This window comes from Azolla caroliniana, unplaced genomic scaffold (genome assembly GCF_043228905.1).
Source record: "Azolla caroliniana isolate FFs.n. ecotype wild unplaced genomic scaffold, voAzoCaro1.0.p SCAF_20, whole genome shotgun sequence".
NCBI lineage: Eukaryota > Viridiplantae > Streptophyta > Polypodiopsida > Salviniales > Salviniaceae > Azolla > Azolla caroliniana.
In genome coordinates, this window is record NW_028230455.1 from 2029697 (window position 1) to 2101785 (window position 72089).

General features: G+C 43.2%; 1 protein-coding gene and 2 long non-coding RNA genes across 3 annotated transcripts; 2 read left to right on the plus strand and 1 right to left on the minus strand.

Moving 5' to 3' along the window:
- Window positions 1-42868: 42868 nt before the first annotated feature.
- Window positions 42869-46301, minus strand: LOC147850775 (putative HVA22-like protein g). The gene is made up of 5 exons (XM_087335433.1): window positions 46240-46301; window positions 44376-44474; window positions 43983-44039; window positions 43844-43907; window positions 42869-43468 (listed from the first exon to the last, which is right to left on the minus strand). The coding sequence occupies exons 1-5, from the start codon at window positions 46263-46265 to the stop codon at window positions 43226-43228; spliced, it is 489 nt and encodes a 162-aa protein (XP_087191559.1). The 5' UTR covers window positions 46266-46301; the 3' UTR covers window positions 42869-43225.
- A 2589-nt stretch (window positions 46302-48890) lies between these two features.
- LOC147850776 (uncharacterized) lies at window positions 48891-52623 on the plus strand. The gene is made up of 2 exons (XR_015531581.1): window positions 48891-49144; window positions 50258-52623. It is a non-coding gene; the product is annotated as an uncharacterized LOC147850776 (long non-coding RNA).
- Window positions 52624-61363: 8740 nt separating this feature from the next.
- LOC147850777 (uncharacterized) lies at window positions 61364-65140 on the plus strand. The gene is made up of 2 exons (XR_015531580.1): window positions 61364-61661; window positions 62775-65140. It is a non-coding gene; the product is annotated as an uncharacterized LOC147850777 (long non-coding RNA).
- Window positions 65141-72089: the final 6949 nt, after the last annotated feature.

Genomic DNA, 72089 nt, shown 5'->3' on the forward strand with positions numbered 1-72089 from the left:
CGTCATCTTCGTTACAGGAGCGAAGGTCTCGTCGTAGTCGATTCCGTGGGTCTGCGCATATCCCTTCGCCACTAACCAGGCCTTGTACCGGTTAACTGTACCGTCAGCATTGTACTTTACCTTGTACACCCACTTGCATCCGATCGGTTTACAGTGACGGGGAGGGTCAACCAGGTCCCAAGTTCTGTTGGCATCCAGTGCCCGCATTTCTTCTTCCATAGCGGCACGCCAATTTGCGTCCTTTGCCGTTTCTGCGTAGCTCACCGGCTCACGCACTTCCGCGACCTTGGTCATGTACGCATAATGATGTGCCATGTGCTCATTATACCCGTACCATTTAACAGGATCCTTCTGGCGGGTGGACCGGCATAACTCACCGTTACCTGGTATGAGACCCTTCTTGGCCGGTTCGGTCTTCGTTCCCGAAGATCTGCCTATGTCCTTGTCGAAGTCAAATACGCACCGATCTGACTCATCATTGCCGGTCTCGAATTCCGGCATCTTCTACTTCCCTTTCTCTTTGTGTGTGAACCGTCTCCTCGGTTCCTTGCGCGGGGAGAGCACGACAGAGTCTCTACTGCTCGCCGTCTCATCATCTGACTGGTTGGACTAATCCAGTCTCTCATTCGGTCCGCTTAACCGAAACGATTCCGGACTCTCATCTTGAGTCCCGGCTTCATCTTTCTCTGCCTGGGCCAGTTCAAGCTCACTAGCCCCATCCTCCGACATCAGGTCGGGATCGAAAGTCGGAGTCGGTAAGGAATACCACGATGTTGATTCATCAAACTTGACATCTCGGCTGACTCGGACCTGCTTCGTCCGGGGGTTATAACACTTATACCCCTTTTGCTCTTGAGCATAGTCGACTAGGATGCATTTTTCTGATTTTGCATCCAACTTTCTCCGCTTCTCATCCGGCACATGTACATAGGCTATGATGCCAAATATCCGGAGGTGTCTCAAATTCGGCTTGCGCCCGAAATATAGCTCGTGAGCTAACACCTTGTCCCCAATCCGGTTCTAGATGTAAACGGCCGTATGGACCGCCTCCGCCCAGTAGAACTTGGGCATGCTCTTTTCCTCCAGCATTGCCCTAATTGCGTCAATCAGCGACCGATTCTTCCTTTCGGCCACACCGTTCTGTTGCGGTGTGTATCTACAGCTGAATTCTCGCCGAATTCCTTTTTGTTGCAGATAGTTGTTGAATTGGCTGGAAAAGTACTCTTTTCCGCCATCCGACCGTAGGCATTTGATCTTCCTCTCCGATTCCCGTTCCACCATCTTCTGGAGGCTCTGAAAACACTCAAAGACTTCGCTCTTCCGCTCAATGAGGTAGATCCACGTATGCCGTGTGTAGTCGTCGATGAAGGAGACAAAATATCGACTCCCGCCAATGCTAACATTTTGTGCCGGTCCCCACACATCCGAATGGATAAGATCAAGCTTGTTACGGCTTCGATTTCTTTCGGTGGGGAATGGAAGCCGATGTTGCTTCCCGAGTTGGCAGGTTTCACAAATCTGGTCTCTCCGGCCGCTAAACTTCGGCAAACCAAAAACGACTTCTTTCGTTTGTAGGTCTTGAAGCCTCCGGTAGTTGACGTGGCCGATCCACTTGTGCCATAGGTTGATATCCGACTCGACCTTCTGCCCTTTGGCGAACAGTGCGGTGCCGACGTCATTGGTGTTGAGGATAAACATCCTCCCATCTTTGCGTCCTTGCGCAATAACTTCGCCCTCATCCTCAATGAAGCACCCGAGGTGCGTAAACCGCACCTGCATCCCCTGGTCGACGATTTGTCCGACCGACACCAGGTTCTTCGTGATCGTCGGAACATGTAATACATTCATCAGCTTCCCCCTCTGTCCAACGTGGCTCAAAGGGACTTCTCTGACGTGCACGATCGGGTGGGGAGTGTCGTCTCCGGTTTCGACAACTCCCGGTTGATCCGGCTTCTCCAAAAAGGAGAACCACTCCCTGTGGCTCGTCATGTGGTTCGATGCACCGGAGTCAACGTACCACACTTCCTCCAATTTGGAAGTGGTCTTCTTCATTGAGTTTGCCTTGTGCTTCATCACCAAGGCTGGCCCCTTACCGTTCTTGGATCCTCCCGATCCGTTTGCGTAGTGCGAGTTCTGTCGGCCTTCCTTACCGGTCTTGCCGGATCCAAATTTGTCTGAATTGGCACGCTTTCTCCAACACTCGCTTTCCCTGTGGCCCTTCTTGCCACAGTAGCAGCATTCTGTAGCAGGTTTGTCTTGCCGGTCTCCGGCACCACTTTGACTCCCCCTACTTGTGGAAGTCCCGGAACTGTTGTCGGCACGCTCACTGTGCCTTCGTTCCTGCTCTTGCAGGCCGCCTCCATTGCGTGCCGACCTGCCTCGTCCACCACGCCCGCAGGACCGATCCGCTCCCGTGTACAGCATCCAGCTGTCTGGGGATGCACTTGTTACGGGCATGACCATATAATATCCCGTGGTGAGAATTGTCGTAGTATTCTATACACGTGGATAAGTGTGAGGGTTAAACAAAGAGTCTAAAGAAGGGGAGGATTACTTTTAATCCTCGGGATTGAGACAACCCATGAGGCCAAGTGTGAACATGGCTGGGGGCCTTGAGAATTACTATAAATAAGAGGCCTAGCTACCCTCATTTGGGGCATGCATTGACTACGTCGAGACTCTGTCCGTGAGTGGAACGACTCTTGTAGCAAGCGCGCTATCGTCCAGGTACGACTCGACGCCAAGGCGGTGGTATGGGACGCCGATCGAGGCTCGAGTCCGTCTCGATCCCTTCGCTCGGGGGTGGTCGGGTGGATCGGCACCCTTCTTTCTCTCTTTTCTCTCTATTCTTTCTAGATCTATCATTGATATATCCTTATTTTATGCTTACTTTAGTACCTAATCTCTAATATTTGGTATCAGAGCCTATGTACTAACGTTTCTTTTGGTTTTCTTTTTGTCTTCGCGTGGGATGGCGATTGATCGTTGTGCGGTCGCCTTCATGCAGACAAGGATTAGCGAAAGAACTTCGGTAAATTTTCCTTAATTTTTTATCTAATTTTTCTTCTCCCTTCTATACATGTGTATACTTAATATGTAGTTTTTTTTTCATATATTCAATGATGTTGACGTGGTATTTAATTGGTTATCTTAAACGTTTACATATGTCCACGAGGTCAATACCTCGTTTGACATATAAATCATATGTGATGAGTGTCGTATGCGTACGAGGTTACTACCTCAATTGCGTATTACGTTCACGAACATATGTTACGTTCGCGTACGAGGTCAATACCTCGCTTCGTTCGAAATGATATGCGTTGGATTTACTATGCGTAAGAGGTCAATACCTCAATTGCGAATTACGCTTAACCTTATTTTCGGATGTTTCGTGTGCGTAGAGGTATATGCCTCGATTACGTATCCCGAATACATCATTGTTGGCTATATAAAAAAAACGATTCATTTAGTATACGCATATGTGGTCACTTATATACGTCTCTGATCGTATATATGTGATATATTGACATATGTGTATATTTTAGATTACGTGATTCATATCAAATGTTTTCCTAATTGGGGAGAGGATTTTGGTGGCCGTCCTCACATTTTTGTGAGAATGGCGTTGTCACCATCCCTTTTATCAACAATTTTTATTGTTGAAATTCCCGTTGGTCACTTTGATCTTTCGTTACGTAACGAACCTCGTATAGCCAAAATGATGTTGAATACGTCGGGCTTGATCCACATCAAGTAGGGTCGCTCTAATGACACACGTATCCAACATCTCCCCTCGTTACATGGATACGATGCCACCATGAGCTCGTTCTTACGAGCGCCATTCGTAATGACGTGACCATGTGATGGGCCACATGAGCCTACGAAGACACAAGGGCTCATTCGGCTTGACCATTAGGTTACACTTTGGCATATGCCATTGTACTTACGAGGCTTGAGGGTAGGTAGCGTACAACCATAGTGGGTAATAAATGAGGGAGAAATAAGGCCACTTGACCTATATGTTTCTTTTAAAAAAAACATATAGGGGCAAATGCCTCGCATATCTCGAATCCGCCTCAAACATTAAACATTCAAGACGCGCAATCTACTTGGTTGGCTCAAGTGTTTAATGTATTTGTCCTCGAGGTCTCGAGTTCAAATATGACCAACACCATACAACATCGTTGATACATATGACTATAATACATGTTTAGACTTTAGGTCTAAGTGCACTTCGGGGTCCTCGTAATAGGACTTAAAGAGCCGAAACCACATATGTGGGCACAGAAACATAGTTATTGTTAACATTTTTTTCGTGTATAAACTATTCATGACGCGAACATACATGGTTGAGCCTCGGGGAGCCGCCATGAAAAAAATCGATATAGAGATCAGGGAAAGGCATTCATTTGTCACCCCCATGGTTTTTAAAACACCTCTGTGTTACCATAGTAACCTGATCTTGAACCTCATCTCATACGTCTAGAGGGGTATTGACGTGAGATCATGATATCGATTAATGTTTGCCCATGATATGTTTACACCACGACAAGATGTTATGACTATTTGTCTGACCTTATTTTATTTCTTTGCCAGAAATAATCATTCAATGGCTCAGAATAACGACCCGATGCCCTCCGCTCAAGCGGAAAGACCTCAAGGAAATCCTCCTGGGACAATGTCCATTGAGGCGTATATTTTACAAGTACAACATTTCCTTCGTTCAACCGCGCAACAGTTGACCGAATTTCGGCAATCTCAAAGTGCTCTCGAGGCACGAGTCATTAGTCTCCAAAATGAGATTAATAGACCTGATGAGCGTCAGGGTGAACCATCATTTGTCGTAAAGCCATTTACGGGAGATAAAAAGGAAAGAACCGAAGAAGCAATCTGCACGTGGCTGGGCCGATGGGAGTCTCATTTTGAGCTCTATCCCACGCCAGATAGTACGAAGATTGCATATGTCGGCCGAGAACTAGGGGGTAAGGCCGCCGCTTGGTGGCGTGGGCTCCGAACTTTGGGGAGATTGCCCGAGACCTGGACAGACTTTGTCACAGTTTTCAAGGGTCAATTTCTACAACCTCCCTCTCGAACCGAGGCAGCACAAGCTTTAATGAACCTCTCTAGCAGGAAGTTTTCCTCGCTAGAAGATTATGTCCACCATGCTAGAACCCAAATCCAAAAATCGGGTCTAGAAGGGGACAATTGGTTAATAGCTTGTTTTGTCAATGGCATCCCCAATTCGGACTATCACTGGATAGTGCACGATAAGGATCCAAAATCCTTCGAAGAGGCCGTTGAGATAGTTCTTCGCTATCAACGCACTTCGAAGAAGGACCATAACAAACCCAACGAAGCGCCCGGGACTAAGCAGTCGCAATTCGTTGGGAAACGCAAGACACCCAACGAATTCATGGATCGCGATTATAAGCGACAACATCCTTTTTGCGTATTCTGCAAAAAGAAGGGTCATACAAAAGAGCAATGTCGTAAGCTCTAACGGAAAGAGCACGACGCCAAACCTAAAGCTACAGATCATAAAGGTCAGATTCCTAATGTCCTTCAGGTCTATACACATCATTTGAGTAATTGTCAATGTTCTTTCCCTCATTATGTATTGGGTCCCAATGATTTACTACGTGCAAACGGGTATATCAATGGATCTCCCGTACAATTTTTATTTGATTCGGGAAGCTCACACAATTTTGTGAATGATCGTTTGGTACAGATATGGGGAATCCAACCCACCGTAAGTGATCACACCTACACGGTGCACTTGGCTGATGGAAGAGTACAACACATCAACGGGGCGATTCATTCTTTAGGAATTTCTATTGATACCTATATAGAGGAAGTAGACTTCCATGTAATGAATCTTAGTACCACCGATGTAATACTGGGTTATCCCTGGTTTTATAATAAAAGCTCTTCTTTATTTATTGATTGGGTTCGCCATTCCATTTCTTTTGTACTCAACGATTGTACGCATTTTATTCAATGTGTAACAAAACAATCCCTCTCGATTGTTTCCTCGTGTCCATCAATATCCGAGTTGTCTTGTTCTACGTTATTTTATTGTGTACTTGATCCGGACATTCACGTTTACAATATCGATAATGTCTCGGGTCAATTAACATATTTTGAACAAAAACAACTTGATGAAATCGTAAACGATTTTCGTGATGTTTTTCCGAGTGAACTACCCGATGGTTTACCTCCTAAACGTAATATAGACCATCGTATAGATATTGTACCTGGCATTGCACCCATTAGTATACCTCCGTATCGCCTAAGTCGATCTGAAGAGGATGAGGTAGCTAAGCAACTTAAGGACTATTTACGAATGGGTTATATACGTTATAGTAAATCTCCATGGGGTGCACCAGTTCTCTTGGTTAAAAAGAAAGAGGGCACATGGCGTATGTGTATTAATTACCGACGCTTGAATAAAGTGACGATCAAGAATTCGTACCCATTGCCCCGGGCTGACGATCTAATTGACCGTCTCCAGGGAGCTCGGTATTTTACGAAACTTGATCTCCGTACTGGCTACCATCAAATACGAATAAGTGAGGACGATGTTCCTAAAACAGCATTTCGTACGCGCTACGGCCATTATGAGTTTTTGGTTATGCCTTTTGGTTTGACCAATGCTCCGGCTACATTTCAACAAGAAATGAATGACATTTTTCGAGAACAACTTGGAAAATTTGTCGTTATCTTCTTAGATGATATTTTAGTTTATAGCCGTACATTACAAGAACATGCTAGACATGTCCGCTTTGTTTTACAAATATTGCGTGACAAACAATTTTACGCGAAGATCTCAAAATGTGAGTTCTTCAAGAAATCAATTACTTATCTTGGACATCTCATAACCGAACGAGGAGTTGAAATTGATCCTTCTCGCATCGAGAAAATCAAGCTTTGGCCCACTCTTCGGAATATTCGAGAAGTTCGATCATTCCTTGGTTTTGTCGGATTTTTGCGAAAATCTCTTCGTAATTACTCACAATTGACGACGCCGTTTACTGATCTTCTAAAAGGTCAAACGCGTAAGTCTACAAAACCTATTGTGTGGAATGCTACACTAGACCTCGCCTTTAAGGAACTCAAGGACTTGGTATGCAAGGCTCCTTCACTTCTTTTACCCGATCCTTCAAAACCTTTTGAGGTTGAAACCGACGCAAGCGATTATGCTATAGGTGCTGTCTTGTATCAAGATGGTAAACCAATAGCATTCGAGAGTAAGAAACTTGATTCTGCCCAATGTCGGTATACCGTTCAAGAAAAGGAATTATTTGCGGTTATACATGCGCTCAAAACATGGCGCCATTATCTTTATGGAAATCGCTTTGTGGTAACTACGGACCACGAGTCCTTGAAATATTTTTGTGACCAACAAGACCTGAAAGGTCGTAAGGCACGATGGGCTGATCTCATCCAGGACTTTGATTTTTCCATACGATATCGTAAAGGTTCCATGAATACTGTCGCTGATGCACTAAGTCGCATCCGTGAAGTTAACATGCTTAGCTTCACTGAAATAACATCAGATCTTTATGATCACCTTCGAGGAAAGTATCCTGATGACAATTATTTTGCAAAATACTGGGCAAGAGTCGAGTCTGGAACAGACACCACCACACCCTCGAAGGAATACTTCCACATTGCTAACGGTCTGCTCTACCGTAATGGGAAGGTTTGTGTTCCAGATTTACCTGAGGTCAAAAAGAGAATTCTTTTTGAATGCCATGATGCACCCTCAGCAGGGCACCCTGGAATACATCGTACACTCGTTCTCATCTCCACTCAATTTTATTGGCCTAAGATGCGTCCTGACATACATAGCTATGTGACTAAATGTCACCAATGTCAGGTTAACAAAGCCGAGCGACTTAAAGCCGCAGGACTTTTACATCCCTTGGACATTCCCAATAATAAGTGGGAAAGTATATCCATGGATTTTATTGTTAGCCTTCCTCGCACCCAAAAAGGTCATGATGCCATATGGGTTGTGGTTGACAGACTAACTAAAATGGCCAGATTTATTGCTACTAAAACCACGGTAACAGCTCCTGAATTGACTTACCAATTCGTTGATGAGTTATTTCGTTTTTACGGGTTACCGATGGATATCGTGAGTGACCGAGATCCGAAGTTTACTAGTGACTTCTGGACGCAAGTCTTTAAGAAGTTAGAAACTACGTTGAGCATGAGCTCCACGGATCATCCTCAATCCGATGGACAGACAGAACGAGTAAATCAAATTATTGAGGACATGCTTCGAGCATACGTTGGTGCAAAACCAACAAAATGGGAACGTTACCTCCCAATTTTGGAGTTTGCTTATAACAGCTCCAAGCATACGTCGACGGGATATAGTCCTTTTATGTTGATGTATGGATTTCAGCCACGAGCCCCGATTGATGTTAATATACATCATGATGAGTTGCGAAGTACGCAAAACTTTCTTCGGGATATGCAAGATATGTTGCATATTGCACGGGATAATATAAAAACAGCTCAAGATAGAGCGCGTTTTTATGCCGATCATCACAGGCAACCTCGTGTATTCAGCCCTGGACAGAAGGTATTTTTACGTGTACCTCACAATTCTACGACATTGTCTACGGGTAAGTGCGCTAAGTTAGCCCCACGGTTTTGTGGACCTTTTACAGTCCTCAAACGCATTGGATCATCAGCCTATCGTCTCGCTCTTCCCGATGGTGTTGGAATCCATCCAGTCTTTCATGTAAGTCGTCTAAAAGAACTTCTAGGTTCTGGCGACAATACAGTTACAACTGAAACTCTGGTTACTTCTGAAGATTTATCTTCTAAACCACATGTACCAGAAAGAATTCTCGATGTTAAAACAAAAAAATTACGTGCTAAGGAAATCCGAGAATTTAAAATAAAATGGATGGATAAATCAATCAAAGATGCCACATGGGAACGCGAAACGACTCTAAGAACTAACTTCCCTAACTTTCCATTGCAAGAGTGCAATGTTTTAAAGAGGGGGAGTATGTTACGGGCATGACCATATAATATCCCGTGGTGAGAATTGTCGTAGTATTCTATACACGTGGATAAGTGTGAGGGTTAAACAAAGAGTCTAAAGAAGGGGAGGATTACTTTTAATCCTCGGGATTGAGACAACCCATGAGGCCAAGTGTGAACATGGCTGGGGGCCTTGAGAATTACTATAAATAAGAGGCCTAGCTACCCTCATTTGGGGCATGCATTGACTACGTCGAGACTCTGTCCGTGAGTGGAACGACTCTTGTAGCAAGCGCGCTATCGTCCAAGTACGACTCGACGCCAAGGCGGTGGTATGGGACGCCGATCGAGGCTCGAGTCCGTCTCGATCCCTTCGCTCGGGGGTGGTCGGGTGGATCGGCACCCTTCTTTCTCTCTTTTCTCTCTATTCTTTCTAGATCTATCATTGATATATCCTTATTTTATGCTTACTTTAGTACCTAATCTCTAATAGCACTGGTAGATGCACCGGCGTGGTTCTCCTCTACAAGGAGCATCGACTGTAAGTCGAAAAATGAGGGCGTATTCTCCCTTGTACAAACCGCAGTCTGGAAAGCTCCGAACTTCGACGCCAGACCTCCAAGACAAACCTGCACCATCTCGTCTTCCTCTACGGTGACGTTAATAGAGGCAAGCGAGTCACAGATCCCTTTGATCCGGTCTGTGTAATCTGCCACCGACATGTTCTTCTGTCGAACATTGCTCAACTCCTATCTGAGTTGCAGCTTCCGGGTAGTGGTGCTTGCGGCGAAGACCTTTTTCAAGTTTCCCCAAGCATCCTTCGGTGTCTTGGCGTCACGGATATGGCTGAGCAGCTGGTCATCGACACTGGACGTGAAGCAGTACATCACCCTGCTTGCCGCTTGTTCCCACACTGGGAAGTCCTTGTGTGTCGTCTCCAGTGCTGAGTCGTTCACTCTGTCGACATAGCTCCAGTAGCCATGCCCAAGCAGGTACTGGTGCATCTTGTATGACCAAGAAGCGTAGTTGGTTTTGTCGAGCTTCTCCACCGGGAGCGACGTAGCCATACCTCTGTCCATTTCTCCTTTTGTGTCTGTTTTCCGATCTGTTAGGGTTTCCTTCACAAGCGTAGATGTCTGCAGTAGAGGTTCTCAACCCACGCACTCTGATACCATGTGAAAGATTGCTTGCGGAAGCGTTAGAAAGAACAATACAGAGAGAGAGAGAGAGAGAGAGAGAGTACGCGGGAGAGACAGAGAGTGAGAGAGCAAAACACACTATTTTTTCAAAATTATATGAATACTCTGTGCTCCTCTTATTTTTACAACGCGCTCATCAACGCTATTTATACAAGTCCACACGGGACTGTTAGAAGTACGGTGTACTTCAATGCTCACACGAGCATCTGACACTAACTACGAGACTATAACTGCCTAGTAGTCTAACCTATACTAGGCTTCCAGTTACGGATTGGATCCGGCATACCGGTTCCTCTTGCTTACCAGTCCTTACTGCTTCTTCAGCTGATCCGGCTACGGTTGGGCTTGCCGCTCAACAGTCTGGAGACTGAAGGAGGCGCTCGCCGCGGCACCGGCTCTCCGGAAAGCGGTTTATGACAAGGAAGTCTCGATTTATGTGACCGTGGACACGAGTCCGACTGGGATTGGATGGGTGATCAACGTAGAGGATGACGATGGTGCGAGGTTCCCCATCTGTTTCGGCGCGAAAGTCCTCAGTGAGCGACAACGAGGGTACGCCCAGGTTAAACACGAACTCTGGGGTATCGTTTCAGCAATCAAGGCCGATAAAGACTACCTAATCATGACCGAGGTGATAATCAAGACGGACTGCCTGCCGATTCTCGGCATGGTTTCCGGATGTGCGACACCGAACCTGGCAATGCTCAGGTGGATAGCGTACATCAAGTCCTTGAATCCGGAATTACGACACATTTTTGGAAAAGATAATGCCATGGCCGATATGCTTTCAAGGGCGCGGTTCAGCGACGAGGACGACATGGTTTCAGATAACGAGGAAGTCGGCGTGAACTTCTTCAAGGCGGCTTACATAACAACAAGAAAGGGGAGCACTCCGGCGCTTAACGGATTCGACAAGAGCAAGTACGACAGGGAGTGGCTCCAGATCGGCGGGTTCCTAAAGACAATCACACCGGACGCAGCGTGGAAGAAGGAAGAGACCAACCGGATTCGGAAGAAAGCGTACTGATTCTTCCTACGAGACGGGAGCATATGGAAATGCCAACAGTTCTTCTGGAAGTGCCCCGGCTTGCCGCAATAGAAGCAAGTGGGCCTCCCCCTTGACTTTGACCGTGTCCCCGACTTTTCCCGGTTCTGGGGACTCCGATTCCTTTGTCTTTTGCATTCTGATTCAGTAAGGAGGGCTTTGGCGTCGGAGATCACCTCCTTGTCTTTCTGACGCGCCTCCTCATCTATCAAGCTCAACTTGACTCTTGCTAGGGATAGTTGTTTTCCTTCCGTCCCGGCGTTGCCCAATGTGACAACTAACGTCTCCCAGCTATCCGGGAGGGAACCAAGCAGGAGTAGAGCAAGTACCTCATCGGCGAGAGGTACTTCCAACGACGTTGCTTGGTGTATCAGCCCCTGGAAGGCATTCATGTGCTCCACCGTACTGGAGCCGTCTTGGTACCAGAGCCTCACTAGCTTCCGAAATACCGAAACCGTATTAACGGCATTCTTGTTCTGGAACATGATGTCGATCTTCTCCCAGAGTTCATGAGCCTTGCTCTCTTCATTGGAGTTGTTGTACAGGCTCATGTTGATGAAGCACCAGATGTATACCCTCGTCTTCATGTGCATCACCTCCCACACTGTGGCGTCAATCTTATCCGGTCTCCTGTCCCCGAACTGAACCGGCAACGAAAGATCTTCAACCACCAGCATGTCCCTCATCTTCGACTTCCACACTGAGTAGTTGGAGCCGGTGAGCTTGAACATGCCGCCGTAAGATTCTTCCATTTTGTGTGTTGTTCACTTTGATACCAGATTGAAGAGAAATGCACGGAATATCGCTCGGCCACAACCTAGTAATAAATCACTTCTATAAGAATCAAACACAGAAATGGGAAGTGGAGAGTACACAAGAAAATGACACAGGATGTTTACGTGGACAACCCTAATAGGGAAAACCCACGGGAGCCCACAGACTCCGAACTATCACTATGAAGAGAAGGGGTACAATCAAAGACTCTGAGGCAACGACCTCGAGCTCTATTTCTTCGCACAGTGGCGGTTACAACAAAGTATCGCTTTGTATCTCTCTCTCACACACACTCTCTCTCTATACAACAGTTACAGCAATATGACAACAACACAATCACACACTAAAGTGATTGCCCTAAGTCATATTTATAGTTATATGAACTTAGGGATATTTACAAATATAGCCTCAATGGGCTTATTCAAGACATATTTACAATTCTATCTTCTCTTCTGGTTCTCACCGAGTCCACCGATCCGGTTTCCGGATCTCTTCCGGTTCTCACCGGGTCTCCTCCGGTTTCCGGATCTCTTCCTCTTCTCACCGGGTCCTCTTTATTCATCACCGGATCCCATCCGGAGAGACGGATTTCCCAACAATCCCCTATGCCTCATCAGTCGGAAGCCTAATGTTTGCGATGGTATGTACCATGCCGGACATCGGATACACAATCGGATTCATCAACCGATACATGAGCAATCCGGGAAGAGAGCATTGGGCTACAATAAAGTGGATTCTCCGGTACCTGAGGGGCACCTCGAGCGTGTGTCTCCAATTCGGCTCAAGTAACCCCATATTAGAAGGTTTTATTGACTCAAACATGTTGCATGATGTGGATACCAGCAGGTCCACATCTGGGCATGTAATGACATATGCAAGGGGAGCCGTCTCGTGGCAATCAAGGTTGCAGAAGGTTGTGGCACTATCGACCACATAAGCGGAGTACATGATTGTTGTAGAAGCCGACAAGGAGATAATTTGGATGAAGGACTTCATCGGTGAGTTGGGGATTCGGCAAGAGAAATTCTGACTCTACTGCGACAACCAAAGTGTCATTCACCTCGCAAAGAATGCCGCCTACCACTTCAGGACTAAGCATATCCAGAGGAGATACCATTAGTTTAGAGAGAGGGTAAAAGAAAAGGATTTTGCTCTGGTGAATATCCACATGGAGGCAAATGGATTGGAGATGCTGAGTAAGGTGCTATCAAGAGAGAAGTTGAACACGTGCCGCCTGTATGGGGTGCTTCGGACATGCTAACGAAGGTGCTATTGGGAGAGAAGTCGAACGCGTGTTGGCAAAGGGTCAGACTGACAAAGCACCCCATACCGGAGTGAATGGGGAGTTTCTTAGGAAATAGGTCTCTCCGAATCGGATGAGCACGACCCGGATTGGAGTTCGAAGCCTAAGAACCGGACCGGATGGGTCCAAAAGAGATAGAGACGGGGCACAAAGCCAAACCAACTTAAAGGCATTCGGTCGAATCCGAAGAGGTATCCGGAAGTAAACTTATTTGTAAATATGTTTTGGTGTGCCTAAGATAGGCCATATTTGTAAATAGCCCATAGTATGTATTAGTATATGTTGAGCGAGCAAGCTCAACCGGATCCGGATTAGCTGGATAAGCCTGAGCCAGATCTGTATCCGGAACTAGGAGCTGGATCAAAGAGATGGATCGGGGAGCCGGATTCAAATGTAAACCAGAAGGCTAGTAGTAGCCTATACTCCTAGACTACTAGGTAGTCAGAGTCCTCGTAGTTAGTGTCTGCCGCTCGTATGAGCATTGAAGTACATAATACTTCTGTCAATCCTTTTGAGGACTTGTATAAATAGTGTTGTTTAGCACGTTAGTTACAGAGTATTATTTTTTAATTGAGTTTATGCTCTCTCTCTCTCTCTCTCTCTCTCTCTTTGTCCTGTGTATGCTAAGTACTCTCTAACTTCCCTTGAACCTGTTTTTTATTCTCTGTCTCTACCCGGCTAAATTGGTTTGTCAAAGCTTCCACATGCTAACTTTTACATGGTATCAAAGCGCGAGGGTTGAGAACCTCTACAACTGACAGACGCTTCCGAAGATAAACCCTAACACTCGGTGAAGAACAGAAGAGAACCAAAGATGGACAAAGGTATGGCAAGTTCACTTCCCACAAAAAAGCTCGACCGGAGCAACTATGCATCCTGGTCATATAAGATGCACCAGTACCTGTTGGGGCATGGATATTGGAGGTAGCACCGAAACCGGCACACAAAGACTTCCCGGCATGGGGGCAAGGAGCGAGCCGAGTATTGTACAACCTCGCATCCTGTGTGCATGATCAGATGCTTGGCTACATCAAGGATGTGAAAACGCCGAAGGAGGCCAGGGAAAATCTACGAAAGATTTTCGCCACAAGTACCACAACCCATAAGTTGCAGCTCCAGCAAGAGCTAAACAACATCCAGCGGAGAGATATGTCAGTTACGGACTACACCACCAAGATTAAGGAGATTTGCGATGCACTCGGATCCATCAACGTAACGGTGGAAGAAGACGAGATTGTCCAGATCTGGCATGGTGGTCTATCACAACGGTACGGGCCAATCCGGACGGCAATTTGCACCCGGGAGAAGCCACCATCCTTCTTCGACTTACAATCAATGTTGATGGTCGACGAAAACCATGCGAGTGGGTCGAGGACCACTCAATCGAACAACCGGATGTTGTACACGGAGGCGGATCGGCCCCGTGGGCGTGGAGGATGAGGTGGGTCAGCACGCATTGCAGGCGGCCGGCAAGAGCAGAACCGAAGACATTGAGACTATGCCGACAACAATTCCGGACCCTCCACAAGCAAGGGGAGTCAAGCCTGTGTTGGAAACCGGCAAGGAAAGGCCGACACGGAATGTTGGTAATGTGGCAAGAAAGGCCACAGAGAAAGCGAGTGCTAGAAGAAGCGTGCCGATTCGTATAAATCCGGATCCGGCAAGACCGGATAGGGAAACCGGCAAAACTCGCACGACGCAGAAGGATCGCAAGTATCTAGAACCGGGAAGACCAGAAAGAGGCCAGCCTTTGTGATGAAGCACAAGGCCAAATCAATGAAGAAGGCCAATTCTAAACCGGAGGAAGTGTGGTACGTTGATTCCGGAGCATCTAACCATATGACGAGCCATGAAGAGTGGTTCTCGTTTTTAGAGAAACTGGAACAACCGAGGATTGTCGAAACTGGAGATGACACCCCTCACCCAATTGTGCAAGTCGGAGAAGTCCCTTTAAGCCATGTCAGACAAAAGGGAAAGCTTATGAACTTATTACACGTTCCGACTATCACAAAGAACCTCATATCGATCGAACAAATAGTCGACCAAGGAATGCAGGTGCGGTTTACACACCTTGGGTGCTTCATCGAGGAAGAAGGCCGGATAATTGCGCAAGGGCGTAGAGAAGGGAGGATGTTCATCCTCAACACTAATGACGTCGGCACCGCCATGTTTGCCAAAGGACAGAAGATTGAATCAGACATCGATCTCTAGCATAAGCGGATCGGCCACGTCAACTACCGGAGGCTTCAAGATCTGCAATCGAAACAGGATGTGTTCGGATTGCTGAAGTTTAGTGGCCAGAAGGCCCAAATATGTGAAGCCTGCCAACTCGGGAAGCAACATCGGCTTCCATTCCCCACCGAACGAAACGGAAGTCGTAACAAGCTCGACCTAATCCATTCGGATGTATGGGGACTGGCACAAAACGTTCGTCTTGATGGGAGTCGGTATTTCATCTCCTTCATCGGCGACTATACCCAGCACACGTGGATCTACCTCATCGAGAAGAAACGCGAAGTCTTCGACTATTTCCGGAACCTTCAAAGCTTAGTCGAAAGGGAAATGGAGAGGCAAATCAAGTGTCTACAGTCGGATGGTGGAAAAGAATACTTTTCTGGCCAATTGAACAGTTATCTGCGGCAAAACAGAATTTAGAGAGAATTCAGCTATCGATACACACCGGAAGAAAATGGTGTGGCCAAGAGAAAAAATCTGTCGATTGTCAACGCGGCAAGGGCATTGCTAGAGGAGAAGAGCATGCCCAAATTCTACTGGGCTGAGGCAGTCCGGACGGTCGTCTACATCCAAAATCAGATCGGTGACAAGGTGTCAGCACACGAGCTGTATTTCGGACGGAAGCCAAATTTGAGGCACCTTCGGATCTTCGGTAGCATAACATATGTGCAAGTACCGGATGAGAACTGGAGGAAGCTGGATCTGAAGTCGGAGAAGTGCATCCTAGTCGGTTACTCGCATGAGTAGAAGAGGTATAAGTGTTATAACCCCCGGACTAAACAGGTCCAAGTAAGCCGAGATGTTGAGTTTGATGAATCGGCATCATAGTACTCTCTACTGACTCCAACTTCCAACTCTGACCCGATTCCTGAAGATGAGGCTAGTGAGCCCGAAGAGGTCCAGGTAGAAGATGAAGACTTCAGTACTCTAGATGAGAGTCCGATCTCATTCCGGCTAAGTGGGCCGAATGAGCGGTTGAGTCGGGATGACCAATCGGATGAAGAACCAACGAGTAGTGAAGACTCTACCGTGCTCTCCCCGCGCAAGGAACCGAGGAGACGGTTCACGCGCAAAGAGAAGGTGAACAAGAAGATGCCGGAATACGATACCGGTAATGAAGGGTCAGATCGGAGCGAATCTGAGCCCGGAAAGGGAGAAGGCAGATCTTCAAAAATGAAGCCCGAACCGGCCAAGAAGGGCCTCAAACCAGGTAATGACAAGTTACGCCGGTCAACCCGCCAGAAGAACCATGTCAAGAGGTACGAATATAATGAGTACATGGCGCATCACTATGCATACATGACTAAGGTGGCGGAAGTGCGTGACCCGGAGAGCTACGCAGAAGCACCAAAAGACGCAAATTGGTGTGCTTCTATGGAGGAAGAAATGTGGGCACTTGATGCCAACGACACATGGGACCTAGTTGACCCTCCCTGACAGTGTAAACCGATCGGATGTAAGTGGCTATATAAGGTGAAGTACAATGTCGACGGTTCGGTCAACCGGTACAAAGCCCAGTTATTGGCGAAGGGATAGGCATAGACGCACGGAATCGACTATGATGGGACCTTCACTCCCGTAGCGAAGATGATGATGGTTCGTGTGGTCTTGGCTGTTGTTGCGGCAAGGGGGTGGCATCTTCACCAAATGGACATGAAGAATGCGTTTCTTCAAGGTGACCTTAAAGAACGTGTCTATATGATCCAACCCCCCGGTTTCCAATCGGAGATGAACAAGTCAGCAGTGTGTCAACTCAAGAAGTCGTTTTACGGTCTGAATTAAGCCCCCTGAGCTTGGAATGAGAAGATCACGCACCGGTTGCGTAAGATGGAGTTTGTGGCCCCAAAGTCTGACTCGTCAGTATTCATCTGGAACAGTCTAGACGATCTGGTTTGTATCCTACTATATGTAGATGATTTAGTCATCACCGAACCCAGACTTAATAAAATTGGCCGAGTGAAGTCCTAGCTGTCGGAAGCATTTGAAATGAAGGACCTGGGGGACCTTCATTATTTTCTTGGGATCGAGGTGATGCAGACCCCCGATGGCATATTGCTCTCAGAAAGACACTATGTGCTGAATATGTTGTACAAGTTCGGCATGACAGAATGCCGACCGATCTCCACACCCCTGGACCAGAACTTGAAGCTGCGTTCCAACTCCGGACCGGCCTGCAATGAGAAACGGTTCCGACAAATTGTCGAAAGCCTCATATACTTGACAATCACTCGACCCGACATCAGTTACCCAATCGGAGTGATCAGCCAGTTCATGCAGAAGTCGACCGTCGAGCACTTTCAGTGCGCACACCGGATAGTCCAATATGTTAGTGGCACGAAGGACCGGGGACTGTTATACCGACACGGTATAGCTGGGAAGCTAGTCGGATATACTGATGCCAACTGGGTTGGTGATGCATTGGATCACCGATCCACCTCTGGTTACCTGTTTTCTCTTGGTAGTGCGGTTGTTGCGTGGAGCAGCAAAAAGCAGCCAACAACGGCTCTATCGAGCACTGAGGCTGAATATTGGGGTGCTACCATTGCCACCTATGAAGCCATATGGCTTTGGCGACTGTTGCGTGACCTCCGGATCGAGGTGTCGACCCCAATCATGATCTACTGCAACAACATAAGTAGCATACAGGTCGCCAAGAACCTTGTATTCCATGCTCGGACAGACAAATCACATAGAAGTGCATTATCACTTTGTCTGTGAGTGGGTCCTGAGTGGTGAAGTTGAACTTCGATATGTTCACACGGATCAGCAGGTAACCGACATCTTCACCAAGCCGCTTGGATCAGACAAGTTGCAGCATTTTTCAGAGATGCTCGGCATTCAGCATCTCACTCAACATGCGGCACTTGAGGGGGAGAACAGGAATGGGAACGGATGGCACCAGAGAGGAAGAAAGAACCAAAGGGGGAGATGAGCTGAAAAAGGAAGTTGAGTCGACAGAAGGAGTCGGCACATCCGAACAAGTCAAAGTAAACGGCAGTGGCAGCGGAGTCAAGAAGGACAGAGCCGACCGGAAGAAGAAGGCCAAGACTCGGACATGGTCCGATGTTGTGAAGGGCCTAAAAAACGAAGAAGAGTTGGAGAACACCAACTCGCTCACACCACGATCCGACCTCAAGTTGAGCTTGAGGGGGAGTGTTGAGCAAGCAAGCTCAACCAGATCCGGATTGGTTGGATAAGCCTAAGCCAGATCGGTATCCAGAACGAAGAGCCGGATGATATCCGGAACCAGGAGCCGGATCGGAGAGACGGATCGGGGAGCCGGATTCAAATGCAAACGGGAAGGCTAGTAGTAGCCTATACTCCTAGACTACTAGGTAGTTAGAGTCCTTGTAGTTAGTGTCAGCTACTCGTATGAGCATTGAAGTACATAGTACTTCTGTCAGTCCTTTTGAGGACTTGTATAAATAGTGTTGTTTAGCACGTTGTATGTACAGAGTTACAGGGTGTTATTTTTTAATTGAGTTTATGCTCTCTCTCTCTCTCTCTCTCTCTCTCTCTCTCTCTCTCTCTCTCTCTCTCTTTGTCCCATGAATGTTAAGTACTCTCTAGCTTCCATTGAACCTGTTTTTTATTCTCTGTCTCTACCCAGTGAAACCGGTTTGTCAAAGCTTCCGCACACTAACTTTTACAGTATAAATACATCTAGGGAAAATCATTATGTTGTGTGTATTAGCATTGTTGTAACTAGTGTGTAGGAGAGAGAGAGTGTGAGTGTAACAACTCTATTGTAAGCATCGCCAAACAAAGAGGAACTTAAGATGGTTGCCTTAGATTTTCTTGTGCATTTCCTCCTACCATAGTGATATAGTTTGGATTTTGTGGACTCCCGTGGTGTTTCCCAATCCGGGTTTTCCACATAAAATCGGTGTCTCTGTACTTTCTACATTATCTTGTTTGTTGTTTGTTGTTTGTTTGTTGTTTGTTGTTTGTTGTTTGTTGTTTGTTGTTTGTTGTTTGTTGTTTGTTGTTTGTTGTTTGTTGTTTGTTGTTTGTTGTTTGTTGTTTGTTGTCTTGATCTTTGTGTCTCTCATTTGAAAATGTTAACCGGTTGTGGCTGGCCTCTTATTTTCGACAGAAAGAAAGAATGCATTTGGTGGTGTTTTAGGTCGCTCACACTCCTTATAAAGACCCGATGGTCAACAAAAACGTATATTCTATGGCTTGTGTAGTCATAATTCAAAGCCACATGCAACTCATGAATTTGCTTGTTTAACTTTTGTTAGCATAAATTGTTTAACTAAGGTAGGAGGTGATGGTGGGAAAGATGGGAGGATGTGTTTTAACTTAGGGTAAGGAGTTTTGTCTCATGTTTAGAGAGGGGATAATTAGAGTGGTTGTGGATCCAACTATTAATTATAGGTTTCTTAAGGTTTGGTTCGTGGCTTTCTAGTATGTGAGTTTGTAGTGTATGGGGAGAAGGGGAAATGTGAGTTTGTTCTACCTAGCCACATGTACCTTGTAGAGTGTCGCGATGAAGGTAGGAGACGAAGCAAAAGATGTCTAGTCACTCCATAAGCCCTTGCTAATCCACGAATTTTGCCCATCTATGTTGTCCGCCGGAATAGTAACCGACGGACAAAAGCGCAGTAATATAGAATATAGGAATATTGTAACGCATGTAAACAGTTCACGCGGGAAGCGTGAACGGCTAAAAGACCCTGCGTATATAAAGGGCGAAAAACCTCTGATAGAGGTAGCGTGTAATTTTGAATGTAAAAGGTGTATCTTAATAGAGTTCTATCTTCTCTGATCCCTCTGCATATCTGTGGTTAATCTATTGTGTGTCTGTGATTCTTGGTGGCGTAGCGCAATCGTAAGAGCGTAGGCGTGAGTAACAGTGTGGTCGCTAGTCCACTGTCTAAGGAGTTTGGTTGTAGCCGTCTCCCTTATACGCTACTAGGATACGGGAGGTATCCCACTAAGTATTACACTACGACAATACCATTCGTTGCAACACAGTCACTTTGAGGTCTAGGTCGAAGGATTGACCGTAGACCGTGTTCCTAATCGGTAACACTTTTGGCATGCTTGGTGATCTGTGTCTTCTCACAGACAAACAACGACGAATGGATGTTTAGCCGCAAACGCCCCAGAGAACCAATATGATAAGACCGACCAATCACAAGGTCCATTAGACACCAGGCAGAGGAACGTGCACGGCAAAAGTCTCGCCTTAGTGACCTCAATGATACATGTCGGGACCACAAAGACAATTTCTCGCTCCCCAAATACCTCGGCGATACGCAGGAAGCGCGCTCACCACAAAAGCATTGTGGTCTTTCCCTACCCGCCGTAGCATCCAGCATGGCGTTTGCTTATCCCCGCTTCAACAGTGAAACCAATGCCACAACCCATATCCGACTGTTCCTCAATGTCTCGAATGCAAACCACATGGCGTAGAGCCTTTCCGAAGCAGTAGCGCACTAGTCCAAAATGACGGAGTTTGGATTAACCTTGGATGGGAGAGCGGCGTTTTGGCATTCGCAAATGGATCTGCCAGCAATCACGACCTTCGACCAATTGCAGACAACCTTTCTGCATTTTTTTCATCGGAGGGTGTTGCAACACGAAATCCTTGGGTAGTTTTACACAATTAAACAGTTGCCGACCGAGACAGTAGCGGATTTCAGTTTACGCTTCCAAAATCTACGGTGGAAATTAGAATGGGGCCCAACGGAGGACGAGGCTAGGGAGACATTTATGGCAACATTACAACGACCCATACGGACAACGCTCAACAACAATAACGTGAAAGGGGAAACAGCCGATATGGTCATAGAAAGAGCGTTACAGCTCGAGCTAGACGAAGAAGAGGAAAGGTTTTCCATGTCCTCATTATGACAACCGTTACCTCAGGACGAGGAACGACATTTTCGCCAAGCGATCCAGTGCACAATTTGCTTGAATTCGGGGCATTCCGCAGTTGAATGCAACATGCGAATCCACTATCCAATCTGTCACTCGAAAGCTCACACAGTTGAGTAGTGCGAGTACAATATGTTGAACAGATCCACGCCCACAGTATGCAGTCTAGAAACACAGCGTCCCCCACGCCGTAATGAACAAAGGCGGCAAGAAGAACGACCACGGTATATGGATCGAAACCCACGCGATGACCGGCACTACTGAAATCGTCAGAATCACAACAATTCCGAGGAAGATGAGCCGGAGGATGAAGACTACTGTGGCAACCACAAAAATACTAAAGGGGGTCGACACTATGAGAATTACCATCCAACGAACAAACGTGGCGGCTTCAATGGGCCTCGCGGAAAGCATCATGAGTATCGGGACCAATGGCGGTATGACGAAAGTTCGGACGATGACCAGCACCAGGAACCGCGTCGAGATGAACAACAACCACCGCGTACACTCCGACGAACGAATCAGGACTGGGAGGAGCAAGTCACACCTGGGGATCGGCACACACCACCAGGGGCCGAGAAGGGTGAATCTAGCGTCCATTGTTTTGTTTGTCAACAGCCCGGACATTATGCCACACAAGGCCCAGTACGCAAGGGCAGGGGGCCCGCCGTCAATATGATTACGGCGGAAGTACAGCAAGTCATGACACGTCACCAAACAAAAAATGTTGATTGGGCTATGCAAGATGAGATACGTCAGACAGCCCAAGCATGGGTTGAAAAAGCAAACGCGGCAAATACGGAACGCATGCGGAAGGAGTCCGCAAACACGATGGAACTATTGGAGGAAGAGGGAACATCTCCGGATCCCATATGGCAACCACTGACAGGCTGCGAGATAACGTTAACCATGGAGAAGCTATTGCAACTAGTCCCACAATTCCGCCAGGCCGTGGAAGAGCGGATGACGGGCACACCTAGGGTAAGTGTCGCCGCAAATTTTACGGACATCAGCGTCGAACCAACAGTGGTGGATCACCACAATCCGACTATTAAGTTGATACTACACGGTCAGGAAATCCCAGGATGCGTAATCGATGGCGGCTCAGGCGTTAATGTAATTAGCATGAAGACATGCGAACAATTGGGAATTTCAGAATGGGAAGCTTGCCCGTTTTGGCTTCACATGGCGGATACCCACTCAATACGACCATTGGGTTTGATACGCAAGGTAGGCATTATCGTGGGAGGACATCGCTTTGACATCTCGGCAGTAGTCCTCGCCCTTGACGCCCCAGGAGTGTATCCTATGTTATTGGGCAGACCGTGGCTTCGTTCAACGAATATCAAGCAGAGCTGGCAACACAAGTGTATCAGCTTTCGACGCGGACGCACCAAGGTCCGCGTACCAATAGAGGAAATGGCGGCACAACCCAAGGGCATAACACCATTGTATGCGAAGGATATAAATATGATGGCTGGGGTGGATGATACAGAATTAGAGGTATACCTAGACGAGCACCCTCGGATTATTCCATTGTTCGAAATCGACGTCATTGAAACCGCGGCGGAATATGCCACGCCCGCTACACTCCACGACGAGGCTTACGAACCAAACCTGGAGTCAATATTAGAACTAAGCAGAGCACGGGTAGCGTTCGAGAGGGAAATGGAAATTTCACGGCGAGTCACCGCCTCAGCCCTGGAAGAAGTAAACGTGGGTACGGCATCAGAACCCCGATTCCTCTCCATCACAAAAGAATTACTGCCGGATCAGAGAGACATGATGATAGCACTACTCAGGAAGTATAAATATGTGTTCGCCTGGGCCCACGAGGACATGAAGGGGTTAGATCCGAAGTTCTATCAACATAAGATCAATTTAGCAATCAACGCGAAACCAGTCCAGCAGCGTCGATACCGTATGAACCCAAACTACGCGGCCCACGTATAAGAAGAAATTGACAAACTCCTCAAGGCCGGATTCATACGACCAGTTAAACAAGCTACATGGTTAAGCCCGATAGTAGTCTTACCAAAGAAAAATGGCAAAATACGTGTATGCGTGGACTACCGGAAATTGAACATCGTAACCATTACGGACGCATTCCCTTTACCGTTCACCGATAGCTTACTGGACGTCGTCGCAGGGCATGACATGTACAACTTTTTAGATGGCTTTAGTGGGTACAACCAAGTACGCATGCACCCCGACGACCAAGAGAAGATGACGTTTGTCACGGACTAGGGAGTCTATGTCGCAATCGTCATGATGTTCGGGCTAAAGACAGCGCCGGCGACATTTCAACAGACAATAATGGAGGTTTTTGGGGAATATATTCTGGCCTTCATGCAAGTTTTTTTAGACGATTTTGCGGTATATGGGACAACAACCGACCATTTTACACATCTGCAGCTTTGCTTGGAGCGTTGCCGAACCGCACGCTTAAGCCTGAATCCCACCAAATGCGCCTTCGGCGTTACCAACGGGGCTCTCCTCGGCCATATAGTCAGCAAGGAAGGGATAGCGGTCGATCCAAATAAAATCTCCACGATTACTCACGCGAAAACGTCGACAAACGCAAAATCACTCAGCCGGTTTTTAGGGGAAATACGATGGCACGGTCGGATGATACGCTATTTGGCGGACTTCACCACGCTGTTACATGTCGCCGTTCATCGGACTCCCTTCCAATGGACAGCTACGGAAGAGAAGGCATATGATGCGCTAAAGGTAATGCTAACGCAGGCACCTATCGTACAGCCACCAGTTTGGCCGAAGCCATTCCACGTGTTCGTAGATGCCTCGAACATAGCAAAAGGTAGTGCGCTAATGCAGCTCACAAAGCCGAATTGGTACCGGCTGGTGTACTACGCTAGTCAGAAATTCTCAATGGCTAAGCGTAACTATTCCGCAACAAAACGTGAGGCGTTGGGTATGATCTACAACATCAATAAGTTCTGGCATTATCTGCTAGGGCGGAAATTCACGTTTCACGTGGATCATTTGGCACTGCTATATTTGGTAGGGAAACAAGCGTTGACGGGGAAATTGGCGAGATGGATGTTGCTGCTTCGAGAATTCGACTTTGTAATTCAGCACCGCCCAGCCCGGGTACACAACACGTAGTGGCAGATTTTTTGAGCAGACTCGATAATGGAGAAACGGCGCAAAAGGATGACAACGACTTTTTGGATACAGACATTCTGCGGGTAGCAACGCTAGCAGAACGATTGGAAAAGACTTTCCCAGATCGGTGGCTCATGGAAATGACCTACTTCCTGACACGAGGTTACCGCCACCCCAATTACGGACGGACGAGAAAAAATGGTTGGTCGTACGAAGTCAAAATTTCTGTTTAGTGGAAGACATATTATACCACAAGGGCAGTGACGGCATCTGGAGGCGCGGAATACGGCAGGATGAGAAGGCCGCGGTTCTACGCGAAGCCCATTGTGCTACGGCGGGAGGACATTACGCGAGCGATGTTACAGCCCGGAAAATTTGGCAAGCAGGACTTTGGTGGCCGACGACGCAAAAGGACATGTATGAATATTGCAGACAATGCGATTTATGCCAACGACTGGGCCAGCCCACGGAAGTCGCAAGAATGCCACACCAACCAGTGTTGCCACTAGATCCTTTCCAAAAGTGGGGGTTAGATTTTGTGGGACTCTTTACCCCGGCAGCCGCTCGAACAAGCAATAAGTACATCCTGGTGGCTACGGATTACTGTACCAAGTGGGTAGAAGCGAAACCACTACGCGAGAATACCGCGGCAGTCACGAAGAAATTCCTTTACGAACACATCTGGTGTCGTTTCGGCTCCCCTATCGAGCTCATTAGTGACCAAGGGAGTCACTTTCTGAATACGGTCATTAGCGAACTGACCCAACATTATGTTGTGGTGCACAATAAAAGTACGTTGTATTACCCGCAGGCAAATGGCTTGGCAGAATCCACGAACAAAACCCTACAAACTATCCTCAAAAAGATAGTCAATGAGAACAGGACGGATTGGGACACCAAGTTGCATAGCGCGTTATGGGCATACCGTACCAGCTATAAGAGCAGCACACAATCAACGTCGTTCAGGCTAGCATTTGGTCTGGAGGTCGTGATGCTAGTCGAATTCCAAGTACCCAGTCTGCGGATTCAAGTACGAGCCCGGCTACCAGAGGGCAAATCCGAACAAGTACGGCTACAGCAACTGCTAAAGCTAGGAGAAACAAGGTTACGCAGTATGGCCATATTAGAGCAGGAACAACTACGGCGCAAAGCATTTGTGGACCGACACCGGCATGCGCGTGAAAAAGATTTTACGGTTGGAAAAGTGGTAATAGTTTTCCAAACACGCATGGGGCATATGCCAGGAAAATTAAGATTCCACTGGATAGGCCCGTACTGGATAGTAGGAGCAGAACAGGGCACGTTTCAACTGGGCATGTTGGCTGGGAAGTGTTACGACAAAAAGTAAATGGGTTTCGCCTTAAACCTTATCTGGGACCTACGCCACCTAACCCGTTCCCCGCCGAACAGGACAAAGCCGGAGAATCCGCGGAGTAAATATAAGGCCCCACTTGTACTATAGTGTAAAAAATAATATTGTAAGTAATCGTTAAGAAAAAGAGAGAGAGAGAGAGAGAGAAGAGAAGATAGTGACGCTATTAAAAGGACTTAAGGCATGCACTGACTTCTAGGCCAAGAACACGCGGCACCACGATGGCTCACCGACCAATGAACCCTAGGCCACAAAAAGAAGTAAATAGAAGGTTTTCTGCACAATACAGAAATCAACCTTCTAACTCTCATCGCTCTCATCGCTCCCTTCCTCCCCTCTTCTCCCTCCTATCACAGAGCTCAAGCTCGCCGCAACCAACAGTCTTCACCCATTAGCCACGAGCCTATTCCGACTATGTCGATACCCATCTCTACCGCCTTGCGTCGATGGCTCGTGGAGAAACGCTTGGATGGGTACATCAGAGTCGTTGATGCAACTCCACACCCTGATGCACTGGACATCGCTAGGAAGCTCAACATCGACACGGTCACCAACTCATCCATCCGAAAAAAGTTGGACCTGTCATCACTGGGTGAAAGGCATTTCGAAATCCCTCCTGCAGAATCTTTGCAGTGATATTTCAGTCCATATTCATCATCTACCAAGGCATATAGAACGAAGGAGATCCCAAATCCCTTTTTCCGCGAAATCGCCAAGTTCCTGTTGGAGGTCGGATGCGTACATGTAAACGCATATGGGAGGCCCAAGCAGAAGGCAAGTATCATCATTGATACCTTTGAAGGGCATACGGTCGATTGGGGGGTCATTACAGGGCCGACATTACGGGAAGGCCTGCACGGGTATCAAGGAGGCAAAAAGCTCAGGCCTATCATACAACAGTATCTGACGATACTATTCCCACCCCGAGGTCTGTCGGCACTGCAACCTAGCAAACCCACGCCGCCGCCTCGATCCGCGAAGCAAAGGTTAGCGGAGTTAGCCACCACAGAGTGGGAGGATGAACCCCAACCCGCCCAGCCGAACACACGAACAACACAGGAAGAGCAGGCTGAGCGCACCGAGGAAGCGGCACAGGAGTCGGAAGCCAAACCACAATAGGGAAGCCCGAGGCCGAAACGGCGGAGACTGGACAGGAAAGATGGGCGCGAGTTAGTTAAAGTCACAGTCGCGGCCACAGAGACAACGATCGGGGTCGATGGCTCCGTAGCTACAGAGCCCAACACCACCTTCGAAATAATCCAGGAACCACGGCCGATCATTACGGCCCAGTCACACGGGGGAAAGGCGTATTTACGGCAAAAAGAGAAGTCCTGGCATATCCGGATATTCCGGACATGGCCCATGAGTTTGGCGCACTATTGCAGTTCGGAACCACTTTTGAACTCATGGCAACGCAACAAATAAAAGTCTCACAATGAATGGCCGAGGAGCATGCGGAGCGCCAGATGATCGAGTGTGCGCTAACACAAACAACGGAAAACGACGATGAAGATCAGTTAGCCAGAGTCGGCAAATAGAGGAATGTCGGTATACGCCGAATGGGGATTGAACTACCCCCATTAAACACGGCCCTTGTCGAAGTTCATCAGGAATTGGCGAAGGTCAGTATGGGCGCCAAGGATATGGCGATTAAGAATAAAAATGTCTAGAAGACTGTCAAACTGGCCCAAGCTAAGCTACAAAAGGCCAACACACGCATCACGGAGTTAGAGCGTAATGCGACTACGGCACAACAGGCAGCTCAACCAATGGCCAACACCACCGAGGCCCTGAGAGAAGAAATTGAAGCCCAGACCGCCATTGCCTCGAAAGCAAAACGAGCCATGCAACTGGCGGAATCAGAGATTGACCATCTCCACTCCGAACTTCGCCAATCCTCGAACAGAGAGAAGGACATCCGGGCCAACGGCCGAAAGGCAGTAAAAACACTTGAAGAGAAACACGCAGCAGAGAGGCAGCACAACATACCCGCACGAAAGAAGAAAATGCCAAACTACGGGAGGAAGCGAAAAAATCGAAAGCGGTGATTACGGGACTCCGGGCGTTATTAGACAAAAAGAAAGCATGGTTCGACGAGCAGCTAGTTGGAGAACAAGAGAGGAAGCATCAACTAGAAATCCGCCTGAACAATGAAATGGCAAAACTAGAAGAACTACATTCGAAGGAATCTTAGCTCGAGGCAGGAATGAGGAGCACTTATGAGGAAGCGGCGACGGTTAGTAAACAAGAAATTGCAAACCTCAAGAAATCCGTAAAAGAAGCACGCAACCGTTGCCAAGCCATAACAGACAACGTGTGCATCCTTCTGCAAACAAATCGGGAGAGGTTTACGGCGCAATTAAAATCGGCGCTAAATCGGCGCTAGACAAAGGATGGATGGCGTGGGCTGCACAAGTGGCAGAATTGCATACGTACCGAGCGGACTGGGAGAACCGAAGGAAAGACGGTCGAGGGTTCTACAAACTCAATGAGGAAAGCATTGCGGTAGTACGTGAGGACCTAGCGCAGGACTATCGCATGCTAGCAGACCAACATTCCGAGGAACTCGCGCAGCTACTAGATGATTTTGGCGAAAGTCAAGAGGACCTGTTTCACCAGATCACACAAGCCGGCAGCACGTGAACAAACGAGGAATCCATTGTGATACCAATTCCGGATATTGCCGAACAAGAGGAACCTCAGCCCATGTCACCGGAAATTACCACTACGGTGAACAGCACGGAACGGCGAGCGGAGCCCCCCGCAATACCAGAAAGCGAAACCGCCGACCAAGAGGAACCCCAACCACCGGAGCATACGCTTATGACCGACATCACGGAGGACGTTCCGGACCAAGCAGAACCCCAACCCCACTCTCCAGAGCGTACGACTACGGCAGACATCATGGAGGAAGTTACGGACGAAACAGAACCGCAACCTACCGCAAGCCCGCGGATGGCTGGACCAACCACAATAGCCCAAGAAGAACCAGTAGAACCCGAACCGCCCACACAGGAAGCCAGCGACACCATGGGAAGCCCTCCCGACCAAGCAGTCGAAGGACTGACCGTAGACCGTGTTCCTAATCGGTAACAATCTATTTATACGAACATTTAGTTCGAGATGGCAATAATTCAAATAGATTGCCATCAACATATGCACATAATTTAATCTTAGAACTTGATATAATTACTAGTGGATCTCGAGCGGTGGAATCTTCCATGAAGCAACGATCCTCAGGTTGTAGCTCGATGACCATGTGCCCAATTTGTGTGCAATTTGTCACCTCTGCCTCTCGATAATTCTAGAGTAGGATCGCTAAATGTGCCTTCCTCATGGATGTTTGAACTTTGAATGTGTTAAAGACAAACAAACACATCAAAATATGTATAAAGAGATAAGAGTAAAGTGAATAACGAAAACACTACATTAGTCAACCAAGGAGTTCTATAAGTGGACCCTCAACAAAGAGTGTGTGGCTTCAATGGCGGTCTAGATCTTCCTATCTGGGTGGTTGTGGTTGAGATGAAGCCACATGTGGCACATTCATGTGCCTTCTAGTAGGCAAGCGTTTTCGATTGCACCACATGTAAGGGTGTGTTTGTGTGTATGTTGACAATAACTCTTGCAAGAACACTACTCTCTTCAAGGCAAATAAATATATACACATATATTGATGCATTTATTTGCTTTTTTCTTCTCATTATATAGCTCATAAATTTACATTTCTTTGCTTTCTTCTTCCATCTTCTTTTTGCACATCTCTAGCTATCTGGATTTATTTGCGTTCTTTCTTCTTCGTCAAATTTGTATATATCTCAAAGATAAGCACTTCATTGAGGTATTCTTCTTCCTGTTTCTTCACCTTGGATACCTCAAAGATATGCATTTCTTTCCTTTCTTTACCTTTACCTCCAGCTTCTTTCTATATACCTCAAAGATGAATACTAAATTATGTTTGTACTTCAAATATCTTCTTCGTTCTATATACCTCAAATATCTTTATTTATTTCCTTTCTTCTTTCTGATATGATTCCACTCAGAGATAAACACAAGATACTCTAAAAATCGCAAAATAGAAAAAAAATGACACACGATTTACGTGGAAAATCCCAAATCGGGGAAAAAACCACGGGTGTGCATTGGTCACCAAATTTCACTATAAACCAAGAGTGTACAGAAATGATAGCAAGCCTCTCTACCTTGCAATAGGAATTCCAAACACAAGGAACATTACAGAGAGGATTAAGCTCACACAACAACAATTTGAAATGACAAAACCTGTTTTGGGATATGGTGTACACCAAGTCGTTGTCTGAAACCTTGATTACGGTTTCAGCCTTGTCCACCACAAAACCTCTTTACTTCTTGTCTTTACTGTTTTCTTCTGTCTCTCTCTCTTCCTTTGTTCTTCCTTGCTTCACTCTCCCTTAGCGCTACTCAGATGCGCAACTCTCTCATAGTTCTTCTCTCGCGCTTCTCACACACGCACAATTGTGTGCTCTCTCTGTGTATTGTCTTCTCTCTCGTGCTCAGGTAATAATGATCATCAGTCATCTAACAACTATATATATATTTGACCATTCGGCCGACTCTCATTAGACCGACTCCATTTGGTCTCTCGGCCAATTTCGGCTTCTCACCCATCTCCCCCATCATGAGGGATAGGCTTTGATAACAAACTCCCCCTCCACACCTGTATGGGGGAAAGTCGACCAGACCAGTCTTTCGCCGACAAGCGATGAGTTTTTCCATAGACAAAATTTTAGTAAGCATGTCGGACCCATTTTCATCTCTATGGATCTTCGCTAAAACGATATCATTTTCATCCACTCTCTCTCATAACCAATGATACCTTCTTTGAATGTGATTTGTACGAGAGTGATAGGCAGTATTCTTAGCAAGATGGATAGCACTCTGATTATCACAATGAAGTAGGAATTTTCTTGCTTCATTCCTAGTTCACTTAGAAAATCTCTCATCCAAATCAATTCTTTTCCGGCTTCCACTGCAACCATATACTCAGTCTCTATGGTCGACAAAGCCCCAACCTTTTGCAATCTTGATTGCCATGACACAACCTCCCCTGAATAGGTCATCACATACCTTGATTTGGATCGGCTAGAAACTACATCACCCGACATATCAGAATATGTGAAACCTTCGAGCATAGGTTTCCCGGAGCCATATCTAAGGCATACAGTCGAAGTACCTTTGAGGTATCTGAGTATCCATTTTATGACTGCCTTTCCAAGATTACTCATGTGGCGACTAACTGTCCCAATAGCAAATGCAATGGCCAGCCTTGTGCTGACCATAGCATAAATTAGGCTCCCAATAGCCGAGGCTTACGGTACCCTCCTCATCTCTTCCTTATCTTTCTCAGTTTTCGGACATTGTCTTGAATTTAGCTTCTAGTTCACTGGCAATGGAGATCCAACAGATTTTGCATTATACATGTTAAACCTTTGCAAAACTTTCGTCACATATTTCTCTTGTGATAGCCATAACATGTTTTTAGTCCTGTCCCAGACTATATGCATTCCCAAAATCTGTTTTTCCGGTCCTAAGTCCTTCATGGCAAAAGATTTGCTCAAAGCTTTCTTCAAGCTTGCAATCTTCTTAGCATTCTGTCCAACAACTAACATATCATCCACATACAACAAGAGGATCAGAAAATCACCTTCATCATACTTTTTCACAAATACACAATGATTGGCTTGTGTTTTATGGAATCCATGTTCCAACATGAAGGACTCAAACTTCTTATACCATTGTCGAGGAGCTTACTTCAGCCCATACAAGCTCTTTGTCAACCTACATACACGATTCTCTTTTCCTTTCACCTCAAAGCCCTCCGGCTGTTGCATATAGATTCCTCTTCCAACTCACCATGCAAGAATGTTGTTTTAACATCCAATTGTTCAATTTCTAGATTCATACTGGCAGCCATACTTAAAACTATCCAGATAGAAGTCATCTTGACAAATGGAGGGCCTTATACCTAGGTGTATTTCCATCTTCTCCAGTTTTTAATTTGTAGACCCATTTGTTTCTAAGTGCCTTCTTTCCCTCAAGCAGCTCCATTAGCTCATAGGTGTAGTTCTCATGCAAGAAATTCATTTCCTCTTGCATGGCATTATACCACTTCTCCTTGTGTACACATGTCATGGCTTCTTCATAACATTCTGGTTCACCTATATCAATCAATAGAACATATTGACTTGCTGGATACCGAGAGGAGACCTTCCTTTGCCTATGTGGGTATCTTCTTTCTTCAGTCACTGACTCAGATTCGGTCTCTTCTGCCAGCTCATCTTCCAGCTCAGGTCCATGTGTATCAATATGTTGTTGTGTACTAGCTGACTCAGATTCGGTTTCATCAACCGGCTATTGTCTCCCTGTCGGTTGTGTGAAAGAGGGATCGACTAGTGTCGATTCCATAACAACAGCCGACTGGGAAGATGAGACTGGTTTTTGTCGTTTCTAGTCTTCAATCGTTTTGTCTTCCATGAATACTATGTCGCCGCTCCGTACCACCTTCTTATCAAGGAGATCCCACAACCTATAGCCGAACTCATCTTCCGAGTACCCCAAGAATATGTATGGTTTGGACTTGTTGTCCAACTTTGACCTCTGATCTTTTGTCACATGCATATATGCTAAGCATCTGAACACTCTTAAGTGTTGGTAAGAGACACTTCTTCCAGTCCACACCCTCTGTGGGATATCACCCCTTAGAGGTACTGAGGGAGACCTGTTTATAAGAAAAATAACGGTCAACATTGCCTCAGCCCAATATGATTTCGACAACTTTGCATGCGACAACATGCTTCTTACTCTTTCCATTATGGTCAGATACATTCTCTCTGCTAAACCATTCAGTTCGGGTGTCTTCGACACTGTATACTCAAGTTTAATGCCTTGAGTCTTGCAATACATCTCAAATTGGCCTCTATACTCACCACCATTATCTGTTAGGACATCATTCGACTTCTATCTAAATTCTCTTTTTACCCTTGCATGAAACTCTTTACAAGGCCGGCACACTTGGTCTTTAGACTTCAGCACACAACTTTCTGCTGAAGTCATCAATGAATGTCACCAAGTATTGTCCACCACGATGTGATGGAGCATCCACATAGCACACATCTGTGTGAACCAATTCTAGGGCACATTCCGTCCTCATCGGAGGCCTAGAGTGAAAGGAAACTCTATTTTGCTTTCCAGCCAAGTAATCCACACATTTCTCACGATGTCTGCCTTTCACTTTTGGTAGGAGATCCTTTTCAGCAAGGATATGCATTACCCTTTCGCTCATGTGGCCGAGCCTTTTATACCACAACTCACCATCTGAGTCGGTCACTACATTTGCTTCATCTCGGCATAATCTTGCATGCATCACATACAATGTGTTCTGTTTTTGTGCTCGAGCCACCATCAAACTTCCCTTGTTGAACTTCCATGTACCATTGCGAAAGCTACCACTGTAGCCTTTATTGTCTAGCCGATATCAGATTCAGTCTGACATCCGAGATGTGGCATACATCCTTCAACATTAACCTATAGCTAGTAGATGTTAACAAGCACACATTTCCTATACCTACAATCTTGCGTTCACCGTTGTTCCCCATCCTTACATAACCATAGTCACCGGTTGTGTAAGATGAGAAACATTCTCTTTTGGGAGTTAGGTGAAATGATGCATTGGAATCAACTACCCAAGAGCACTCAACATTGGCAAGATTCACACTAGCTTGTTCACAAATGAATAACAACTCTTCCTAATTGGTTGCAATGGCTGAAGTGTTCTTATCATCAGAAAATTTTCTAGGCTCAACATCATCATCGATGCCTTTTCCTGCTTAAGGTGTCGACAATTTCTTTGGAAATGATCCGGTTTCCCACAATAGAAACACGTGGGTCTTCATCTGAACTTTGACCTTGCATAAGACTTGTCTCTATTTTTAGGACTCCTATGTTCACTTCTTCCTCTACCAAGGTTTTGTGCCACATTCGCTTCCAATTCAAACAAGGCCCTTTTATCCTTTCTTCTTGTTTCTTCATTTAGAATGCTTGACTTTACTACTTGTAAAGACAAGTTGTCTTCTTTACATGAGGTACTAAGTGACACTATTAGATTCTCCCAATGGTCCGGTAGAGTACACAATAGTAGTGTAGCCTACATAGCATCATCTAATGGGAATTTCGCTGATGCTAATTGGTTTACTAGACCCATGAAACTACTAATGTGCACCACGATGCTATCACCATATGTTTACTTTGGCCTCACTATTTTCCTCATTAAGGAAGTTTTGTTTAGGGCATTTTTCCTTTCATACAGGACAGAGAGTTTATGCCACAGCTCGTAGGCATTTGTATCACTTGCTACATGTTGTAGGATGCTTATGTCTACACATTGCCTTATAGTTGGCAAAACCTTTCTATTTAGGATTTTCCACTCAGAATCTATTACCCCTCTTGGTATATCCTACCTACCTATCGGCTCATACAGGTCTTTGACTATTAGAAGATCCTCCATCTTGATCTTCCAGTCATCATAGTTATGGGAGTGTAGAACGATCATTCGTAGAAATCCACTCATACTTCATTCCATTTAGAACCTCTTGCTCTAATACCAAATTGATATGATTACACTCAGAGATAAACACAATGTTGGGAGACAGGTCCCTCTGGATGGGAAGGGAGAAGAACAGTGCCGATGAACAGACTCGGCCGAGGCCGATAGGCCGAGGCCGAAACCGTATGAGGTGGACCCGGCTACGGAGAGCCGGATGATGCAGACCCGGTATGAACTGGATGGTGCAGGCCCGGTACGAACCGGATGAGGAGTAGCCGGCTACGGAGAGCCGGATGATGCAGACCCGGTATGAATCGGAGGAAGAGACATATTCGTAAATATGTTTCTGAGAGCCCATCGTGGCTACATTTGTAAATAGCCGAAAAGTCATATTAGTATAAATATGACTTAGGGCAAACTAAGTAGGTTGTTGTTGTTATTCTTCCTTGTTGGTGCAAGAAGAAGTGAGAGCGCGCAACTGTACAGAGAGAGGGAGAGAGACGAGGTCTTTGCCTCTGTTGTAACCGCCGCCTGTGGCGAAGATCGTGAGCACGAGGTCGTTGCCTCCGTGAACTCACAGTTTTGTACATTCTTACATAGTGACAGTTTGCAGCCCGTGGGCTGCCGTGGTTTTTCCCCTAGTTTGGGGTTTTCCACGTAAACCTCCTGTGTATTTGTCTTCCTCTTTGTGTCGTGTTCTATTTCCTATTTTTCTGTGCATGAAAATAATCTCGGTTGTGGCCGAGCGTTGTGCATAAGGAACGTTGGGTTCCCGTCACACAAGATACTCTAAAAAATGCAGAACAAAAAATAAACGACACACGATTTACGTGGAAAATCCCAAATCAGGGAAAAAACTACAGGTGCACACCGGTCACCAAATTTCACTATAGCAGTTGAACCAGAAGTGCATAAATGCCCTCATTAATCGCAGCAATGATCGCAAGTCTCTCTAGCTTGCAATAGGAATACAAAACATGTGGAACACTGCAAAGAGGATGAAGCTCACACAACAATTATATGAAATGACAAAACCTGTTTTGGGATATGGTGTACACCAAGTCGTTGTCTGAAACCTTGATTACGGTTTCAGCCTTATCCACCACAAAACCTCTTTACCGTTTTCTTCTGGCTCTCTCTCTTCATTTGTTCTTCCTTGCTTCACTCTCCCTTAGCACTACTCAGATTCACGACTCTCTCATAGTTCTTCTTTCACGCTTCTCACACACGCACAATTGTGTGCTCTCTCTATGTATTGTCTTCTCTCTCGCGCTCAGGTAATAATGATCATCAGTCATCTAACAACTATATATGTGTGTGTGTGTATATATGTATATATGCATTCGACCATCCGACCGACTCCATTCGGTCTCTCGGCCGATTTCAGCCAGCCGACCCTCGTTCGGCCTCTCGGCCGATTTTGGCTTTTCAGCAGTCTCCCCCATACCCATACCCCATCAGGAGGGATAGGCTTTCATAACACTTTCCTCCTTTCTTTTCATATGTCTCAAAGATAAACCCTTATTTTCTTTCTTTCTTTCTTTCTTATCTACCTCTAAGATAAGCAGCTTGCTGTCTTCTTCCCTTTCTTTTTATATATCTCAAAGATACATTCCTTTGTTTTCTTGTTCTTCTTGACCTTACAAATCTCTTAGATCTGGATTTCTTTGATTTTCTCCTCCTCCTCCTCCTCCTAAGAATATACGTATAAGACGTCTGCTTTTTTGCTTTCTTCTTTATTTTCCTTGTGCCTTGTGTCTGCTCCTCGTTCTCTCTCTCTCTCTCTCTCTCTCTCTCTCTCTCTTAGGTGGTTTTGCATTCTTTGTTGTTTAGCTTTTTCTTTTTGAGCAGATTGACAGTGCAAACAGACACGGGATCCTTCCAGAAGTTGTGCAGCTTCTTACTGATCTCGATCTCAACATCGACAAAGCTTACATATCGTCTGACGGGGGATGGTTTATGAATGGTGATTCTTTCGAAATGTTTGAGGTTTTTCACCTTTTTTGTTTCTGCATTCTTTTATTTACCATAGCTTCTGCATGCTGTAACTTTGTCTTTCATATTCTATACATACTTCTCTGGTTTGCATTTGTGAGCTTTCGCATTTATTTCATTATTTTCTGCTAGAAATGCAAAGAATATTTAAATAGTTGTTTCTCCTTTTGCAGTTTTCCATGTGACTGACGCATCTGGAAGTAAAGTCACAAATCAAGAATCAATTGACTTTATTGAGAAGGTATCACATTCACACTCTCCAGGTTCCTGAATGGTCTGCATCTTATGTATAATAAAGTAATTTTGATAAATCTTTACTGATATATCATAATGAAAAGCATCGTCTGTCTGTATGTATGTATACGTTCCTGCTTATCTATATTACTGTTATATATGAGAGGAGATCAAAGCTCTAAAGGCGTCGTTTCTTCTTCTTCTTCTTCCTCAGCTTCTTCTCTTCTCCTCTCCTCTCCTCTTCGCCATCGCCATTGCCGTCGCACTTACTTGGTCCTAGCCGTGGCGTTCCTTCTCTGTCACTTCCAATGCTGTTCTCTCTTTTCGCAGAAGCTCCTCACAAGTAAGTACAAATACGTGTGTATGTATCTACCTACCTGCAATCTCGCCTCAGAATCTGCTGTTCTTTCCTGTTTGAGCTTAAATAAAACGTCTTCTCTTCTGGATAGAAATGAGCGAGCATTAACCCCTAGAAAATGAATGCATTCAATACAACAAAACAATAGGACTTCGTAGGAGTTTCAGATGCATGCTTTGCCGGCCCTATCTTAACATTGATGATGGATGTGTTGTACCATGTGAATCGACATCGGATATATATATATATATATATATATATTGATCTCATGTCAGATTCATATACATATACACATACATACATGTATATATACATATGCATGTATATAATGCTCGTTCTTCTGGATCCAGCATACAATTTGTAGAAATTTGGATGGATTACATATCTGGAAGGAAGATCCTTCCTTACAAGACTGATCCACCGACCCTTTCCCCCTGTCCATTCATATACATATACACATACAGATATGTATATATACATATGCATGTATATAATGCTCGTTCTTCTGGATCCAGCATTAACATTTGTAGAAATTTGAATGGATTACATGTCTGGAAGGAAGATCCTTCCTTACAAGACTGATCCACCGACATTTCCCCCCTGTCCATCTCCATCTAGGTCTCATCCTCTTTCTTCTTGAAAATTTGTATGCCCGCATACCAAACAGGTACATATCGAAGTCAACATCGATCGAGCAACCGTCTACCAAACAGGTACATATCGTAGTCAACATCGAGCGAGCAACCGTCTACTTACTGAGGTAACCTACCGACACAGGAGGAATAAATTGTGGTATGGTGGTATGAATAGGGTACCACGACATCCTTTTGTTATCTGCCTACAAATCAGCTTAAAAAATCCCGTTTTCCCTCTGTATAAACACCACCGATGCTTTCTTATGCCGTTCATCATTGTGCATGTTCTTCTCTGTAGCTCTACACACCATGTAACGGGGGACCACTTCCATGGACCTTATGTCCGATGATGCATTTCTTGAAGCCGCAGCCATGATGATATAACTGCATAACACGATCGTTTTTATGTCTTCAAATTTATGCAAGAAGAGGCTCTCGCCTGTTATGATTTGATTTTGTATGTTGAATATCGATAGTTCACATCACCTTAAATGTGGCTTGCTTCTTGATGCCATGAGAGTTTTTGACAAAGCTTCCTCTTTTTTGAGTTGAGATTGCTGCGTGGAAGGCAGTACTTGTTGGCTATGTGGGAGATGGACATTTCAAGCAAGCACTACATACATGTACTATTGCAGAGAGATGGGAAAGAAGAGGTTACCTCAAAATGATGTGATTGTTGGATTCATATCTGAAAGATGGCATTACTTATAAGATGTTGTTTCATGGAATTCTTTAATGAGTAATTGACGGAGCTCAAGAAGCTCTTTGCTCTTTTGGACAATTGCACATTTGAGTCCATTTTTCCTACCCTTGTCTCATATATTTGTAGCTTGAAGGTACGTACCCTTGTGGGATGAATGAATCGATGTTGAAGGTAGTCAGTCGGTCATATACGTTCCCTAATCCAAATCGAAGGTATTTTGGCTGACAAAGCTACAGTTGTGGATGTGTTTTCATCTCTCTGGCAATGGCAATGAGATCCTACCGCCTCAGGGGAAATGATTGCATGTTCTGGTGAATCAGATCTGGCTGCATGCACATCTTAAAATTGTTGTTACTACTCCTATTTTAAATCTGGTCTCCTAGAGTGTGTATGCATAAGACTTTTGATAGATTTTCCAACCATGGCACCCTCCTGGGAAACTTTGATAGGGGCTTATGCAAGATATGGCCGGCCTGTTCAGCTTTTTGAGCATATGCAGAGAGAGGAGGAACCATACTATACACCTGGGAAGGTTGGTCTCCTTGGCATCTTAAATCCTACTCCGGTGGGGAATCCCTCATTCATGGAAATGACGAGTTACGTTGAGCAGGAAAAAGGGAGGAAGGCATTGGAATTTCTTGACAGAATTAGGTTGTAGAGTAACACTTCTTCGAGTGTTATCACATACGGTTGCTTACTTGAAACCATGCGGAAGCATGGGATCCGTAGGCAAAGGCCAAGATTTCCATGCTGAAACTGCTCGAGAAAACTCATTTATTGGTACTTACTTACGTGCAAGTTTTGGAATGGTAGAAAAGCCACGCTAACTGTGGGACAAGGTTTTGATTCATGATATTTCCTCGTGGAACGCATTCATTTCAGGCTATTTTGAACATGGTTGTGGTGGGAAGCTATACTCTCGTTGTTTCAAAGAGAATGCAGGTTCGTGGTATCGGTCTTGACTCTAAGCTTTGCATGCATTGTGAAAGCATGTGCTTGTACTGGATGTATAGATACAAGCATATGGATATATGGAGAGATTACAAGAAACTATATATGTGTGTGTGTGTGTGTGTGTGTGTGTGTGTTGGTGTGGAAAAGACGTGTAAGTAGGCAGTCTGGTCAATATCTGTGCTAAATTTGTGTTGCTGTAATATGTAGTTATGGATTAAACGAGTTGAAGTTCACTTAGAATAGACTATGCACAGCAAGAACGTGATATGAGGAATCATCAACGTGTTTTAAAGAGATACAATGGGGAAGCATCTATTCAGATGCTTGTCGAGAAATAGTATATGGTGTAAAAGGGAAAGGAACTACAACATTGAGATCATTAAAAGAGGACATTTCATTAAAAGAGGACATTTCAAGATAGAAGTATTCATTGGAAGCATCTTGGTTGATATGTATGCACAATTGCGGTTTGCTTGCAGAAGCACAAATAGTGTTTGAGACATTACTGGTTCAGGTTGTATTTTGTCTTGGAATGCACTTATTTCGAGATACACCCACGCGGGAAAAAGAAAGGAGGTAAGTTTGAAAACGTTTTCTACTGGATTCAGACCGGAAGCTATACTTACCAGATGCACTGGCATCTTAACAGCATGTGGCAACTTATGGGTTGTATGGAAAAGAAACACATTATCTGCTGAAACTATTGCCGATCTCTTATTAGAGAAAGATGCGGTGTTTGGAAATTATTCAATGGAGATGTATGACAACTGTGGATATGTCAACGCACAACTAGCATTTGACAAGGTTTGAACTCGAGATGCACACAGTCTCATGGAATGTATTCATTCCTGGACATTGTGCACGTGGAAACATTGAAGAAGCATTGATACACTTGGAGCATACGAAGATGGATAAGATCTCCAGTCTTTCTCACTGTCTTGAAAGCATGTGGAAACTTAGGAGAAGCTGACAAGAAGCCTATGAAGGCAAAACAATACATTCAAGGGCTATGATTAGATGGGTTTATATAGGGCAATGACACTCTCACCGGTGCATTGGTCGACATATATTTAAAACGTGGCTTGGACTCTGGAATATAGTCATGTGGAAGTCTCCTTTGGCGAGACATGCTGCCAGAGAGCATTTTATCGTTTTGAAAAAATGCAACTTGAAGATGATTTGACAAATGGAGTCGCATGCATCCACGTATTCTAAGCTTGTGCCAATGAAGGAGCTGTTGAAATTGGGAAAGAAATGTATGCCAAAATCACTAAGAGAATGAAAATCTCATCGCAAAACATTGATTTGATATGTACTCCAAAGTGTGGTCAGCCCTCTTGGATGGGCCATGGCTAGTTCTTATTTGTTGTAGGTGAGATCAAATTGGAAGTATACTAATTAAGAACACCCTTTCTTTTAAGCGGTAACATTTAATTCAGAAGTTTAATAAGTCTTTCCTTCCATCGTTCCCCAAATCTGGCGATGCATGAGGTAGCATTTTTATGAGCAAGCACGCATAAGGAGGTAGTATATCGATCTTATGAAACAATAGTGCATCCATCTAGAGACATGTTCATGTCGATTGCAAAATGTTTGTAATGGACATGCAAGATAAATGGTCATAGTTCCATTTGTTTTAGACTAGACGTACCTATGATAAAAGTTGAGATTGTGTCACATTCTTGTACTTAGAACGCTTAGTGCATGCATCATAGGATTAACACCTAATTTCTCTACGCAGAATGCTTTGGCTAGCTCCACATGGGTTGAAGGGTTATTGACACATGAACTTCAATAGAGACCCTAGAATATCATAGAGACATTACCGATGTGTTCATTTGGTATTCTAACAAAGGTATTTTGGGATTGACTTCCAATCTTTGATCACTTGGGTTCTCAAAAGATTCTACAATTCAATCCAAGTGTGTCTAATGGTTGTAGTGGGTAAACCATGCATGACAACGGATGTGTATGTTTTATTTTACGTAAAAAACTAGTAGATATCTCGACCTCATATTCTTAAAAAATTGAGAGGAAAAACTTTAGAATAGTGTGAGTTCCAATTGTTTTCTGGGTCAAGGGTGTAAGGCATCTAATTCGTTTAGCATGCCTCGCTACCCGTTTGCAAGGGTGTAAGGCATCTAATTCGTTTAGCATGCCTCGCTACCCATTTTTTGGTTTGGACGTATAAATTGGAGTTTTAGTTAGGGGGGGTTGTGATGATTTGTTTTAGTTGTTATAAGAACTAAAACAGGTGGTTTCCTTTCCATATTATATGAAAAAAGAGCAAGGGAGGAGCGTGTATGGAATTATTAAGAAAAGGTGGAGGGGTATATGAGGAGTGACTATATTAGAAATGGGGGAGGGGCAAAGGAGTTTTACATAGCGGCAGGGGTATGTGAGGAAATAGAGGGGGAAATAGGGTGGGGCTCATTACAAAGAAGAGGAGGGAGGGGTAAGTTAGGAAGTTTTCGAAAGTTGAGGGGCGGGGTATACAACAAATTCAAAGAAACTGTGGAAGGGGTTTTGTGTGTGAAATAAATGCACATTTGACCAATTATGATTTGATAGGGACATTCCAATATATGTGCATGATCCCATGACGGGATACATGTAGAAGTCTTCTCCATAAGGCTTGATCAAGAAATTATGTATAAAATTAACTTGAACTCTATGCTTTCTTCTCTATCACAAAAGATTCATGTAATTTGCAATTACGTTAAATGAGACTCAAAGTTGCTTATGCTACCATCTATAGTACACAAATTACGATTGCATTTGGGGCTTTTAACGTAGAAGCTTCATATCATTTGCATGTTAACGGTGGTATCAATCATACAAGGAGTGAAACCCCTCATTAAACTCGATAGCAATAGGATTATAGCTCGTTACGAATCACTAACAAAAGAATCGTAATGCTGTGACAGACAGAAAAGAATAGGAAATACTATAACCTATATTGTACTCGTGTAGTCATTACTCAAAGCCATGTGCAACTCATGAAGTTCCCCGTTTAACTTTTGATACTAACCATTCGCGCATCTGTAGCCAAAACTCAAGAACTTACTAGTACATATACAGTTTATTTTTCCATAACCAGATAAGGTGGATTTCCATATTGGGCTCAAATGAACGTCGCTTTTCATTAGATTTCAAAAACCTGAAAATGGACATACGGCACCATGTCCAAATCTTTTATGAACGGACGGATATTGTGCTTCTATCTATGTACAACCGGATAGATGTTAGTATAGAATGTACATAAATGGTCAAAGCATTCCCGCACAATAAGTGAGCCCTATGAGTATCCTGTTACCAAGAAGACTTGATCCTCAAATCCTAGTGCTTTCTTTTGGCCCAAGGAGTGATGACCGTCTTTTGATCTTGATGTCGGTGCCTCCACCATCGAAACCTAAATCTTGATGCATACATATTCGTTTTCATTGATTCATGTGTCTCGACTTTAGTTGATGCACAGATATTTGATGTAGACAACCGAACATCAGAAGAATCAAGTATCTCGAAATCAACTTCGTGCTTATCATCATTAGCAATAGCATCTTTTGGTGCCACTGCCAGAAATAGCTCTTCAAGCTCCGGAAACACCATTGTTGATGCTAAACTTTGAGCTTGTATTGGGTCATGAATTAAAATATTCTCTGCAGGCAATTCTGCACAGCATGAGGTGTAACTCGAAACCAGGGATTGGACCTGAAAGGAATAGAAAGAGATTCTTCAGAAATACAATCGGCCAAAAATAAATTCAACAAATACAAATTCTTTGCAACTTGCCCTCATCAAAGAATGGATTCCTACATGTCACGCTACCCAATTCAACAAAGGTTTTAGGTTGAAAACGATGCTTACCAAAGGATGAAAAGCCGCAGCATTCTCACGAATTACTCCGATAAGCTTCAGCTGCATGGCAATCAACACTTTGCTGCACAGAGATTTTGATAGCTCCACCAGTTTATTCCTTAAGCGAAACTGGTTCTGGTCCAAAGATTGTAAATGCTGACAGAGGAAGGGCTCTATGTATGTTTCATAGATATAGTCTGTACCCTGAGAACAATGATAGTGTAACAGTTATTAGTTCATGAAACATCTAACACTTTTTGAGCCCTACAATGATCAAATTTTGATTATGACTAAACATGTGACTTCCAACAAACTATGACTAACAGAGACATGTACTGCGGAACTCGCTTGGATCGGTTTAATGTTCTTTATTAGTATTTAAAATCACTTGATCGGGCACAAAAAACGAATCGTTGTCCTTGTGAGAAATATGATAATCGATTCTAAGTTACATTCCTTCTCGCTTCCGTAAACAGTGAAGAATCCATAACGATGTGTAACTCTTTTAATACAGCCAAACATTTGCCTCATTCACGTTTCAGTATAATGACTATAACCTACGTTTGTGTCTGCTCCTACCTTTGTATTTGGCAGCCATAGATAAACTATGAGAGCTACTTTACTTCCACTATAGAATGGTACCCTGCATAGGCAACATACAGAGATTAATGCATGTCCAAAACTACCTTACTTCCATAGAATTCCGATGGATAAATACCATGATATAAACGTGTCTGCCACTCTCTCAACTCCAGTAAAAACGGCCATGATCATCCTGCAAGTAAAAACGGTCATTGTCATATGTTTAGCGCGAGCGAGAGGGAGTGATTAGAATCAAATACCAAAAAACAACAAATCAACATAGCAGGCTTCCAAGAGATAAGAGATTTAGGAAAAAGGCAGCACATATAAAACGAAGTCACATCTAATCATCAAAACTTATGTCTCACTTGACATGCATAGATCATATAAGAGAACAAAGTAGGCGCTTATGCTCCATAAATTTTGAGATTCAAGGATAACTGATTAGGAGGACCAAACATATTGCCGTAATATAGGCAGGACAGCTTTTCTCCATTACATGGTACAAATCAAGAGACTTATTTCATACCAATATCGACACCATGTCCGCAAATGCTCGAATTTCGGCTTGCTAGAATTAAGCGCTGCGAAGCACATGCAAGCTGGATACAGGTATCCAAAACATATACTGAGAAAACAAAAGAACACAAATAATCAGCATATGTTTATGGTTGCTCAAGGTGAGCAAGTTCGAGCCAAAAACCAAATATTTAGATTCAAAGAATTTCCAATCATTGGTTCAAAAATAGAATAGATTGTATAAAAGAAAGTGTAACTTACATACAATTCTCGATAACAAGTCAATTAGATTAAAGCATAGGGAATGTTGGCACAACTTATAGAAAACATGATCTCAAAAATCAAAATTACATATAAATTCTTCACAAATTGGGAGATGTACTCTCATGTTCTCACATATTCATATGAAGAAGGAATGTTGGAGAGTGCGAGAGACGAGCACCAAACGAAAAACACATTTCCGCATCATTTGTTGAGAAATTGAGTAGATTTAACTAAATGAAACTGTGTTGTACAAGGGAATTCTGAGAAAGAAGTCCATTAGCTTCACTACAAATTATGAGCAAAAATGAGAGAGGGATTTCCATAGTTTCAAGATTCACAATTTCTTATCATTTCTTCATAGAACGAAGGAAACCGTGATCTATGATGCAGATTTCTGATGAAATGGAGATGAGTAAAACGCAGAACGAAGGAAGGATTAAGAAGGGGGAGAGAGAAAGAGGGAACTGTATCAGGGAATTCCGAGAAAGAAGTCCATTAGCTTCACTACAAATTATGAGCAATAATGAGAGAGGGATGTCCATAGTTTCAAGATTCACAATTTCTTATCATTTCTTCCCGGAACGAAGGAAACCGTGATCTATGATGCAAAGTTCTGATGAAAAGGAGATGAGTAAAAAGCCGAAAGAAGGAAGGATTACGAGGCGTGGGAGAGAAAGAAGGAATCGTATCAGTTCAAATTCATATTTCCATATCATTTCTTGAGAAAATGAGTGGATTGTTTGAAGTGAAGCTTGCTCAACATGGAATTCTGAGAAACAAGTCCATTAGATTTGCTAGAAATTATGTGAGAGCGACAGAGCAATTTTCATCCGTCCAAGATTCACCGTTCCCTTATCATTTGTTCATAAGACGAAGGACAAAACTGTGCAGGCAAAAGTGATTGTGATTAAACAGGACCTTTCATGAGATTCGAGAATCAAGGAAAAAAGTTAGGAGAAAGAGGAGAGATGAGGGAGAGAGACACTAGCGACACATCGATTCACATTTCCTTGTAAGTTATTTGAAAAATGAAGAGAATTATTCCAGGAAAGGAAAGTTGCGCTCTGACATGGATCTGGGAGCAAGAAGTTGGATAGATTGGCAGAGAGAGAGAGAGAGAGAGAGAGAGAGAGAGAGAGAGAGAGATTCACAGTTTCCTTGTCATTTCTTCACCAAACGAAGGAAAACTGTGTTCTGATATGCAAATTTCTCATGTAAACGTGATGTCTTATAGAAAGAGAGGCTGTGATGAAACAAGATGAGATTAAGGAATCAAGGAAAGAGATTTTGATCTCTCATGTAATCTCACCAGGTGTAATCGAAACAAAGACTGTGAGCTTACATCGAAATTCTAAACGAGAAGTCCATCAGGTAGAACTCATGACATGTCATTGAAGCATAGACTGTGAACTTACATAGGAATTCTGAACTAGAAGTCCATTAGGTGAAACAAGAAATCCATCAGGCAGAACTCATGAGATGTCATTGAAGCACAGATTGTGAACTTACGTAGGAATTACGAGTTCTGAACGAGAAGTCCATCAGGGGAAACAAGAAGTCCAGCAGGCAGAACACATGAGATGTCATTTAAGCAAAGACTGCAAACTTACATAGAAATTCTGAACAAGAATTCCATCAGGTGAAACCCGCAGCGAATTTCTTCTTCTTCCTCTTCTTCTCTTATTCCCAGGAAAGAAATGGATGGAAGGAGAGAGAAAAGCTGGAAGCACTTGAGAAATCCTGCGAAGACAAACTGTTGACAAATAGTTCATGATGGATGATCGAGCGTCAATGAAGAAGAAGAAGACAGCGATGATGAATACGATTGAGATTGAGCTTCGATGACGATGACGATGACGATGATGATGATGATGATGATGATGATGATGATGATGATGATGATGAAGATGAAGATGATGAAGAAGAAGAAGAAGAAGAAGAAGCGGAGGAAGAAGAAGAAGGCGCACGGTGATGGCGGTGGTGGTGGAGATGATGAAGAAGAAGAAAAAGAAGGCAATACAGGCAGATGCACAAACCCTAATTTCTCTGGTGATTTGCTTGCTTGTTATGTTCCCCGTGTGTGTGTTGCTTTCTTAGGGTTGGCGTTGGTTGTTCACCTCCTTCGAATCCAGAAATGAAATGGAATGGGAAACGAAGAGGAATTTCCCTCTCGTCCTTACTACTTACTATGCTATCGTTAAAACGATTCAAACAGAGCACAAAACACGGAGTTGAGCGAAACAGGCTTCAGTTATGTATTATGTATTTTATGCGGTCAAAGGAAACAGGCTTCAGTTTATGTATTTATGTATTTTATGCATGCATGTCAAGGGAAACAGGCTTCAGTTGATGTATTGTGTATTGTGTATTGTGTATTGTGTATTATGTATTATGTATTATGCATGCAGTCAAGGCAAAAACAGTCTCGTGAAAAAACTTAAAAGAGAGAGACAGAAGAGAAAGGCAGAGAGGAGTTTCTTGGATGTATACATAACAAGGATATGGATGCATGGAGAGAATAGAAGCATAAGGATATAGATGCATGGAGAGAATAGAAGTATAAGGATATGGATGCATGGAGAGAATAGAAGAAACTACATATATACTGCACCACCGCACCATGCGTGCTCTACAAGCCCTATAGAGAGACGAAGCAAAAAAATGTGGAGTCGCTCCACAAGCCCCTACTAGCTAGCTAATCCATGAATGTTGCCCAGATTCAAATCTATAGGAGCATTTAGTTTGGAATGGCGCTATTTCAAATCAATTACCATTTAACAAGTGCATGTAATTTAATCTTAGAAGCCTCGATAGTCGTAAGAGATGCGACTACATATACGTACGAAGAGCTACATTGTAAGCGTGGTGAAGCCGAGTGAGCGCCTTTGGGACATATATTATATAACGCGTTGCGAGCAAGCGCGGAGGGGCCCAAAGCATCCAGCTCAGCGTGTTTGTTGGTTCAACACGGATTCTGTGGGAATGAAACAATAAAAGTTTCGAATATGGGTGTCCATGTCGATTATATTCACGCGTGGTTGTGGTTGAGACGAAGCCACGTGTGGCACATTCACGTGCCTTCCAGTAAGGTAAGGCAGGCGTTTTCAATCGCTCCACGTGTAAGGGTGTGCGTGTGTGGAGTCCACCTTAATGCCTCGATAATAGTAATATAGATCCACGTAGTTATAGTCACGTATGTACTAAGAAGTACATTGTAAGCACGCGGGTTCAGCTGAGTCGATGCTTTTGGGGCATATATTATGAAGGTAGGAGTGGAGGTGGGACAGGGTGGGCATGGGAAAGAAAGTTTACGGTAGGAAAAGGAGGACCTAAGTTTTTTCTGTCAACATCATTCTATTCGTTCACAGGACTTCATCAAGAACGATCCTTAATTGTGAAAGGAAAAAGTTACGCTTTCCGCTAAAGTGATTCGAGAATCGATGGTGTGATGAATGAATCGTTTATAGCCTTGGTAAGAACGAAAAACGTGTGCAAGACTGGCACTCCAAATTCTTCTCCTTTGTCTAAACCACGACAACGGACGTGTATGTGTTTTTTTGTACGTAAAAAAACTAGTAGGTATCTCTCAACCTCATATTCTTAAAAAACGGAGAGGAATAGTGCGAGTTCCAATTGTTTTGTTTTCTGGGTCATCGCCTTCATCTATTATATCTCTTACAAGCCCTTGAATATCTACTCGCGCATCAAGCCCGAAGCATGTTCAACGTTTTTTCACAAGGGAGTGGAGTGGGTGGTGGGTAGACAATGGACATGCATACATACAATATAGGCATTACCTAATAACAGGTAGAGATCTTCTTTTTGTGTTCTTTATTGGTTTGGGCGCCGTCCACCTCGAGGGGAGCGGTTGCCAACCGCTCCGCTCGAGGCGGACAAGGTCTTTTTTTTTAGGGGGGGGGGGGGGGGAGGCACCTCCCCGAGTCAAGGGGAGGCCTCCTTTCTTCTTCCCCATCTTCGTTCCGCCTCCATGTGTAGGAGGCAAAGGAGGAAGACGGGGATGAAGAGACAGATGGAGAGGTCTTCCATTAGGTCGGAAGCCACCCTTCTCACTACCGATAATATGGATTTCTTATTATCGGCCATGAGTTCTGTCGAGCTTCACGGAAAAGTAGGCCGCTCCTTTTATAGGGGTAGGCCCCACGGGCGTCTGTATGTGGGACCGACGGACGAATGGGCGTCTGTATGTGGGACGGACGGGGGACATCATCATCATCATCATCTAGCCACACTGCCACAGCACGGCACGGGCACCTCACTGTACTGCACAGCACAGCACAGCACAGCACCGCACCGCACCGTGCGTGCCTCAGATTCGCAGGAGGCATCGTTTCTTCTTCTTCCTCAGATCCTTCTCCTCTCCTCTCCTCTCCGTCGTTGCTGTTGCCGTTGCCGTTGCCGTCGCTCTTGCTCGCTCCTAGCCGTGGCTTTCCTTCTCTGTCACTTCCACTGTTGTTCTCTCTTTTCGCAGAAGCTCCTCTCCGCCGAGCCTCGCAAGTAAGTACAAGTACAAGTACGTATGTATGTATGTATCGACCTACCTACGATCTCGCCTCAGAAGCTGCTGTTCGTTTCCCGTTTCTTTCATCCCGACCGTTGAGCTTAAATAAATCCTCCTCTCTTCTGGATGGGATGGAAATGAGCAAGCATTAACCCCTGGAAAATGAATGCATTCCATACAGCAAAACAACAGAACTTCGTAGGAGTTTCAGATGCATTCCTGGCCGGCCCTATCCTAACATTGATGATGGATGTGATGTACCATATGAATCGACATCGGATCAGTCAGTCTATCTATCTATATATGGATTGATCCGATGTCGATTCATATACATATAAAAAAATACATACGATTCATACTTACATATGTATGTATGTATGTATGTATGTATGTATGTATGTATGTATGGATGTATGTATGTATGTATGTATGTATGTATGTATCAGTGCCTCGTTCTTCTGGATCCAGCATAAACATTTGTAGAAATTTGGATGGACTATGTACGTATTTGGAAGGAAGATCCTTCCATACAAGACTGATCCACCGACCTTTCCCCCTTGTCTGTCTCCATCTCCATCTCAGTCTCATCCTCTTTCTTCTTGCAAATTTGTATGCACGTGCGCATACCAAACAGGTACATATCGTAGTCAACATCGAGCGAGCAACCGTCTACTTACTGCGGTAACCTACCGACACAGGAGGAATAAGTTGTGGTATGGTGGTATGAATAGGGTACCACGACATCCTTTTGTTATCTGCCTACAAATCAGCTTAAAAAATCCCGTTTTCCCTCTGTATAAACACCACCGATGCTTTTTTATGCCGTTCATCATTGTGCATGTTCTTCTCTGTAGCTCTGCACACCATGTAACGGGGGACCACTTCCATGGACCTTATGTCCGATGATGCATTTCTTGAAGCCGCAGCCATGATGATATAACTGCATAACACGATCGCTTTTATGTCTTCAAATTTATGCAAGAAGAGGCTCTCGCCTGTGATGATTTGATTTTGTATGTTGAATATCGATAGTTCACATCACCTTAAATGTGGCTTGCTTCTTGATGCCATGAGAGTTTTTGACAAAGCTTCCTCTTTTTTGAGTTCAGATTGCTGCGTGGAAGGCAGTACTTGTTGGCTACGTGGGAGATGGACATTTCAAGCAAGCACTACATACATTATTTATTGCAGAGAGATGGGAAAGAAGAGCTTACCTCAAAATGATGTGATTGTTGGATTCATATCTGAAACATGGCATTACTTATAAGATGTTGTTTCATGGAATTCTTTAATGAGTGATTGACGGAGCTCAAGAAGCTCTTTGCTCTTTTGGACAATTGCAGATTTGAGTCCATTTTTCCTACCCTTGTCTCATATATTTGTAGCTTGAAGGTAGGTACCCTTGTGGGATGAATGAATCGATGTTGAAGGTAGTCAGTCGGTCATATACGTTCCCTAATCCAAATTGAAGGTATTTTGGCTGACAAAGCTACAGTTGTGGATGTGTTTTCATCTCTCTGGCAATGGCAAGGAGATCCTACCGCCTCAGGGGAAATGATTGCATGTTCTGGTGAATCAGATCTGGCTGCATGCACATCTTAAAATTGTTGTTGCTACTGCTATTTTAAATCTGGTCTCCTAGAGTGTGTATGCATAAGACTTTTGATAGATTTTCCAACCATGACACCCTCCTGGGAAACTTTGATAGGGGCTTATGCAAGATATGGCCGGCCAGAGAAGCAAGGCTGTTCAGCTTTTTGAGCATATGCAGAGAGAGGAGGACCTATACTATACACCTGGGAAGATTGGTCTCCTTGGCATCTTAAATCCTACTCCGGTGGGGAATCCCTCATTCATGGAAATGACGAGTTACGTTGAGCAGGAAAAAGGGAGGAAGGCATTGGAATTTCTTGACAGAATTAGGTTGTAGAGTAACACTTCTTCAAGTGTTATCACATACGGTTGCTTACTTGAAACCATGCGGAAGCATGGGATCTGTAGGCAAAGGCCAAGATTTCCATGCTGAAACTGCTCGAGAAAACTCATTTATGGGTACTTACTTATATGCAAGTTTTGGAATGGTAGAAAAGCCGTGCTAACTGTGGGACAAGGTTTTGATTCATGATATTTCCTTGTGGAATGCATTCATTTCAGGCTATTTTGAACATGGTTGTGGTGGGAAGCTATACTCTCGTTGTTTCAAAGAGAATGCAGGTTCGTGGTATCGGCCTTGACTCTAAGCTTTGCATGCATCGTGAAAGCATGTGCTTGTACTGGATGTATAGATACAAGGATATGGATATATGGAGAGATTACAAGAAACTATATATGTATGTCTATGTGTGTGTGGGTGTGGGTGTGGAAAAGACGTGTAAGTAGGCAGTCTGGTCAATATCTGTGCTAAATTTGTGTTGCTGTAATATGTAGTTAAGGATTAAATGAGTTGAAGTTCACTTAGAATAGACTATGCACAGCGAGAACGTGATATGAGGAATCATCAACGTGTTTTAAAGAGATACAACGGGGAAGCATCTATTCAGATGCTTGTCGAGAAATAGTATACGGTGTAAAGGGAAAGGAACTACAACAGTGAGATCATTAAAAGAGGACATTTCAAGATAGAAGTATTCATGGGAAGCATCTTGGTTGATATGTATGCACAATTGCGGTTTGCTTGCAGAAGCACAAATAGTGTTTGAGACATTACTGGTTCAGGTTGTATTTTGTCTTGGAACGCACTTATTTCGAGATACACCCACGCGGGAAAAAGAAAGGAGGTAAGTTTTGAAAACTTTTCCTACCGGATATGCAGACCGGAAGCTATACTTACCAGATGCACTGGCATCTTAACAGCATGTGGCAACTTATGGGTTGTATGGAAAAGAAACACATTACCCGCTGAAACTATTGCCGATCTCTTATTAGAGAAAGATGCGGTGTTTGGAAATGATTCAATGGAGATGTATGACAACTGCGGATACGTCAACGCACAACTAGCATTTGACGAGCTTTGAACTCGAGATGCACACAGTCTCATGGAATGTATTCATTCCTGGACATTGTGCACGTGGAAACATTGAAGAAGCATTGATACACTTGGAGCATACGAAGATGGATAAGATCTCCAGTCTTTCTCACTGTCTTGAAAGCATGTGGAAACTTAGGAGAAGCCGACAGGAAGCCTACGAAGGCAAAACAATACATTCGAGGGCCGTGATTAGATGGGTTTATATAGGGCAATGACACTCTCAGCGGTGCATTGGTTGACATGTATTTAAAACCCGGCTTGGACTTTGGAATATAGTCATGTGGAAGTCTCCTTTGGCGAGACGTGCTCCCAGAGAGCATTTTATCGTTTTGAAAAAATGCAACTTGAAGATGATTTGTCGAATGGAGTCGCGTGCATCCACGTATTCTAAGCTTGTGCCAATGAAGGAGCTGTTGAAATTGGGAAAGAAATGTATGCCAAAATCACTAAGAGAATGAAAATCTCATCGCAAAACATTGATTTGATATGTACTCCACAGTGTGGTCAGCCCTCTTGGATGGTTGTGAAACGTGGATAAATGTGGAGTTTGTTGTTACTTAGCAATGGATCGGTTGGGTTTGTTGTCAATTCGATTTGAATTCGGTCTTCTTGAGCAATACTCAGAGAGGGTCTGAAGATTGCTGATTCAGTCGTGGACTTTGACAATTCTATGATTTTGGGAAGGGTTTTCAAGTCAGCTCTTGTCGAATTTTCTGGTCCGTTTCTCTGTTGCAAAACTTGATGGAATGCTCTGATACCACTTGTTGGCTTTTGTGGTGGAATACGTATATGCATGGAAACCTATAGATGGACTTGGTTAGAGTTAAGCAAATTAGACAGAGAGCTTGAAGGTATGTTATGCAAGACTAACTTGCAATAGAGGGTGTATATACAATATACATGGTGGAGCAAAAGAGCAACTCCTATTTTCTACCAATGCACAACATAGCTACACTCGTATGTTGGGCCATATACAAAGGTAGAGGGCTAAGCCTTTTATCCAAGCAAAAATGACATTTTTCACTTTTGTATGTTGTGATGGTAGTATTTCATCGATGTCAAGTATTTCACATACTGCGTACCTCTAATTAATTTAGTAACTAACAGTGATGAAGAGCTATTGAATGAATTGCTTAAAGAGTGGAATGAATTACTTAAGAGTAGAAAGGTGAGAAGATTCAACAAAGAGTAAACGTAATTAATAAACGGTGGTGCTTAACTATAATCACCATTGTTGTCTTACATAAAAACCCTTCTCCTAATCCTCTGAATCACTACGCGAACGGAAATATTAGAAAGCACTCTATAGCTGCTGACTATTCTTTACAGCAACCACATTAGGTGGTTTGACCAAATTCCTATGTTGCTCTTAGTTTTTTGATTAATCCAAAAATGCTAAAATTTTATCTAATAAAAGGAAGTAAAAGGTACGGCCCTTTAAATTGTTGGGGAAGACAACCAAGAGGATTTTCCTTTAAACCACCCTAAAAATGGTGGATATATGTTGTCCATAACAAGTGAATCATTGATTTCTATCAAGGATATCTTGTGCAAAGGGTATGGGCCATGGCTAGTTCTTATTTGTTGTAGGTGAGATCAAATTGGAAGTATACTAATGATTAAGAACACCCTTTGTTTTAAGCGGTAACATTTAATTCAGAAGTTTAATAAGTCTTTCCTTCCATCGTTCCCCAAATCTGGCGATGCATGAGGTAGCATTTTTATGAGCAAGCACGCGAAAGGAGGTAGTATATAGATCTTATGAAACAATAGTGCATCCATCTAGTTTGTTCTACCTAGCCACATGTACGTATCACGTGTTGAAGGGGGCCTATCTAGTACGTAAAAAAGGTGTTTACAAGGGTGTAAGGCATCTAATTCGTTTAGCACGCCTCGCTACCCGTTTTTTTGGTTTGGACATATAAACTGGAGTTTTAGTGGGGAGCGGGGGGGGGGGGTGATGATTTGTTTTAGTTGTTATAAGAACTAAAATATGCGGTTTCTTTTCCATATCATATGATAAAAAAGCAAGGGAGGCGCGTGTATGGAATTATTAAGAAAAGGTGGAGTTGTATATGAGGAGTGACTATATTAGAAATGGGGGAGGGGCAAAGGAGTTCTACATAGCGGGAGGGGTATGTGAGGAAATAGAGGGGGAAATAGGGTGGGGCTCATTACAAAAAAGAGGAGGGGTAAGTTAAGAAATTTTCGAAAGTGGGGGGGAGGGGTATAGAACAAATTCAAAGAAACTGTGGAAGGGGTTTCGTGTGTGAAATCAATGCACCTTTGACTAAATATGATTTGATAGGCACATTCCAATATACCTGCGTGATCCCATGACGGGATACATGTAGAAGTCTTGTCCATAAGGCTTGATCAAGAAATTATGTATAAAATTAACTTGAACTCTATGCTTTCTTCTCTATCACAAAAGAGCTCTAAGTCATTCATGTAATTTGCAATTACGTTAAATGAGACTCAAAGTTGCTTATGCTACCATCTATAGTACACAAATTACGATTGCATTTGGGGCTTTTAACGTAGAAGCTTCATATCATTTGCATGTTAACGGTGGTATCAATCATACAAGGAGTGAAACCCCTCATTAAACTCGATAGCAATAGGATTATAGCTCGTTACGAATCACTAACAAAAGAATCGTAATGCTGTGACAGACAGAAAAGAATAGGAAATACTATAACCTATATTGTACTCGTGTAGTCATTACTCAAAGCCATGTGCAACTCATGAAGTTCCCCGTTTAACTTTTGATACTAACCATTCGCGCATCTGTAGCCAAAACTCAAGAACTTACTAGTACATATACAATTTATTTTTCCATAACCAGATAAGGTGGATTTCCATATTGGGCTCAAATGAACGTCGCTTTTCATTAGATTTCAAAAACCTGAAAATGGACATACGGCACCATGTCCAAATCTTTTATGAACGGACGGATATTGTGCTTCTATCTATGTACAACCGGATAGATGTTAGTATAGAATGTACATAAATGGTCAAAGCATTCCCGCACAATAAGTGAGCCCTATGAGTATCCTGTTACCAAGAAGACTTGATCCTCAAATCCTAGTGCTTTCTTTTGGCCCAAGGAGTGATGACCGTCTTTTGATCTTGATGTCGGTGCCTCCACCATCGAAACCTAAATCTTGATGCATACATATTCGTTTTCATTGATTCATGTGTCTCGACTTTAGTTGATGCACAGATATTTGATGTAGACAACCGAACATCAGAAGAATCAAGTATCTCGAAATCAACTTCGTGCTTATCATCATTAGCAATAGCATCTTTTGGTGCCACTGCCAGAAATAGCTCTTCAAGCTCCGGAAACACCATTGTTGATGCTAAACTTTGAGCTTGTATTGGGTCATGAATTAAAATATTCTCTGCAGGCAATTCTGCACAGCATGAGGTGTAACTCGAAACCAGGGATTGGACCTGAAAGGAATAGAAAGAGATTCTTCAGAAATACAATCGGCCAAAAATAAATTCAACAAATACAAATTCTTTGCAACTTGCCCTCATCAAAGAATGGATTCCTACATGTCACGCTACCCAATTCAACAAAGGTTTTAGGTTGAAAACGATGCTTACCAAAGGATGAAAAGCCGCAGCATTCTCACGAATTACTCCGATAAGCTTCAGCTGCATGGCAATCAACACTTTGCTGCACAGAGATTTTGATAGCTCCACCAGTTTATTCCTTAAGCGAAACTGGTTCTGGTCCAAAGATTGTAAATGCTGACAGAGGAAGGGCTCTATGTATGTTTCATAGATATAGTCTGTACCCTGAGAACAATGATAGTGTAACAGTTATTAGTTCATGAAACATCTAACACTTTTTGAGCCCTACAATGATCAAATTTTGATTATGACTAAACATGTGACTTCCAACAAACTATGACTAACAGAGACATGTACTGCGGAACTCGCTTGGATCGGTTTAATGTTCTTTATTAGTATTTAAAATCACTTGATCGGGCACAAAAAACGAATCGTTGTCCTTGTGAGAAATATGATAATCGATTCTAAGTTACATTCCTTCTCGCTTCCGTAAACAGTGAAGAATCCATAACGATGTGTAACTCTTTTAATACAGCCAAACATTTGCCTCATTCACGTTTCAGTATAATGACTATAACCTACGTTTGTGTCTGCTCCTACCTTTGTATTTGGCAGCCATAGATAAACTATGAGAGCTACTTTACTTCCACTATAGAATGGTACCCTGCATAGGCAACATACAGAGATTAATGCATGTCCAAAACTACCTTACTTCCATAGAATTCCGATGGATAAATACCATGATATAAACGTGTCTGCCACTCTCTCAACTCCAGTAAAAACGGCCATGATCATCCTGCAAGTAAAAACGGTCATTGTCATATGTTTAGCGCGAGCGAGAGGGAGTGATTAGAATCAAATACCAAAAAACAACAAATCAACATAGCAGGCTTCCAAGAGATAAGAGATTTAGGAAAAAGGCAGCACATATAAAACGAAGTCACATCTAATCATCAAAACTTATGTCTCACTTGACATGCATAGATCATATAAGAGAACAAAGTAGGCGCTTATGCTCCATAAATTTTGAGATTCAAGGATAACTGATTAGGAGGACCAAACATATTGCCGTAATATAGGCAGGACAGCTTTTCTCCATTACATGGTACAAATCAAGAGACTTATTTCATACCAATATCGACACCATGTCCGCAAATGCTCGAATTTCGGCTTGCTAGAATTAAGCGCTGCGAAGCACATGCAAGCTGGATACAGGTATCCAAAACATATACTGAGAAAACAAAAGAACACAAATAATCAGCATATGTTTATGGTTGCTCAAGGTGAGCAAGTTCGAGCCAAAAACCAAATATTTAGATTCAAAGAATTTCCAATCATTGGTTCAAAAATAGAATAGATTGTATAAAAGAAAGTGTAACTTACATACAATTCTCGATAACAAGTCAATTAGATTAAAGCATAGGGAATGTTGGCACAACTTATAGAAAACATGATCTCAAAAATCAAAATTACATATAAATTCTTCACAAATTGGGAGATGTACTCTCATGTTCTCACATATTCATATGAAGAAGGAATGTTGGAGAGTGCGAGAGACGAGCACCAAACGAAAAACACATTTCCGCATCATTTGTTGAGAAATTGAGTAGATTTAACTAAATGAAACTGTGTTGTACAAGGGAATTCTGAGAAAGAAGTCCATTAGCTTCACTACAAATTATGAGCAAAAATGAGAGAGGGATTTCCATAGTTTCAAGATTCACAATTTCTTATCATTTCTTCATAGAACGAAGGAAACCGTGATCTATGATGCAGATTTCTGATGAAATGGAGATGAGTAAAACGCAGAACGAAGGAAGGATTAAGAAGGGGGAGAGAGAAAGAGGGAACTGTATCAGGGAATTCCGAGAAAGAAGTCCATTAGCTTCACTACAAATTATGAGCAATAATGAGAGAGGGATGTCCATAGTTTCAAGATTCACAATTTCTTATCATTTCTTCCCGGAACGAAGGAAACCGTGATCTATGATGCAAAGTTCTGATGAAAAGGAGATGAGTAAAAAGCCGAAAGAAGGAAGGATTACGAGGCGTGGGAGAGAAAGAAGGAATCGTATCAGTTCAAATTCATATTTCCATATCATTTCTTGAGAAAATGAGTGGATTGTTTGAAGTGAAGCTTGCTCAACATGGAATTCTGAGAAACAAGTCCATTAGATTTGCTAGAAATTATGTGAGAGCGACAGAGCAATTTTCATCCGTCCAAGATTCACCGTTCCCTTATCATTTGTTCATAAGACGAAGGACAAAACTGTGCAGGCAAAAGTGATTGTGATTAAACAGGACCTTTCATGAGATTCGAGAATCAAGGAAAAAAGTTAGGAGAAAGAGGAGAGATGAGGGAGAGAGACACTAGCGACACATCGATTCACATTTCCTTGTAAGTTATTTGAAAAATGAAGAGAATTATTCCAGGAAAGGAAAGTTGCGCTCTGACATGGATCTGGGAGCAAGAAGTTGGATAGATTGGCAGAGAGAGAGAGAGAGAGAGAGAGAGAGAGAGAGAGAGAGAGATTCACAGTTTCCTTGTCATTTCTTCACCAAACGAAGGAAAACTGTGTTCTGATATGCAAATTTCTCATGTAAACGTGATGTCTTATAGAAAGAGAGGCTGTGATGAAACAAGATGAGATTAAGGAATCAAGGAAAGAGATTTTGATCTCTCATGTAATCTCACCAGGTGTAATCGAAACAAAGACTGTGAGCTTACATCGAAATTCTAAACGAGAAGTCCATCAGGTAGAACTCATGACATGTCATTGAAGCATAGACTGTGAACTTACATAGGAATTCTGAACTAGAAGTCCATTAGGTGAAACAAGAAATCCATCAGGCAGAACTCATGAGATGTCATTGAAGCACAGATTGTGAACTTACGTAGGAATTACGAGTTCTGAACGAGAAGTCCATCAGGGGAAACAAGAAGTCCAGCAGGCAGAACACATGAGATGTCATTTAAGCAAAGACTGCAAACTTACATAGAAATTCTGAACAAGAATTCCATCAGGTGAAACCCGCAGCGAATTTCTTCTTCTTCCTCTTCTTCTCTTATTCCCAGGAAAGAAATGGATGGAAGGAGAGAGAAAAGCTGGAAGCACTTGAGAAATCCTGCGAAGACAAACTGTTGACAAATAGTTCATGATGGATGATCGAGCGTCAATGAAGAAGAAGAAGACAGCGATGATGAATACGATTGAGATTGAGCTTCGATGACGATGACGATGACGATGATGATGATGATGATGATGATGATGATGATGATGATGATGATGAAGATGAAGATGATGAAGAAGAAGAAGAAGAAGAAGAAGCGGAGGAAGAAGAAGAAGGCGCACGGTGATGGCGGTGGTGGTGGAGATGATGAAGAAGAAGAAAAAGAAGGCAATACAGGCAGATGCACAAACCCTAATTTCTCTGGTGATTTGCTTGCTTGTTATGTTCCCCGTGTGTGTGTTGCTTTCTTAGGGTTGGCGTTGGTTGTTCACCTCCTTCGAATCCAGAAATGAAATGGAATGGGAAACGAAGAGGAATTTCCCTCTCGTCCTTACTACTTACTATGCTATCGTTAAAACGATTCAAACAGAGCACAAAACACGGAGTTGAGCGAAACAGGCTTCAGTTATGTATTATGTATTTTATGCGGTCAAAGGAAACAGGCTTCAGTTTATGTATTTATGTATTTTATGCATGCATGTCAAGGGAAACAGGCTTCAGTTGATGTATTGTGTATTGTGTATTGTGTATTGTGTATTATGTATTATGTATTATGCATGCAGTCAAGGCAAAAACAGTCTCGTGAAAAAACTTAAAAGAGAGAGACAGAAGAGAAAGGCAGAGAGGAGTTTCTTGGATGTATACATAACAAGGATATGGATGCATGGAGAGAATAGAAGCATAAGGATATAGATGCATGGAGAGAATAGAAGTATAAGGATATGGATGCATGGAGAGAATAGAAGAAACTACATATATACTGCACCACCGCACCATGCGTGCTCTACAAGCCCTATAGAGAGACGAAGCAAAAAAATGTGGAGTCGCTCCACAAGCCCCTACTAGCTAGCTAATCCATGAATGTTGCCCAGATTCAAATCTATAGGAGCATTTAGTTTGGAATGGCGCTATTTCAAATCAATTACCATTTAACAAGTGCATGTAATTTAATCTTAGAAGCCTCGATAGTCGTAAGAGATGCGACTACATATACGTACGAAGAGCTACATTGTAAGCGTGGTGAAGCCGAGTGAGCGCCTTTGGGACATATATTATATAACGCGTTGCGAGCAAGCGCGGAGGGGCCCAAAGCATCCAGCTCAGCGTGTTTGTTGGTTCAACACGGATTCTGTGGGAATGAAACAATAAAAGTTTCGAATATGGGTGTCCATGTCGATTATATTCACGCGTGGTTGTGGTTGAGACGAAGCCACGTGTGGCACATTCACGTGCCTTCCAGTAAGGTAAGGCAGGCGTTTTCAATCGCTCCACGTGTAAGGGTGTGCGTGTGTGGAGTCCACCTTAATGCCTCGATAATAGTAATATAGATCCACGTAGTTATAGTCACGTATGTACTAAGAAGTACATTGTAAGCACGCGGGTTCAGCTGAGTCGATGCTTTTGGGGCATATATTATGAAGGTAGGAGTGGAGGTGGGACAGGGTGGGCATGGGAAAGAAAGTTTACGGTAGGAAAAGGAGGACCTAAGTTTTTTCTGTCAACATCATTCTATTCGTTCACAGGACTTCATCAAGAACGATCCTTAATTGTGAAAGGAAAAAGTTACGCTTTCCGCTAAAGTGATTCGAGAATCGATGGTGTGATGAATGAATCGTTTATAGCCTTGGTAAGAACGAAAAACGTGTGCAAGACTGGCACTCCAAATTCTTCTCCTTTGTCTAAACCACGACAACGGACGTGTATGTGTTTTTTTGTACGTAAAAAAACTAGTAGGTATCTCTCAACCTCATATTCTTAAAAAACGGAGAGGAATAGTGCGAGTTCCAATTGTTTTGTTTTCTGGGTCATCGCCTTCATCTATTATATCTCTTACAAGCCCTTGAATATCTACTCGCGCATCAAGCCCGAAGCATGTTCAACGTTTTTTCACAAGGGAGTGGAGTGGGTGGTGGGTAGACAATGGACATGCATACATACAATATAGGCATTACCTAATAACAGGTAGAGATCTTCTTTTTGTGTTCTTTATTGGTTTGGGCGCCGTCCACCTCGAGGGGAGCGGTTGCCAACCGCTCCGCTCGAGGCGGACAAGGTCTTTTTTTTTAGGGGGGGGGGGGGGGAGGCACCTCCCCGAGTCAAGGGGAGGCCTCCTTTCTTCTTCCCCATCTTCGTTCCGCCTCCATGTGTAGGAGGCAAAGGAGGAAGACGGGGATGAAGAGACAGATGGAGAGGTCTTCCATTAGGTCGGAAGCCACCCTTCTCACTACCGATAATATGGATTTCTTATTATCGGCCATGAGTTCTGTCGAGCTTCACGGAAAAGTAGGCCGCTCCTTTTATAGGGGTAGGCCCCACGGGCGTCTGTATGTGGGACCGACGGACGAATGGGCGTCTGTATGTGGGACGGACGGGGGGCATCATCATCATCATCATCTAGCCACACTGCCACAGCACGGCACGGGCACCTCACTGTACTGCACAGCACAGCACAGCACAGCACCGCACCGCACCGTGCGTGCCTCAGATTCGCAGGAGGCATCGTTTCTTCTTCTTCCTCAGATCCTTCTCCTCTCCTCTCCTCTCCGTCGTTGCTGTTGCCGTTGCCGTTGCCGTCGCTCTTGCTCGCTCCTAGCCGTGGCTTTCCTTCTCTGTCACTTCCACTGTTGTTCTCTCTTTTCGCAGAAGCTCCTCTCCGCCGAGCCTCGCAAGTAAGTACAAGTACAAGTACGTATGTATGTATGTATCGACCTACCTACGATCTCGCCTCAGAAGCTGCTGTTCGTTTCCCGTTTCTTTCATCCCGACCGTTGAGCTTAAATAAATCCTCCTCTCTTCTGGATGGGATGGAAATGAGCAAGCATTAACCCCTGGAAAATGAATGCATTCCATACAGCAAAACAACAGAACTTCGTAGGAGTTTCAGATGCATTCCTGGCCGGCCCTATCCTAACATTGATGATGGATGTGATGTACCATATGAATCGACATCGGATCAGTCAGTCTATCTATCTATATATGGATTGATCCGATGTCGATTCATATACATATAAAAAAATACATACGATTCATACTTACATATGTATGTATGTATGTATGTATGTATGTATGTATGTATGTATGGATGTATGTATGTATGTATGTATGTATGTATGTATCAGTGCCTCGTTCTTCTGGATCCAGCATAAACATTTGTAGAAATTTGGATGGACTATGTACGTATTTGGAAGGAAGATCCTTCCATACAAGACTGATCCACCGACCTTTCCCCCTTGTCTGTCTCCATCTCCATCTCAGTCTCATCCTCTTTCTTCTTGCAAATTTGTATGCACGTGCGCATACCAAACAGGTACATATCGTAGTCAACATCGAGCGAGCAACCGTCTACTTACTGCGGTAACCTACCGACACAGGAGGAATAAGTTGTGGTATGGTGGTATGAATAGGGTACCACGACATCCTTTTGTTATCTGCCTACAAATCAGCTTAAAAAATCCCGTTTTCCCTCTGTATAAACACCACCGATGCTTTTTTATGCCGTTCATCATTGTGCATGTTCTTCTCTGTAGCTCTGCACACCATGTAACGGGGGACCACTTCCATGGACCTTATGTCCGATGATGCATTTCTTGAAGCCGCAGCCATGATGATATAACTGCATAACACGATCGCTTTTATGTCTTCAAATTTATGCAAGAAGAGGCTCTCGCCTGTGATGATTTGATTTTGTATGTTGAATATCGATAGTTCACATCACCTTAAATGTGGCTTGCTTCTTGATGCCATGAGAGTTTTTGACAAAGCTTCCTCTTTTTTGAGTTCAGATTGCTGCGTGGAAGGCAGTACTTGTTGGCTACGTGGGAGATGGACATTTCAAGCAAGCACTACATACATTATTTATTGCAGAGAGATGGGAAAGAAGAGCTTACCTCAAAATGATGTGATTGTTGGATTCATATCTGAAACATGGCATTACTTATAAGATGTTGTTTCATGGAATTCTTTAATGAGTGATTGACGGAGCTCAAGAAGCTCTTTGCTCTTTTGGACAATTGCAGATTTGAGTCCATTTTTCCTACCCTTGTCTCATATATTTGTAGCTTGAAGGTAGGTACCCTTGTGGGATGAATGAATCGATGTTGAAGGTAGTCAGTCGGTCATATACGTTCCCTAATCCAAATTGAAGGTATTTTGGCTGACAAAGCTACAGTTGTGGATGTGTTTTCATCTCTCTGGCAATGGCAAGGAGATCCTACCGCCTCAGGGGAAATGATTGCATGTTCTGGTGAATCAGATCTGGCTGCATGCACATCTTAAAATTGTTGTTGCTACTGCTATTTTAAATCTGGTCTCCTAGAGTGTGTATGCATAAGACTTTTGATAGATTTTCCAACCATGACACCCTCCTGGGAAACTTTGATAGGGGCTTATGCAAGATATGGCCGGCCAGAGAAGCAAGGCTGTTCAGCTTTTTGAGCATATGCAGAGAGAGGAGGACCTATACTATACACCTGGGAAGATTGGTCTCCTTGGCATCTTAAATCCTACTCCGGTGGGGAATCCCTCATTCATGGAAATGACGAGTTACGTTGAGCAGGAAAAAGGGAGGAAGGCATTGGAATTTCTTGACAGAATTAGGTTGTAGAGTAACACTTCTTCAAGTGTTATCACATACGGTTGCTTACTTGAAACCATGCGGAAGCATGGGATCTGTAGGCAAAGGCCAAGATTTCCATGCTGAAACTGCTCGAGAAAACTCATTTATGGGTACTTACTTATATGCAAGTTTTGGAATGGTAGAAAAGCCGTGCTAACTGTGGGACAAGGTTTTGATTCATGATATTTCCTTGTGGAATGCATTCATTTCAGGCTATTTTGAACATGGTTGTGGTGGGAAGCTATACTCTCGTTGTTTCAAAGAGAATGCAGGTTCGTGGTATCGGCCTTGACTCTAAGCTTTGCATGCATCGTGAAAGCATGTGCTTGTACTGGATGTATAGATACAAGGATATGGATATATGGAGAGATTACAAGAAACTATATATGTATGTCTATGTGTGTGTGGGTGTGGGTGTGGAAAAGACGTGTAAGTAGGCAGTCTGGTCAATATCTGTGCTAAATTTGTGTTGCTGTAATATGTAGTTAAGGATTAAATGAGTTGAAGTTCACTTAGAATAGACTATGCACAGCGAGAACGTGATATGAGGAATCATCAACGTGTTTTAAAGAGATACAACGGGGAAGCATCTATTCAGATGCTTGTCGAGAAATAGTATACGGTGTAAAGGGAAAGGAACTACAACAGTGAGATCATTAAAAGAGGACATTTCAAGATAGAAGTATTCATGGGAAGCATCTTGGTTGATATGTATGCACAATTGCGGTTTGCTTGCAGAAGCACAAATAGTGTTTGAGACATTACTGGTTCAGGTTGTATTTTGTCTTGGAACGCACTTATTTCGAGATACACCCACGCGGGAAAAAGAAAGGAGGTAAGTTTTGAAAACTTTTCCTACCGGATATGCAGACCGGAAGCTATACTTACCAGATGCACTGGCATCTTAACAGCATGTGGCAACTTATGGGTTGTATGGAAAAGAAACACATTACCCGCTGAAACTATTGCCGATCTCTTATTAGAGAAAGATGCGGTGTTTGGAAATGATTCAATGGAGATGTATGACAACTGCGGATACGTCAACGCACAACTAGCATTTGACGAGCTTTGAACTCGAGATGCACACAGTCTCATGGAATGTATTCATTCCTGGACATTGTGCACGTGGAAACATTGAAGAAGCATTGATACACTTGGAGCATACGAAGATGGATAAGATCTCCAGTCTTTCTCACTGTCTTGAAAGCATGTGGAAACTTAGGAGAAGCCGACAGGAAGCCTACGAAGGCAAAACAATACATTCGAGGGCCGTGATTAGATGGGTTTATATAGGGCAATGACACTCTCAGCGGTGCATTGGTTGACATGTATTTAAAACCCGGCTTGGACTTTGGAATATAGTCATGTGGAAGTCTCCTTTGGCGAGACGTGCTCCCAGAGAGCATTTTATCGTTTTGAAAAAATGCAACTTGAAGATGATTTGTCGAATGGAGTCGCGTGCATCCACGTATTCTAAGCTTGTGCCAATGAAGGAGCTGTTGAAATTGGGAAAGAAATGTATGCCAAAATCACTAAGAGAATGAAAATCTCATCGCAAAACATTGATTTGATATGTACTCCACAGTGTGGTCAGCCCTCTTGGATGGTTGTGAAACGTGGATAAATGTGGAGTTTGTTGTTACTTAGCAATGGATCGGTTGGGTTTGTTGTCAATTCGATTTGAATTCGGTCTTCTTGAGCAATACTCAGAGAGGGTCTGAAGATTGCTGATTCAGTCGTGGACTTTGACAATTCTATGATTTTGGGAAGGGTTTTCAAGTCAGCTCTTGTCGAATTTTCTGGTCCGTTTCTCTGTTGCAAAACTTGATGGAATGCTCTGATACCACTTGTTGGCTTTTGTGGTGGAATACGTATATGCATGGAAACCTATAGATGGACTTGGTTAGAGTTAAGCAAATTAGACAGAGAGCTTGAAGGTATGTTATGCAAGACTAACTTGCAATAGAGGGTGTATATACAATATACATGGTGGAGCAAAAGAGCAAGCCTTGTTATTCTTGGAAGGCTTACCTCCTATTTTCTACCAATGCACAACATAGCTACACTCGTATGTTGGGCCATATACAAAGGTAGAGGGCTAAGCCTTTTATCCAAGCAAAAATGACATTTTTCACTTTTGTATGTTGTGATGGTAGTATTTCATCGATGTCAAGTATTTCACATACTGCGTACCTCTAATTAATTTAGTAACTAACAGTGATGAAGAGCTATTGAATGAATTGCTTAAAGAGTGGAATGAATTACTTAAGAGTAGAAAGGTGAGAAGATTCAACAAAGAGTAAAACGTAATTAATAAACGGTGGTGCTTAACTATAATCACCATTGTTGTCTTACATAAAAACCCTTCTCCTAATCCTCTGAATCACTACGCGAACGGAAATATTAGAAAGCACTCTATAGCTGCTGACTATTCTTTACAGCAACCACATTAGGTGGTTTGACCAAATTCCTATGTTGCTCTTAGTTTTTTGATTAATCCAAAAATGCTAAAATTTTATCTAATAAAAGGAAGTAAAAGGTACGGCCCTTTAAATTGTTGGGGAAGACAACCAAGAGGATTTTCCTTTAAACCACCCTAAAAATGGTGGATATATGTTGTCCATAACAAGTGAATCATTGATTTCTATCAAGGATATCTTGTGCAAAGGGTATGGGCCATGGCTAGTTCTTATTTGTTGTAGGTGAGATCAAATTGGAAGTATACTAATGATTAAGAACACCCTTTGTTTTAAGCGGTAACATTTAATTCAGAAGTTTAATAAGTCTTTCCTTCCATCGTTCCCCAAATCTGGCGATGCATGAGGTAGCATTTTTATGAGCAAGCACGCGAAAGGAGGTAGTATATAGATCTTATGAAACAATAGTGCATCCATCTAGTTTGTTCTACCTAGCCACATGTACGTATCACGTGTTGAAGGGGGCCTATCTAGTACGTAAAAAAGGTGTTTACAAGGGTGTAAGGCATCTAATTCGTTTAGCACGCCTCGCTACCCGTTTTTTGGTTTGGACATATAAACTGGAGTTTTAGTGGGGAGCGGGGGGGGGGGGTGATGATTTGTTTTAGTTGTTATAAGAACTAAAATATGCGGTTTCTTTTCCATATCATATGATAAAAAAGCAAGGGAGGCGCGTGTATGGAATTATTAAGAAAAGGTGGAGTTGTATATGAGGAGTGACTATATTAGAAATGGGGGAGGGGCAAAGGAGTTCTACATAGCGGGAGGGGTATGTGAGGAAATAGAGGGGGAAATAGGGTGGGGCTCATTACAAAAAAGAGGAGGGGTAAGTTAAGAAATTTTCGAAAGTGGGGGGGAGGGGTATAGAACAAATTCAAAGAAACTGTGGAAGGGGTTTCGTGTGTGAAATCAATGCACCTTTGACTAAATATGATTTGATAGGCACATTCCAATATACCTGCGTGATCCCATGACGGGATACATGTAGAAGTCTTGTCCATAAGGCTTGATCAAGAAATTATGTATAAAATTAACTTGAACTCTATGCTTTCTTCTCTATCACAAAAGAGCTCTAAGTCATTCATGTAATTTGCAATTACGTTAAATGAGACTCAAAGTTGCTTATGCTACCATCTATAGTACACAAATTACGATTGCATTTGGGGCTTTTAACGTAGAAGCTTCATATCATTTGCATGTTAACGGTGGTATCAATCATACAAGGAGTGAAACCCCTCATTAAACTCGATAGCAATAGGATTATAGCTCGTTACGAATCACTAACAAAAGAATCGTAATGCTGTGACAGACAGAAAAGAATAGGAAATACTATAACCTATATTGTACTCGTGTAGTCATTACTCAAAGCCATGTGCAACTCATGAAGTTCCCCGTTTAACTTTTGATACTAACCATTCGCGCATCTGTAGCCAAAACTCAAGAACTTACTAGTACATATACAATTTATTTTTCCATAACCAGATAAGGTGGATTTCCATATTGGGCTCAAATGAACGTCGCTTTTCATTAGATTTCAAAAACCTGAAAATGGACATACGGCACCATGTCCAAATCTTTTATGAACGGACGGATATTGTGCTTCTATCTATGTACAACCGGATAGATGTTAGTATAGAATGTACATAAATGGTCAAAGCATTCCCGCACAATAAGTGAGCCCTATGAGTATCCTGTTACCAAGAAGACTTGATCCTCAAATCCTAGTGCTTTCTTTTGGCCCAAGGAGTGATGACCGTCTTTTGATCTTGATGTCGGTGCCTCCACCATCGAAACCTAAATCTTGATGCATACATATTCGTTTTCATTGATTCATGTGTCTCGACTTTAGTTGATGCACAGATATTTGATGTAGACAACCGAACATCAGAAGAATCAAGTATCTCGAAATCAACTTCGTGCTTATCATCATTAGCAATAGCATCTTTTGGTGCCACTGCCAGAAATAGCTCTTCAAGCTCCGGAAACACCATTGTTGATGCTAAACTTTGAGCTTGTATTGGGTCATGAATTAAAATATTCTCTGCAGGCAATTCTGCACAGCATGAGGTGTAACTCGAAACCAGGGATTGGACCTGAAAGGAATAGAAAGAGATTCTTCAGAAATACAATCGGCCAAAAATAAATTCAACAAATACAAATTCTTTGCAACTTGCCCTCATCAAAGAATGGATTCCTACATGTCACGCTACCCAATTCAACAAAGGTTTTAGGTTGAAAACGATGCTTACCAAAGGATGAAAAGCCGCAGCATTCTCACGAATTACTCCGATAAGCTTCAGCTGCATGGCAATCAACACTTTGCTGCACAGAGATTTTGATAGCTCCACCAGTTTATTCCTTAAGCGAAACTGGTTCTGGTCCAAAGATTGTAAATGCTGACAGAGGAAGGGCTCTATGTATGTTTCATAGATATAGTCTGTACCCTGAGAACAATGATAGTGTAACAGTTATTAGTTCATGAAACATCTAACACTTTTTGAGCCCTACAATGATCAAATTTTGATTATGACTAAACATGTGACTTCCAACAAACTATGACTAACAGAGACATGTACTGCGGAACTCGCTTGGATCGGTTTAATGTTCTTTATTAGTATTTAAAATCACTTGATCGGGCACAAAAAACGAATCGTTGTCCTTGTGAGAAATATGATAATCGATTCTAAGTTACATTCCTTCTCGCTTCCGTAAACAGTGAAGAATCCATAACGATGTGTAACTCTTTTAATACAGCCAAACATTTGCCTCATTCACGTTTCAGTATAATGACTATAACCTACGTTTGTGTCTGCTCCTACCTTTGTATTTGGCAGCCATAGATAAACTATGAGAGCTACTTTACTTCCACTATAGAATGGTACCCTGCATAGGCAACATACAGAGATTAATGCATGTCCAAAACTACCTTACTTCCATAGAATTCCGATGGATAAATACCATGATATAAACGTGTCTGCCACTCTCTCAACTCCAGTAAAAACGGCCATGATCATCCTGCAAGTAAAAACGGTCATTGTCATATGTTTAGCGCGAGCGAGAGGGAGTGATTAGAATCAAATACCAAAAAACAACAAATCAACATAGCAGGCTTCCAAGAGATAAGAGATTTAGGAAAAAGGCAGCACATATAAAACGAAGTCACATCTAATCATCAAAACTTATGTCTCACTTGACATGCATAGATCATATAAGAGAACAAAGTAGGCGCTTATGCTCCATAAATTTTGAGATTCAAGGATAACTGATTAGGAGGACCAAACATATTGCCGTAATATAGGCAGGACAGCTTTTCTCCATTACATGGTACAAATCAAGAGACTTATTTCATACCAATATCGACACCATGTCCGCAAATGCTCGAATTTCGGCTTGCTAGAATTAAGCGCTGCGAAGCACATGCAAGCTGGATACAGGTATCCAAAACATATACTGAGAAAACAAAAGAACACAAATAATCAGCATATGTTTATGGTTGCTCAAGGTGAGCAAGTTCGAGCCAAAAACCAAATATTTAGATTCAAAGAATTTCCAATCATTGGTTCAAAAATAGAATAGATTGTATAAAAGAAAGTGTAACTTACATACAATTCTCGATAACAAGTCAATTAGATTAAAGCATAGGGAATGTTGGCACAACTTATAGAAAACATGATCTCAAAAATCAAAATTACATATAAATTCTTCACAAATTGGGAGATGTACTCTCATGTTCTCACATATTCATATGAAGAAGGAATGTTGGAGAGTGCGAGAGACGAGCACCAAACGAAAAACACATTTCCGCATCATTTGTTGAGAAATTGAGTAGATTTAACTAAATGAAACTGTGTTGTACAAGGGAATTCTGAGAAAGAAGTCCATTAGCTTCACTACAAATTATGAGCAAAAATGAGAGAGGGATTTCCATAGTTTCAAGATTCACAATTTCTTATCATTTCTTCATAGAACGAAGGAAACCGTGATCTATGATGCAGATTTCTGATGAAATGGAGATGAGTAAAACGCAGAACGAAGGAAGGATTAAGAAGGGGGAGAGAGAAAGAGGGAACTGTATCAGGGAATTCCGAGAAAGAAGTCCATTAGCTTCACTACAAATTATGAGCAATAATGAGAGAGGGATGTCCATAGTTTCAAGATTCACAATTTCTTATCATTTCTTCCCGGAACGAAGGAAACCGTGATCTATGATGCAAAGTTCTGATGAAAAGGAGATGAGTAAAAAGCCGAAAGAAGGAAGGATTACGAGGCGTGGGAGAGAAAGAAGGAATCGTATCAGTTCAAATTCATATTTCCATATCATTTCTTGAGAAAATGAGTGGATTGTTTGAAGTGAAGCTTGCTCAACATGGAATTCTGAGAAACAAGTCCATTAGATTTGCTAGAAATTATGTGAGAGCGACAGAGCAATTTTCATCCGTCCAAGATTCACCGTTCCCTTATCATTTGTTCATAAGACGAAGGACAAAACTGTGCAGGCAAAAGTGATTGTGATTAAACAGGACCTTTCATGAGATTCGAGAATCAAGGAAAAAAGTTAGGAGAAAGAGGAGAGATGAGGGAGAGAGACACTAGCGACACATCGATTCACATTTCCTTGTAAGTTATTTGAAAAATGAAGAGAATTATTCCAGGAAAGGAAAGTTGCGCTCTGACATGGATCTGGGAGCAAGAAGTTGGATAGATTGGCAGAGAGAGAGAGAGAGAGAGAGAGAGAGAGAGAGAGAGAGAGATTCACAGTTTCCTTGTCATTTCTTCACCAAACGAAGGAAAACTGTGTTCTGATATGCAAATTTCTCATGTAAACGTGATGTCTTATAGAAAGAGAGGCTGTGATGAAACAAGATGAGATTAAGGAATCAAGGAAAGAGATTTTGATCTCTCATGTAATCTCACCAGGTGTAATCGAAACAAAGACTGTGAGCTTACATCGAAATTCTAAACGAGAAGTCCATCAGGTAGAACTCATGACATGTCATTGAAGCATAGACTGTGAACTTACATAGGAATTCTGAACTAGAAGTCCATTAGGTGAAACAAGAAATCCATCAGGCAGAACTCATGAGATGTCATTGAAGCACAGATTGTGAACTTACGTAGGAATTACGAGTTCTGAACGAGAAGTCCATCAGGGGAAACAAGAAGTCCAGCAGGCAGAACACATGAGATGTCATTTAAGCAAAGACTGCAAACTTACATAGAAATTCTGAACAAGAATTCCATCAGGTGAAACCCGCAGCGAATTTCTTCTTCTTCCTCTTCTTCTCTTATTCCCAGGAAAGAAATGGATGGAAGGAGAGAGAAAAGCTGGAAGCACTTGAGAAATCCTGCGAAGACAAACTGTTGACAAATAGTTCATGATGGATGATCGAGCGTCAATGAAGAAGAAGAAGACAGCGATGATGAATACGATTGAGATTGAGCTTCGATGACGATGACGATGACGATGATGATGATGATGATGATGATGATGATGATGATGATGATGATGAAGATGAAGATGATGAAGAAGAAGAAGAAGAAGAAGAAGCGGAGGAAGAAGAAGAAGGCGCACGGTGATGGCGGTGGTGGTGGAGATGATGAAGAAGAAGAAAAAGAAGGCAATACAGGCAGATGCACAAACCCTAATTTCTCTGGTGATTTGCTTGCTTGTTATGTTCCCCGTGTGTGTGTTGCTTTCTTAGGGTTGGCGTTGGTTGTTCACCTCCTTCGAATCCAGAAATGAAATGGAATGGGAAACGAAGAGGAATTTCCCTCTCGTCCTTACTACTTACTATGCTATCGTTAAAACGATTCAAACAGAGCACAAAACACGGAGTTGAGCGAAACAGGCTTCAGTTATGTATTATGTATTTTATGCGGTCAAAGGAAACAGGCTTCAGTTTATGTATTTATGTATTTTATGCATGCATGTCAAGGGAAACAGGCTTCAGTTGATGTATTGTGTATTGTGTATTGTGTATTGTGTATTATGTATTATGTATTAT

Bases quoted from the DNA above. Each gene is read 5' to 3' on its own strand.
- LOC147850775 (XM_087335433.1), bottom strand. From the start codon at position 46,265: ATGGAATTCTTGTTCAGAATTTCTAT. The intron at 44,040-44,375 runs GTATGAAATAAG...TTTTACTTGCAG, and splicing joins CGGACATGGTGTCGATATTG to GATGATCATGGCCGTTTTTA. The intron at 43,469-43,843 runs GTAGGAGCAGAC...CATTGTTCTCAG, and splicing joins TATGGCTGCCAAATACAAAG to GGTACAGACTATATCTATGA.